We start from the raw sequence: 72089 nt of genomic DNA, 5'->3' as shown, positions 1-72089 counted from the left end.
ATTCTTTCTGAATTTTTTCAAGAGATTTTTGTCGTGTATCACGATTAAAATATTGACTGTTTCTTGTGTTGTAGAGATTATCGTGATTCGACCAAGTTTCAATAAGAACAAAGATTTCGTCATCATCCCAATCTCTTTTTTCGGATGACTTTTTTGAAGGTCTGCCACGTTTTTTTGCAACCACAGCTGTTTCAGGTTGTGCAATCTCCTCAGCTGGTTTATTCCGTTTTTGCGTGTCCTGCGAATTGTCATTGTCAGGAATTGAGGATCTAAACAAAGTTCCAAAACGCTTTTTGTACATTGAAAACCTCTCAGGAGACACAGCATTGTGGTAGTAACAACCTCCCAGTGAACGAAGAATTCAAGTTTCGAAAAGGAATCGCGACAACGTCATTTCGCGACGTTGCACGTTAGGTGGAAGAGAGCAACGTGTAATCACGAAGAAAGTAGAGACAAAAAATAGAAATACAAAGTACCTTAATTCAGTTTGCCTTGCGGTTTGATACGATCTAAACGTACTTGGTAAAACAAAATGATCTGACATGTTTAGTCGCGTTTCTCTTCATTTACTCTCTTTACGTGCATAAAAACATTTGAAATGAATGAAATACCGAGCGTGAGTTTCGAAAAAAAGTGAGCAGCTGGCGGTTTCCTTTGAAATAATATTGTTCCGACGAAAAATTGATCTAATAAAATCAAACCGGTTTGATTTTATTAGATCAATTTTTGAGTGTTTTTACGTCATTATGGCATTATCGTTCTGTTATTTTTCTACGATATATACGCAACAATATTAGATCAATTTTAGTTCAATATTTTATTTTGAAAATTGATCTGCAAAATTGTTCCGTGTATTCGAGCCTTTATAGTTCTCTGTCTGACTAGACTTCTATTCTATTCTCATAGTCGTCATCCCTTTTTTCGTTGTCTGACTTCTAATCTGTTTTCCCTTCATTATAATCCCTTTATCTATTTTTTTTTTCGAAGTCGTTGATAAAAATTAGAACCGCTTTAAGCAAGAAAAAAACGAGTTTGAAAATGCCACATTGCAGGGGCTGCATAGAAAACAGCCGATCGTCATACTTTAAAACATTTAAAGGACCTCTGCATATCTTTTAGACTGTCACCTTTTGTTATAAAATTTTGTTGTGTTCATGAAGTTTATAATAAAAAAATCATTTTAGTTCGTCTTCATTGAGCTTTTGACAACCACGGTTCACTGGTGATCCGACCGTGTCGCACATGCGAAATATATAGAATGGGATGGAAAAAGCTATTTAACAAGCACGAAAAGAATAAACTCCTTCTGCTTTTAGAAGTAGTTACAATTAAAGTAAAAAAAAAAACAGTTTCAAAACCCTGCGATCGTCAAGGGGCTAAGCCTAAACATGATTAATCAATTTACGACATATCTTTTCCACCCTAAAAAAGTCAAAATAAAAGCAGCAATAAAAACTAAGCACACTACAGTTATCGACATGTGGCTCTGTATTGCTTTACTTTAATTCTGTTGTGCTTGTGAAGAAACGAAATAGAAGCAAAAAAATTAAGCAATGATGTAACTGTTTACATAGAAAAGTTACGGTTGCTACCTCGGCGAATGTTGGTTCGCACGACCTACTTTTTCCTTATTTTTTTGTTTACTTCACATGCGATGAAACAAAACATCTTTTCCTCGTCTTCATATAATAATTTGGTTACACGTTATTGCACGCTGTGCCCTGCCGTAACTGTAAATAACGTATATCCCAAATGAGAAAAAAGTAGCTTTTAAAGTTGAACATAGTATCTTGTATATTCGTTTTGTTTTTACCCCAAAAATTTTTAATCCGTTGATGTCTATTCTTTTAAAGGACTTCAAATGCCGCAGATATTGAAGTACAAATAACAGTTAAATCACAATCAAGGTTGTATAACCATTGTTTTGCTTCAGAAAGGAATAACTTTGCCCCAAACTAAATAACTGCGAGAGGATCTTCCAATGCTTTTTGCAACATTTAAAGCTTGATGATAAAAGGATTGAAAGAGGGAAAGTTGCGCGTAATTTTCACTATTTTTTGTTACTTGTATTTTGCGACGAGTAAATTACAGTATGGGGCGTAATATGACTGTATTTTCATAACCGTTTTCTTCTATGAAAAACGATTCATGCAGGCAATTTAGAGAGCACAAATTTCTTTTGTTGTTAAGCTGTATCACAAACAGAGATCGGAATTAGCAAATTACGAAAGGTCAAAAACAAGGTTAATATTAGTGACAAGATCAATGAAGTACTCGCAGAAGTGTGGGCTTATTACCAGGCATTACCGTCTATTTAAGGTTCAGAGCCTGAAATAATACCCAAGAAAGAGTGGATGCCCATGTGATAGAGATCGAAATTTTAATTTGTGGAAGTCACAAATTAAAAAAAAATGACATGGAAAAACATTTGCATGAAAAATATAATTAGAAAACTTTCAACTAAATCTTTGTACAATAGACATATTCAAACGTAATAATAATGGAATAAAGATGGCGGCACACAAGACGGACGTGTTATGTGTTTCTCTTGTGTTTATTTTTATTCTATTTCAATCTGTTAGTGGTTTAAATAATTCAAGTGTTGCAATGAAATATTCTAGTTTGTTAAAGAGAGAAAATAGTTTAATGTTGCTGTTGCTGAGAAATGGAAACAGAGGTTTTAGATTAAAAATATCTTACATGTCCCAGAAATGTTTAGTTTTTATGCTGCTAATTATGTGTGGAGATGTGGGAACATGTCCTGGACCAGATTCTATGGCAGGATTTACTAACATGAATTGATCATCCACCAAAATGTAAGACGGTTATTAAAGAACATTGGAAGTTTATCGCTATTTTTGGAAAAATATAAGCATATTGACAAATGAAAACAGTTAGAAATCGACAGTGACAAACTGGAAACAATTTGGATCAAAATTTGTATCAAAAACTCGAAAACTTCATTGCGAGCGCTGTGTATTGACCCCCTATCTCAAAATATCTACCCAAAGATTTTAACGAAACTTTTGAGAAGGTTCTAATCACGGCAAGTAAATGTTGTCAAGAGATAATTCGTTAATTTTCTCGTTAAATCAGACAACAAAGAATTAAAAAATATCATTGCTAGAAATGGTTTGAAGCAATTAATAACGAGCCCTACAAGGGTTACTAATAACTCAAGTACTTTGATAGATGTGGTGTTATCTAGTAACAATAAAAAATTTTCAAAAACTATAACAGCTACTTTAAATCAAACGAAAGATGTAAACAACGCTTGGAAATATTTGGGAACCATTTTGACAACGTTATTCAACAAACACGCACCCATTATAACAAAGCGAGTCAAGGGTTGTTTATGCCCCTGGTTGTCAGCTGATATTAAGAAGAATATGAATACGTGATCAACTTCCTCGTAAATTCCGGAGATTGAAATGTTTTACCGATTGGGACTCTTTCAAACAGCTAAGAGACACTTGCACATACCAAATACGAAAAGCGAAAAATGATTACCATCAAAATCTTTTAACTGAAAACAGAAACAACCCACAGAAATTTTGGAAAACCATCAAAAAATATTTCCAGGAAAAAGTACCTGTATACCTGATTCATCTATTCCTTTTATAACAGGAGAACACGTCAAAGAAAATACTACTTCGAACTCGAACACTTTTTGCCACAGTAGCAGGCAAACTAAGAAAATCGCGTTTCCGTTGAAAGAATTTGTATGGAGTGTTCCGCGTCCCAGTAATATTAAAACAAACACTGTTTCTGCCTTTGGGTATGTTTCGAATTTATTTGTACAGAAAGAGTTAAAAAACCTGAAAAGTAAAAAGCTACCGGCATAGATGATTTGCCGAATGGGATGTTAAAGGATTGTAGGGAAGAAAGAGCAAAACCTTTAACACACATCATCAACCTTTTCTCAAAACAGCAACTGTACCCAAATAACTCAAGTACACAAAAGTGGAAACATTTATGATGCAAATAATTATAGACCTATATCTATGCTCCCCGTTGTTTCTAAAACACTAGTAAAGGTTGTTCAACACCAACTTATGAACTACCTGGAAGAAAATAACCTCCTTACAGATAAACAGTTCGGTTACAGAAGAAAGCGTTCAATGGAGCTAGCCACTACTTTATTTATTGACACCATCAGAAAAGCAGGCGACAAAGGACTATTATCATGTGCTGCTTTTAATGATTTATCCAAGGCGTTTGATACGTTGGGTCATGACAACTTATTATCAAAATTATAAAAATCATGGAATAAAAGGACTTGCTCTAAAATGGTTCGTTAACTACCTGTTTGACGTCATCAAGTAGTATAATTTCAAAATGAAATATCAGACCAGTAGCCACTGGGACCAATTTTATTCCTTATATTTTTTATTGACTTTGAAGACTGCCTGATCAATTGCAACGTTATTGAATTTGCTGACGATACTGTAGTTTTTGTTTCTGCAAAAACGACAGAAGAAGTGCAGACATTGTTAAACAAAGATCTAGAGGGCATTGCATCGTACTTCCATGCAAACGAATTAGTTATAAATTAAAAAAAGAGAAAAACAAAGAATGCATGCTCCTTGGAACTGCAAAACGTATCGCTAGTGGGCCTAAAAAACCTGATATTTTTTACAACAGAAATAAAATTAACTGCAGAGATTCATACAAGTATCTCAGTACTTGTATCGACCAATACCTTAACCATGGAACGAACTTTGATATTAAACTGAAAAAAGCCACATCTAAACTTTACCTTCTGAAAAAGACAGACAGTTACTAACACCAGAAGCTACTGTTGCAATCTACGCGAGCATAATTTTATCAGCATTAAAATATAACTGTATTGTGCAATTGAACTTGACATCGACTCAGAAAGAAAAACTAAAAAAATTTCGAAACACAAGCGGATAAGATCATGGCGATAAAAACGGTTTCTATACAAAATGACTTATATTGGTATGCAATCAAGCTTGTAAGAAAATGCATTGAAGGAAACATATGTTCGAATTTTCAAGATTATTTTAAAGTAAATCGTCATAGAAAAACGACAAGAAACAAAGATATTCTACTTGTTTTGCCTAAGGTCAGGCTGGAGTTTGCAAAGTCAAGCTTTTTCGCCATGGGAGCAAAGCTTTAAACTTGTTACCTAGAGAGATCCGATTAGCCGAAAAGGACTTCAACAAGAAACTTAAATATTTCATATTTTAACTATATCTATATATTTTTAGGTTTTTAGTTTTATTTCAAAGACACAGATTGATAGCAGTTTTTAACTGATTTGTATATCCTTGTAAAATATTCATAATAATGATAATATGCATAACAATAATGGTTAATATTGGTTTTGAAAGTTATGAACTATTTCAAGCAGTTTTTGAGGAGTACTTGATGCCAGATGTTCAAGCCTTTATTTATTATGGTTCGGAATAAAAGCGAATCGACACAGGCAAAAAGATAAAAGAAGGAGCTAAAACAACAAGGAGAACTGTTTCAATAAGACTTCACGTTGAACAGGCTATTATTGAACGAATAAAACATTTAGGATTTTGCTACGACGTTTGCAGTTATCTATGGCAGCATACTTGAATATAATCTGGATTATTTGTTGTTCTTCGGTATATTTTTTATAACCCGTTATCGCACAAAATAATAAATAACAGTCTTTTCATATAACAATGATTTTCATAAAAAAATTTATACTTTTTATATATTTTTTTTGGTTATTGTTATTACTAAAATCCGCAAAATTAAATTGCATAAAAATTAGATTCTGCAAAAATAAGTAAAAAATGTTTCGACTGCTTTATAAAAAACAATATTTATTGTAAGTCTAGTTGCGTCAAAAATAATCAGACATTTTCTAACATAACGCAAACGTGGATGCATGGTATGTTTCATTTGCAAAGTTTTGTTCCATATCGTCAGAAATTTAACGAGCTGCTAACAAGATATAATGTATCGATAGTTATATAGAACTAGTCGATAAGGCCTGTGGAAAAATCCACTTAGGAAGAAAAAAAATAAAAAATAGGTTGTTTTAGGTGTTTTGCTGACGTTAGTAGTGCATATGCAAAAAAATGGTAAAATTCTTTTCTCCAATCTCTTTAATGTTTAAAGGTTGCAACGTTGAGAAAAAATTGTATAAGATCATGTGCTTTTGACGAACATATAAGGAGATATAAAACTTTAAAAATTTTACTGACATCAGCAAAGATCTGCCACAAATTCTTTTTTGGAAACTTGTATACCCGTTACTATGATCGCATACATCTTAAAAACTGACGTGACAAAGATATTGCGGATTCACCAACCCAAGTTTGGGAAACTTACCAATTTGTTTCCAGGTTGTCGCTAGTAACCTACGCGGTCGAAAATAACTAAATAATTGATACAACATTTTAGCACAGGGACAAAGGTTCCCTAATGATTCGTAAATTGTTCTTGATGGTCGTATGCTTCCATCCTTTTTCTGATATATACTATCCGTCTGTACCGTTTAGCAGAGTACGAACTAAGTTAAGTAATACTAAGTAACCATTAAAAGAGGCTTGTGTGTGTTGTTTTAACCAAGCCTAAAATGTCTTGGTCAATCAAGATTTACCACAGTGTCTCTTCAAATAAGACCATCTTGCAACAAAGGCGAATTTTGCCTGCATAATCTTGCTGACAGCAGATGGCAAAATAGGGATAAGCGCCACCGTTTGTTTGTGGAATGCGACCATGCTTTTTTTTGAAAGTTTGCAAGGCATGGTACTGAGCGCCGTTCCAATTTCTGTACTTGATCTCGCTACTTTAGATTACCTTGCCCTAGCTCCACAATCACCTATTCTTAGCCATCGAGGTCATCCCCAAAGATCGTAATGGTTTTGTCTTTTTCTTTAATGACTTGCCTTTGCTCCCTAACCTCATCTTGTAGCTTTTTTCACGCCTTTTCCCGCAAGCAACCTTGTCACTTTGTTACTGCAGGGTTTTCCAGATCAACACGCAATTTCTATAGTATCCTTCAATGTCACAAACACATCATGCGGATTTTTTCCGCCTCCGTACACGCCAGACCGGGACCGGTAACTCACGCCGAGGCGTGGTTTATACGTCTCTGTATATTTCTTTTATGATATTACTAATCTCCCGATATCTGCACGCTTAAGGCGAGGTTGTTAAGTGTTAGTTGCACAATGTCTTAATCGCTCTGCCTGGTGCAATGGTACCATAGGGCTTTGAAAACAAATTGAAGGCCGTTGGAAGTTGTGAAGAAGGCATGTTTGTGATACTTTTAGGTCCAACCACAATATTTGTATAGAAAAGGTCTAAGTTTCTTATGATCTTCCAAGAGGGTGAGAAAACAAGCGCTGATATCAACTAATGATATGCTGATATAGTCACATTTGCATTTGCATCGCAACAAATCCAACACATATTACCTGAACCAAAGATATGCAAGGTTTGCGTTAACTTTATTATCGTTGCGCTTTTCCGATCCCATTGTCTTGTGCGATTGCGCTCGCTTAGGGAGTACGGCCGTGTGGCTCACTTGCGGCAGCTTTGCGTTAACACATATTTCGAATTGCTTTCTGGATTAACACTGATAGAGAAATAATCCTTACTGATGAAAATCTTGGGAATAAAATTCGAGATTCCTCCGATGTGAAGATTCATATCGTTCGATATCATGTGCACGTCGTCAGCTACGCTGAAATTCACTTTCGATGTTATGTGATTAAGTACGTTGTGAAATTTAGAAACCTCTTTACCCACGTCGGTGTCCCTTAAAACCACTTGTTCAAACTCGTCAGAAATAGCCGTAGAGCATCGATTGCGTTGCCTTAACTCACAATTATTCCGGATCGAGAATTTGCTTCACTTTTAAGCAATTTACGACACCTGCTAAATGCCAATGCGATTGAGGCCATGGCTTTTCACTATAACTTAACTGCTCCATGAATCCTCATCAAAGTAACTTGGTCCTGCGCCTTGGTAATCCTCGGGGTGACTCTGCCAGCTACTGGAGATAATTTCGCTGTGTCATTCTTTTCCTCTCACAAGCCAGTTGAAATTGTTGTTGATTAAAGAAGTTATTAATCGCTATAAGAGTAAATGGTTACTGCTTTGCGTAAAATCTCGCTTATCTTTTTTTATGCTCCCTTCTACAAGAAATACGAAGTTAGTGGCTCTACGAAACCTACGTTTTTTTTGACGACTTTCTATGGCAGTGCCCGAAGGTCAGTTTGAAGTGGATATCGATCCGACAAACATGGCCTAATATCTATATCAGCAATGACTTTGCTGGCGCGCGTGGACCAATTGCACATATCCTGGGTCTTTTATTAATTCAGTACATATTTGTTCGCGCTGGAATCTCTTTCCACTATACCTCCGTGCATAACCTTTGAAATGAGCCAACCTGGTACATACTCGACGAACAGAAAATCTACCTCAACGGCATTATCGCACATGTATTTGGTCTTAAACTGTTAACAAAACATACTGCTGTATTGTGGTCATCTGACGTTTTGATAACGTCAGTGATTTTGTTGGATATCGTTAGTTTTTTTCTGATGTAAGAATTTATGTTGATGACGTAGGAGGGTTTTAAGGGGGTATTTGCGGAGGCGGTGATTTTACCCATGTTGAGACATCCCAGTAGCAAAGTTAGGATCTTACGCCACATCACCGAGGGGCCGGCACTCCCTTTAGTTTTTAACGCCGGTTGTCTTTTTAGTTCGGAGTCAATCTTTCTGAATATTATCGGATGGTTTTGATTGGTGTGTCTATCAACAGGATGGTAATCGAGGGATTCTTTTCGCACGGGTGTTTTGGTCTTAGAAGCTCTAAGATTTTATCGCTATGTGGTAGTATACTTTTTTGCATGTTTTAACTTCAGAGCTTAATGGCACCATTGATGTTTCTTTTTGACATTTTGTCGACAATTTATTTTAAAATTTCCATTGTCGATGTATTCTTTGTAAGTGATTTGAAATGGTTTTGAATCGTATTATCCTTATGTAACAAATCGCGGATGTTTCCGTTGTCCCATAATTTAAACCGTCGGGAAAGAGCTGCGACGCGATCGCTGGCTTAGGAGGTACGAGTTTGCAAAAGGAGTGCTGGCATCACCATGATTTCTTTAAAAGCTGTGTCGTCAATCAACCTCTTAGTAAGTCGCGTCATTTCACAGATAAGGTTCCTTGCAAATTTACCAGAAGGGAGGAGAAAGAGGTTTAGACGTAAATGTACGAACTGTTTATATACAACGTTTAGGTCGCAAGTAAAATCTAATCGTTTTCTCTCGCCCAAGTAAAACATCTCTTTTTTAGTCACCTCGAGATTATTTGATTCAGTAGTTGAACGTTGAACAAGACTGCACCGTAAGACTTTTGCACTCCTTATTTTGTCCTCATCTTCTTTAAGCGATCTCCAAATTTTTCAATTTGCGTTTGTTTTAACAACTTGTTTGTTTTTTAACTGAAGAATTGTGCCATACTTTTGGCATTGAATTGAAGCCTTTATCGAAGCTTTTACGAGACACTGCATTGGCAGAATTTCTTTTTTGTTTCTGTTGTCGGCGAGATCTGATTTTTGTTGATCATCCAAATAGTTTAAACAGCTTACCACAGTTAAAGATATTGAACAACAAATACGTTTCGTTACTCTTTTCACTTCTGATATTTTGTAGTTTGATTTCTCGAGACAATTTCATTCAGCAAAATTTGTGACAATTTTTAAAGACAATTAATTCTGATATATATCACAACCAAATCTCGGTATAGGTTACGGGAAATAGCAAAGCATGGTTTTCCTTTGTTACGTGGTGTCATTCGTAAAGAGTGAGCCAATGACATAAGTTTTTAGGACTTACGTACAGGGCACTTTGGTTACACTTATAAGCGCAAGAAATGAACACATAAAATTTAGTACTTATTACAAAAATACCAATGGGTTTGTTTACAAAAGAGAACAACCTCGATGTTGTTTGATGTTGTTCTTACAGGTAGCTTAGCTACTATAGTTACATTTAGGATTAAACTAGCATTTATTACTTAATACTCAGTAAAATAGGTCAAGTTTGAATATTAAACTTTTTCGCTATAGCTAGCTAGACTAAGCATGAAAGGACAAGGCTGAGCTTTTTAGCTGGGTTAAAAGTCAAAACTTAAAGAGGAAAATTACACATATTTGAGAACACCTGCAGGAAAATGCATTGTTCATCAATTACCCCATATGGCTAATATGGAAGATTTCTTCATAAAAAGCATCAGAAACTTTTTTCATGTGGATTACTTTTACATTAGCAAAAATTAAAAATTTGAATATAAACTTGCGATTTTGTCATTCATTAGTTTTCAAATTTCTCGCTAGAAATTTTTAAGGTGTAAAACCCATGTCTCACAGTAACTTTTTCGTTCTTATCCTAATGTTAATACATAAGCTATGCAAGAACTTTTGCAGGAAAATAAAAACACATCAAGAGAAAAAGTTTGTTACTAAAATATTATAAATAATTTCAAACCGATTAGTCCCTGCAGTAATTTTGGTGTCAGCGGTATGAAAAACTATGCTAAAACTATAATAAGTAAAAGTCCTATTACTTCAGTAAAATTGAAATAATGACTTGAAACTTAGTATTACATGTTTTTAGACCAGTTTGATGAAATAAACCCAAAATTTTTTTTACTACTATCATAGTTTCTGAGTTCTTAATTTTAGCCATTTTTGGAGACACCGATAAACTTTTTTTGACAGCATACCAATTTTGACAAGCCATGTGTACAGAAAACATTCTAAGTGATTCTCAGGCTTAAAAATAATTCAAACAGATAAAATGTGTCCCACGTTTGTCCTAAATACCTTATCCAGCTCAGAGAATGTGGGAATGTGTTTCTAAAGCACAGTGCTAAATACATAATCTAAATTTTATGCCGTATAAATACAAAGTGGTTAGAAAGTTATTTTTTTGTCCACCTGGATCTGCAACACGTTTACTTTGCACTAATCGCCTAGTCTGGTGCCACTCACAATTAATTTTTGAATATCCACAGGAACTTTTTATGCAAAATAAAAAAATGCTAAACAACTGTATTTGCTTTGCAGAAGTAACAATAGGCTTATCTTTATCATAAGTCCTGTGAATGTTGGTTTATGAAAAAGATATTCTTAATGCTATAAGCGCTCCACTGGATATGTAACACATTATACTAAGTATCGTCCATGTGAAACAGTTTACGCTTTACTAAGTCTTAACCTGAAGACTTTAGGTCTTCCCAATTCAAGCGAATATTACTTCTGGCTATACTTTCCCAAATTTTGTTATTTCATAAAAGAAAACTGAAAATCTACAAAATTATTTATACATGCAGAAATTTATTTATGAAATATAGGTTTCAGTTTGTCGTGGAAACATGTTTACCAACATGCAATGTCTTGCATACCTAACTAGCTATATATATACTCAAGTCTTGAATGTTCGTCTATGGGAGGTCCAAATAACTACCTAGCTATTTTTATTTAAAATGACAGAATGCCTTGAAAAATCTTTTGTGCAGCTAGCTACATTAAAGTAATATATTTAGCTCTTGTACTTTATCACTTAATTATTTAATAACAAATGTGCCCTGGAGTGCTGGCATGGTACTGGCTAGGTAGCTTAAAATCACAAAATAAATATTATCCAGATGTGACCATCCCTCATCATCAGACATCGGAAAGGCGTTTTTGTTCTTTACTTCTCATTGTGGGGTACCTTAAATTCTTGTAAATACATTGAAAAAAATTACTTAAGAATTCCTCTTCCTTCCCTTGTACTATTCATGGCATTTCTTTGCATGTCTTTAGTTTCAAGCCACGATCCCTGAGCTTCCAACCCCGTCTCAGTCACAAGTTTCAGCGCTAGCCAAAATGACGGACAATGTCAAGGAACTCTGGGTAATTTAAAAAAAATGTGGTTCTGCTTTATGATTTTCAGATATTTGCTGCTGATATCAGCATATTTTGGCCCTCGGGTGCCACACCTCCGTACATATAGGAGTTAATTATCTTTAACGTCCGCGATCTTTGGCAGCCATTTTTTCAGCCCAAATGACCGTGCAATAACTAGAAATTAAAAAAAAGGTTGCAAAGCATTTCGCAAGTTGCAAGCAAAATTAAACTATCCCTAGTTCCCTAGCGCTTCTTGTTTCTTTGGCGCTAACATCTTCCGAAATACATCAAAATTGAATATCATATAGAAGAACCCTGGGGACGAGGTAGGAAAATGAACGCTCTGCGGAACAATTCGTTGCTCAAAAACAGTTTTTTTTGCGAATAGACTGCGCGAGTATTTGATGTGTGTGGGATATTCTTTTCAAAATGTGCGAGAAAATTAGATTACGCGAAACTAACAAAAACGAATAACGCGTGTTAAAATTTTGTACCGCCTTTTCCCACAGAATGGTAAAAGTAAAGAGCGCAATACAAAATTACACTTTTAGCAGTATTCCGAAAGATATGTGATACATCGAGTTGTACAACCCGCAGAAGTTGGTCCTAACGTAACGATTTCGTAAATGACCTCACAACAAAACAGTATTTTTTTCACGTAAAAATACCGGCAGTAGAAGCCACAGAATCTGCTGGAACGAATTTCGAAAACTGACGGGAAACAATTAAAACAAAAACAAACAAATCAAAACAGTTTTTTAACTTTATCAAGATTTATTAAATAGCTTCAAATTTGGGCAGAAAAACAATAACGGATTCGCCTTCTTTTCACCACACGCATTAGAAGATTACATCACTCAATCCCATTGTACACAATCTAAAAGAAAAAGAAAACATTTTCATATAGTGAAGCTTCCAGTGCCTTTAAGGGATGGCCAAGTCAATGGAATTAAAAGCACTGTTTTTCATCTTATAAATAATTAAGGCTAATTCGGAAAAGTATAAAAGAAAAAAACTAAACAATTTGGCAACTTTACTAATTTTATACACAAAGTTCCAACCATACCAACAGTTTCCAAATCTGACAAAATCATTTTAGAAGTGTTTATTTTTTCAGAATTTGATTGATGCAAGGCCAGGGGAAATTAAATAAGTTTATTGTCCTAGACCCATTTAAAAACATATGCTTCTCATCATTCAGTTTTTTTTCAACCAACATTAATGTAATCACCCAGAGGAAATTATAATGTCTCTTGTGTGTGTTTTAGAAGCTGAGTACACAAATACACAAATATTACAAGTGCTGAACTTTGGCAATCATATTTTGCAATCAGACCCTTTTAAAAACTATGCTGAACCATGTCAATTTTTAAATTCAGCACTAATAGAAAAGCACCTTGGATAGGATTCTTTGTTGGGCGAATAAAATGACTGACAAATGGTTTATCGTGAATGAAATAGTAATTTTTACACAAATAATTTAAAAAATAATGAACTTTGTTATGTGGGTTGTTCTCAAACACACGTGGGCGGTGGACAAAAAACTGTGATGTAATTTCTCTTGGTCTATTATTCCTAAGAATATTCTAAAATAAGAGGGTGTCAATAAGCTGCAAACAGCCACATATATAAGGGCAAGTTCGGGCAACTTTTCCAATTAAATTAGTGATTGTCTTCCAAAACCGCCCGCACTTTCCCGAACTTGCCTGGAGCATTTTCAAAATTCAATTCCTTGTAACATACCTTGTGGACGATAGTTGGAAAAAGATGCTTTAACAGAAAGAAGTTAATAAAAATTAAAAGTTATTTATCAAGTAAATTTTATCAAAAACCATCAAAAACAGTTCTTTTAAGAACTTTACTACCACATAGTTTACTTTATGGTCTATGCAGGTTTTTTCGGGTGAATACTTCAATTTTTTTGCAAAACGCTAAACTTGCCCAAAAACGCCTGCACGTTATACGGCGTATGCAGCTTATCAGCACCCTTGTTCTAAAATTACAAGCAGTTTCGAAGATGCCCACGCCGTTTAGAGGATGTGGTGCTTGGGCATCCTTGAAGTTCTGTTTAATGACAGTTTTAATGTTTTAATGTCGTTTTAAACTTTGTTCTCAGGGAGGGTGTAGGGAAAACTAATTCCTATTGCCAATTACATTGCTGTTGGTTTGATAGCAAAAGTGGATATTTTTTTAATTACTGTAACAGGTTACTTATATAATAAATAAAAAATGATAAAAAATGGTTGGTCAGCTCACTCTAGCGCCCAGAGCTATTTGTTTTGTCTGCGCCCTAGCTACAGGTTTTCCTATATCTGGCTATCAGTTAGGTAGTAATACAGCTTCTCCATATGTATTCTACAAATTACTTTCAATTCTTTTATACAAAACTGAGCTCTAGCTAGCTAGCTACCTTTCGTGTGATTAAGCCTTACCTTGATTTGGATAAAACCAATTAAAATTGATAATATTGTATTCTTACATCTTCTTAGAAACAATAAAATAAAACACAGCTCGGCGCGTTATAATTGTACAAATTACTTCAATTTTTCTTTAGGAAAGGGTACCTTACACAGGAGCTTTCCAATCCAACTAAAATCTCCAGAAAAAGCACAGCAACAAAAAAGCTTAAAATACACAAGTAAAGTCAATTAGAAACAGGACTAGCAATAAATTTTTTCAAAAGAAAAAAACCGTTTTAATACTATTATATTTCATTAAAATACAACTATAATAGTATTAAAAGCAAAATTGCAAAGTAATTAATTAATTATTTATACCATAATTAGCTATAATACAAAGAAATAAGGCATATTTTGGGTCTGTAAAATATACGTGTCTAAAATGCCGACTACCGTTTCTTGTTCACGGCATATTCCTCTTTGTGTGTTCAAGTTCGGCGGACGTATAATCCGGACCAAAAGACGGGGGGGTACGAGCCGCACTTATTGCATTTTTTACTAAACTTATACTTTAACCCCTCGGTCCAAACTTATTTGTTTTATTAGAAAAAAAAATACCCTAGCTTTATGTGCAAAAATATCAGTCCTATTTCTTTACGCTGATTTTATATGATTTTTTTTCTATCGAAATTTTGAGAATCTCAATAATTCTCTTGGTATACCTCGCGTGTAGCAAACGTGCTCCACAATTTCGCTTCGCTCGCTTCGCTCGCAAAGCTCAATTGCTTCGCAATAACACGTTCTGCTGATAAACAAGCGTAAAAAAAAGCTGTCCTGAGGACGAGGTTGGCGTCTGGTTAACCTTCCCTTACTAAAATATTGCCCCATTCTTATGATAAAAAGTCGATTCCGTAAGGCCAGGTCGGAACATGGTGGCCAAAAAAAACGAAAGTGAAACTGCATCAACATATTTGAAAAAATGAAGGTGAAAGTTATATTGGTGAAAATGCAAACAGATGCTTTTTAACTAGCGTGCTTTAGGTAAAGCTTTTATTAGTATTTTTATTGTTACTCTCAATTATTATATAGGATTCACAATGCCATAATAGAATAGCATTTTTGTATAACTTGCTAGCTAGCTAGCTAGCTAGCTAGCTAGCTAGCTAGTTGGCTTTAAAAATCACTGACATATGAAATGCTATTTGGCTGTCTGTTTTCTTATCACATTGGCATTTATGATGTTAATTGCTGATTTGAAGTATAAGAACTTAATAATAAAAACGTACTTAACCAATGAACAGATGCTATTGATTGTTGTATTTAAGATCGAGGAGGCCAGGTATAAACTTGCCCATACTTGGATTGGGCAGTAGCTAGCTAGCTATATGCTGTAAACAACTCAGCAATATAATTCAGGTTTGCCAACCTCTAGCAGGCAAATGGCACTTTCATCATGACGCGTTTTGTTTATAATCTCCAGATCGTTAGGCAAAATAATGCAGGTGTCGTGGAACAGCCATTTCAAGCTTTATTTTCAGTTTGAGGAATCTTTTGTTCCTGAAATTAGAATTTAGCCGGCATGTAGTTTAGATTTAGATCATAAATCAGTGAAAAGATGCTTATAGCCACAGTATAAAAGTTTTTAACCATAATTTGACTTTCTTCAGGTCTGCGTTTTTTTTGCCTGTTGATTTTTCTGATTTTTTCCGCTCATGCTCAGGAATCCAATAAAAACGTAAACACTAAAAGTCATCTATGGAATATTTTGCAGGCGTAAAAACTCTTAATTCAGACATGTCGTAATATTTTAATATGCTATTAAATCACCAAAACTTTATTTTGATACATTAATGTTTATATTTCTAGAAAGCTTGTATGATTTCCTACATAATGGCATAAGAATTCTAAAGAAAAAATAAAGTTTGAAGGTTTAAGAGACACGAATAAAAAGCGACCCCTCCTACAAATGAGATCCCATTCACAAAACTTCTAAGTACTCATGTTTGCTGTTTGCTTTTTCGAGATCGCACAAACATTGATCTAAAAACTATTTTAAATTTTTTTCTTAACTTTTTTTACTTTTGGAGATATTTAGTTTGATATATTTTTTTTTGCACAATCTTTTTACCCATGATCTTCAGAAAGCTCATAACTCACGTTCTGCTTAAAGGTTACCTCCCGTGAAAAATCAAGTTGAACTCATATGAAAGAGCTTGAAAGGTTGTCTAGGAATTTGAATATTTTTTTTAAAATTCTTGATTGGTTCTTTAGAATTTGGACTAAGAAGATTCACTAATTATGCAAGATGTCATGAGTATACTCTGCAATGGAGTTAATTTAACTTTTTTGAAAAGCCATGGAGAGTTAAAAATGTTTTCTGGCCATTCACTTTGACGCGTTTTGAACATTTTACATAATTTTTTTTTATTTAGTTTCCATAATTATGCTCAATGCATACTTATGATGTCACAATTTCGCATAATTAGCGCTACTTTTAAGACAAATATCTCGAGAACAGATAAAGATTTTTCAAAAAAATAAAAAGATTTCTAGACAACTTTCAAAGATCTGTAATATGAGCTGCACTTGATTTTGAGAGGGAGGGAACCTTTAAACTCATAAAATAAAATAAAATTGTTTTTAGATCAAACCTTCATCTCACAATGCATGCTCTTCTTCCCAGAGCTTTTAGAGTTTTGAAGTGGTTTAAAACGTAAGAAGTACTCTCTTAAAAAATTAACACGGTGAAAAAGAGCATCTTATACTCCTGCATAAGTAATTGGTTTTTGTGAACATCTACAATCTTTGACATAATACGTGGCAAAAATTTCAAATTTCTATAGAAAGTCCCCCCCCCCACCTTCCCCCCCTGTTTTCATTGCTGAATGCTGGAACAAGCAGGTACAAAACACCCAAGGCGTCCACAATACTTTCCTTCAACACTGAGAAGGGGGAGGGGGCATTTACTGATAATTTTTTGCCACAATATTATGTCAACGATTGTAGTTATGCTGCATGTGTTCACACACATAATTGAGTAGTAAAAATCGAACCCCTGGATGATTATGTGAGGACAAACATTTGATCTTTATATACATTTAAAAAAAAACATTTTGTACCATTGGAAAGACCAGATTTTTTTCCATATTTTACTTTTTGAATAACATTTTTTAAGAAAAAATTTATTTTTTTCCTATACTGAAGCCTGAACACAAATTCTCATTCTTGCTCATTTTTTAAATAGTAGTTACTTAACATATTTTTTGTTGTACATACATTTTGTATGACAAATTTAAAAAACTTGCACAGAAAACTTGCAAAAAAAATAAAAAATTGGACATTAATTATGAGTCAAAACTTTTTAGAGAGACTTCTCTTAATGGAATAGGGTTATGTTATTTATAACGAATTATAAATATCTCTCTTCATTTTTTAATTGCCAAAAATATCATGAGTTAGAGGCTTTGCTCTTCCAACGTTTTAGAATTTGTTTTGCCTTTTATTTCAACAGTGAATATATACAGGAAATCTCACCTTTAATAATGCTTTCTCCATATTGCAGATTAAACAGTGTTTATGTTTGTTTAATGTGTATTTGCTTAGTAACCTTTCACCCCTTGTTGTGATTGCAGCACATGATCTGAAATGATTTTTTTAATATAATTTTGTATTTGTAAATACCTCTTTCTTTCTGAAAAAATTTGCAGATGAAAAATATTTGTTGATTTCGTATTCTCGGTTATGAAAAAAATTTCAGTAATATTTTGAAATAATATTTTTCTTTATTTTTTCTGAGATTGACCCTTTTTGGCTTTCACACAATTTTAATTTCTGGTTTCGAAAAATTTAAATCAGACCTAGGGGAACCTTTATTATCCAATATAAAAAATCAGCTTGTTCTTCTGCCTTTTCCAGTTCACAACCTATTTTGAAAGAAAAAAGTAAATAGATTTAACATTCATTGTAGGGATGTTTAAATTACAAGATTCAACTAGTTGACGCAACTTTAGATGCTTCGACCTGAAGTTCAAACATCTACATGTTAACAGCCTTTGAACTAAAATTTGATAATGTGCTCTTGGTCAGAAAAGAAAGAAAAAAACAATATTACTTATATACCGCCCCTACAATAAATACAATGTTTTGCAAATACAAAAGATGTTATAACGCAAAAATTTCAAAACTTTTATCTACTTCATACATTTCAATTTATCACCACAGCCACCACCATGCAACCATAAATTTTTCATTATTTTACAAATTAATTGCTGTCATTCCCAATGAAAACATCAAATCAGGAGTAAGAAATTTTTTTTAGGGGTTTTCATAAAGAATAGACTGAGGGTTATTTGACGGAATTGAGTGAGGATGCTAAGCTGAAAAGAAGATGCTGTCATAAACTCATGTGCATGTTCCCAATATAAATTCACTCTTCTCCACTGCATCCAGATCTTTTCTCCTACTAGTGTTCTCCATGTCAACTCATTCTGCTCATCACATCCAGAGCTTCTCTTCTGTGATTCCATTTCCTCTTTCACATATCTCACAGGGACCTAAACTTTATGATCTCTAGCTTCTTTTTTATTTCACATTGGTTGTTAACTCCATCGTGACTGTCCGCAGTGCGCCTGAAGCATTCCACTTCTGTTATTCCCGAAGTAATCTGTACTGGTCGCACGGTGCACCATCCTTTATTTCCTTGCACCTGTACTCTATGTACATCCAGGGGCTCACACACATCTTAACACTTTGTGGTTACCAAGTGCAGCCCGGGATCCCTACTAATTCTATTTAACACAGCAGCACTGGTGCGGGTAAGTTGCTTTCACCACTAGTCCTTCTAAAACAAACTTGGCCAGTTTAAGTAATGCTATTGCAGAGCTGTTGCTGCTCGACACTGGTATTTAGCCTCGATAAACCAGTTAGTAAACATAGTATGGGTGACGATGCAGTTAAGTTAAACAAAAAGAGAGAAAAACAAGAAACTAATATCCGGACACATCAGGTCTGGTGGGTAGAAAAACACTTGGCTAGTTAACATATAAATAACATATTTGTAATTACATTTGTTATTTTTAAAAGTGTGCTGGATAAAAACAAATCTTAGAGGAAAGAATGCTAAATAAATATAAAATAGAATGATATAATAAGTTTGGTCAACCTTTCAATGTTTTTAAAAGCCTGTTTACATGTGTTCAAAGTAAAATTTAGTTCACGACACGATAGTACATTTTTTAAATTGGATTTCCTTTTAAATCTTGTTTGCCACTTTAAAACGTTGAAAACTTCATGGAAAGCTCACACTAACATTTTATTTCAATGATAAACTAGTTATCGCACTTTTTCTTAAAAATTATTGTCATAATTTTTTTGTTTTTTATTTCTCTTATATTATACTTGCCTAAAGGCTCGTGAAATATGTAAACAAGAAGATAAATAAATTTTGAAATATTTTTCTCTGCACTGTGAGATAACTACTTATTATTAATGTCATTTTTACTAATGTTCTAAAGTATCCATGACTTTTAATTTGAGGTTGGGGTGCCTAGATCTTAATAGTGTAGGGTGTAAAAAGAACTAAAATGCTTAGCACTGTTTTAAATTGCTCAATTGCAAATGTGACTTCTGTTGACAGAAATCAGCATTTTTTGAGTTACTGATTAACTTTAATGTTAGATTGCTCATTGTGTTGTAACTGCATGTCTAGGTTTTCGTAAAATTCTTCTAAAACCTGTCCCTCCTAAAAATTTTAAGGAAGGCCTGTTTTTTGTATGTACATTTGATAGACATATGTAGACATAAATATTAATTGTTTAGATATTATTGTTTACGAATGGTAGAAAGGACTGGTACAAGAAGAAATGGGTTTGTCATTGTCTGCTGTTCCAACTCTTATTGTAAGTTTGTTTTTCTAAATAAAAAAGGAAAATCTAGACTTTGACTCTTGTTACGAAGTAAGAGAAAATAATCTCACTTTGCTTTGGAAAAAGGATCTTTCTGAAGCGTCGCCCACTAATCAATCTCGGAAAATAATGTCAGACCTTGAATGTTGAAAAAAAGTGAGAAAAGCCATTCTTATAACTAGTCAATCTTACCTAGGCAGTGAAAGATAATGTTTATATTAGAATCATGATCACATTCAGTGCAGACCTTCATTATAAAAGTAATTCACACTGTGTTGATATCCTTGTGGTTTGATCTTTAAAGGGTCCACTGATCATTGATCAGAATTCTACTTCTGCAGAAATTGTTTCATTTCAAAATTTTTATCGATCTGCCTAACACTTTTTAAAAACTTAATAAACCACACAGTTATTATTATGTTGTTCTATTTCTTATTTTCGATAAATTACTTTAATTTTGAACAAATGGCATTGGAGTAACTAACAAACTTTATTAAAAATGTTAAAATCAGAGTTTATTTCATATAAAATTTTTGTAGACATATCAACATACTCTACAAGATGATATTAACAATAAAAACTGAAGCTGTAATTTAAAAAGTTTGCAACTGAGACTTATATCTGTATAATTCATTTGCAAGCTTTTCTTTAAAACAATTTTCATTTACAAATTTTTTATTTAAAAATCGACGTCGTACCGTTGTGTATGGAAAAAGACATACTTTTTTCTGTTACTTTGAAGGAAAATGAACACTTGTTACTTGTGTTTTTTTATTATTATAAGAGAAAAGTAGCTAAAAAATATATGTAGCAACTTCTTAGCAATTGCGGGCATAACATCAAAATTTTGCAAGGCTGAAATAAAAAATATAACCACAACCCTAGCTGTAATATTTTGGATAATTGTCGTGTGTTGCCTATTTCTTGAATTTTCCAAACAAAATCACTGGACCAGGTAGCAGGTGACTTGGGAGTAGGCCAAACAAATAAGTTTGAGAATGCGTTAGCTGCATTTTCCTTAATATTACCTGTAATAATAATTTCAAAGAACTAGGATTGACATTAAAAAAATCTTTACTGTTTATTATTTTTGATTTAACTAAAAACTTTGACATATTAACAGTGTGTATAGGATCTTCGAAATTCTGCTATCTTTTTCATTAATTTTTGTCTTGAGTTGTAGCCATAGAAAAACACCAAAAATAGAAAGAAGCAAATGAAACCATGAAATTACATGTAGATTCTTGACACAGAAAGCAAAATATTCCAACTTTAACCAATACTTAATTATTACTAGGTTTGATAAAAATCATGTTTTTTTTCCCTAGTTCACAAGCATTTGTTTTGTTTTGAGAAATCTCCATCTATATCTACATTTAATTGTTGGTTCCTGGATTGTTCTGTCATCTAACTAAAATTTTGCACCAGCGGGTTGCGTAAAAACACAAAGGGAACTCTTTGTATTAATATTTTGACTGTAACTCTTAATTAAGTTAATCAATTTGTCTAAATTCTCTGTCCCTAATCTTAAGGTTGGTGTCATCAGCAGAAACTTAATGACTTAATTAAGATTCTTTTGTTAAACTTAAATTAAATTTTAATTAAATTTCCTTGCCCCTCATATGAACTTCATAAACCATGGGGGGGGGGGGGGTGTTTATGAGGTTCCCAAAAAGTCTATTGTCCAAAAACAAAAGTTAGTACTGATGTAATATAATTCTAAGTTGATTATTCTTATATATAATATCATTCCTATTTTATTTATCTGTTTAATCACCTTTTTGTCATCAAACGACCTGCAAACAGTTTTAGGTGTAAAAGCAGACAATTCGAAAAATAATGAGGTCACCATAAAGTCAATGACGTCATCAAACATTTATATAAAATTCTATGTATCTCATTAAGGGCTATTTATAATCACATAGGGGGTGGGGGATCTGGGAACCCATAAAAAAGATATGCCCCAAAGTAGGGTTAAAGGGAACCCGAAGTACAAAATGATGTTGGACTTATATTATAGAGCTTAAAAAATTAGCTAACAAGTCTTTTTAAGATTTTTAAAAAGCTCTTTTCGTTCTCAAGATATTCACATTTAAAGAATTTCAGATTTAATTATGCTGCATGAATTATGATGTCATATTTCAGTAATAGCAAATTTGGACATTTTCTTTCATCAGTAAATTTAGACCTGTTAAGGGGTCTCCATTCAAACTTTATCAATGCATAGACATTATAAAGGTTAATTGATAAAAATAATTTTTTTGCCAAGCTCGTCCCAGGCCTCTTATTTTTTTGCTGACGACTCAATAACTCAGGATCTGCCACTTGGTTTGCAATCAAGTTTGTGGGTAAGCTTGTATAACCCCCCTATGTCCTTGTAATTTTCTACAAGATTGTCAAGTTACAATCACACAAATACAAAATGTTGCCTCTGTTAGATATTATCCAGCACATACCTTGTTCATTTTTAAAATTCTTCAAAAAAGTGACAAACCTGTTCTAACACGACTGTAAATACTAAGCAGGAAGATCAGTGATGTGTTAAGAAGTCACAAAGAACCATTAATGGTTATTTGTGTCTTTATAAACTTTGTTGCAAATAATAAATAGTAGGAGCTCGGTATTGATTTGTTCAATAACCTGCAAAACAGTACAAAGTGCACACTGTAACAGTACGCAGTGTTATTATGTGAGTAAACATGGTGGAAAGTATTTAATAGTGTTTTCTAATAACCTAATTATAAACAGACCCACTCGCTGCATCATAATCTCGGACGGCTAAATAATAAGAATCGTCTATAATGTGTATATAACTTAGCACTTATGTAGCGCATGGCACTTCCATGCGCTACAAAAGTATTTAAATCATTTTATTTTATCTTAATTTTATTTATACATAATTTTTCAAGACAAATTTGTTTGTTTGTTGTTTTTATGTGCAGTTGTTGTTTATGTCCAGCTGTGTAAGCAAAATAAAGTGCAGATACTACTAATACTCGTCAGCTAATATTTTATTGTTGAGGGACACAGGAGTATGACTAGAATGTGTTTGCTTGACTAGTGTTGGTAATTGTATTTTAATTTTTAAGCATTGCAACAAAAAAGTAGTAGGAACATTGAGATGTCTGTATGGTAATACTTGAAAAATGACTAAATTATTCTCATTTGACAACAAATTCTGAGGACAAGAAGTGTCGTGTTTAAAAGTGTATATGACTTTTGTTTTCTGTTTTCTTTTCTGTTTGTACTCAATAGTCAAGGTAATTTTAAGCTTAATAACTTGTATTGTCTATCGTTGTTATTTAGAAAAAAACAACAAAAGAAAAGTTGGAGAAAATAGATAAGGTATACTTACCCCAATTATTTGAATGCATTTTTTTTGGCAAAAATTGTATAGCCAATTAAATATAGGCAAATTATATAGAGCCAGTATTATCAGAATATGTAAGTAAAAGATGGGTTCAAGAAAATCCAATTAAAAAAACCCAGCTGTTTCATAATAATTCTTATCCCCAAATTTTCTTTTCTCATTCAAAAGTAAAAATGAAAACAGATTTAATTTAAGAAGAAGACATGTGCTTCTTGTTATTATCCTCGAAAATAAATGCAACGAAGGAATCATAGATACCGTAAATGCGCTTGCCTATTCTGTTGTCTATTTTATTCTTGCTTTTTAAATGATATTAACAAATCGTTTTTAATTTTCCTACTTGAAAGAATTCAAAAAAAACTTTTTAAAACAGGTAATAACCTTTATTATTTCAGTGCATTTTATTTTATATAAGTTATTGTACTTTCTGCAGTTTCTGCAGTAGAAATGTCGCCCCATAGAGAGCAAATGCAATCTTTTAACATTTATTTTTACATTGTTGCGCTGTGAGCAATTTTTTGGCATGTTGAAAAGCATGTTAAAAATCGATATCGAATACCAGTTGAAATGTTTCCACTCAATCTCAAATGGGCTGAAAAGAACAAAAGCGCACTCTCATTAAAATTTTTCTTTGTTTATACTAGAAAATACTGTTACCTTATCAGTAAAAAGAAAGTGCAGTCAAATGAGACCAAATTTTGACCAAGTGACTAACGTTTTTTGCCGACCAACAGTCTCTACCGATTTTTTTATCAGACCCAATATTATTAGCCGTTTCCTCTCTTTTTTTGTTTGTTTTTTTCTCTGTTTTTGTCCGTTGTCAATCTTGGCTGATTTTTTAATTCAGTATATATGAAACCATAACACTAAAAGAGAATACGAAAATCAATCTGTTATCAGTCTCTGCGTCTTACTTGAGTGAAAAAACGTTGTTTAGCTCATGTTTACCCAAGTCCGTTCATACTGAGAAATTGCAAATATACATTTTTTAATCTCTATAATAATAGCCGTATTCCGTCTGTCTGTCTCTGCGCGGAACCCCCGCTGAGTTAGAAAATGATGTTACGGAAACACGAATATCAAATGCGATATATTTTTATCCACTTTGTTGCGACGGGTAAATATAAAGGACGGGCGAAACCGTGGATTTTTCCACGGGCAACGACTAGTCTATATTATAATACCCGTATACGTCTGTCTGTCACGCAAAATGTTAGCTTAGCTGCGCAAGTAGCGAGACGCACGCGATGCGGTATAAAAAGGACGGTGGATTTTTCCACGGGCAAACGACTAGTACTATTAATTATCACTTGTTCTTCCCTTAAAAAATTGTTAGCAATTGTTTAAAAATTTGGTAATTTTTGAGACGATTGTTTCAACTTTATGTATGTGATATTTTGTGTCGTGTCGTTTGCTATTTACTAAAGTTCAACCAGCTTGTTTTTAAACATTTAGGACATAAAAGATCTTGAATCAAGGCTACAAAAATCGTCCCAAAATGAACGACGTGCTTCTTTTCTGCTATCAACTGGGTCTTTGTGTTTGATGGCTGTTATTCTATACAAATTGTATTCGCCAGAAAAATGCCATTTGTTGCCAGATAAATGGGATTCCTTTTTTGATCCTTATGGTTCGCCAAGGCAACGCTGTGAAGAAGAGTTGCAAATGAGATTGTTTGGATTGGTTCTTTTAGGTTTTTTCGGTTTCTTATTTTTGTAAGTCTTATAATTAGGTTATTATTAAGGTTATGTTAGCTTACCAAGCTTTTATTTGGAAACAAAATAGCCAAAAGTATGTGTTTACCTGTTTGATAAATTATTGATGTTTGACAAACATATTTGCAGCCCTCGAGATTAGCCCCAAAACCCGTCGGTAATAAATTGGCGACGACATAGTCGTTTACAGCGGCAATTTCTCGGCAATAATTTGCCGACGCGAGACAGTGAAGCGTCGGCAATTTTGAAAATATTATTTTTTTAAGCTTTGTTAGTCTTACTTACCCTTTAAATATCAGTCTTTTTCAGGAGAGGCGTGTGATTAATCGCACGCCTAAAAATAAAGTTTTCAAAATCAACCTATAAAATCCATTTTGTAGCGTGCGATGGCAGCCCTCGAAATAATTTTTCGATATTCGTCAGACAAAATTTCCGCTACATTTCTTCGGACAAAACGTCTGATAGATTTTAGTATTGGTGGAAAACTTTTAGTCTCAGAATTATTGAATAGTCCTGGTCCTCTTAATCCACGAGCAAGTATATTCATAGCCAACCTGACTTAGTTAAAAGACTACTGACTTAGTTAAAAGAACTACGTAGACATAAATCTCTTTTGCCTGGCCCCTTCGTCGGTGGCAACCAGGTCTTACACAAGAAATCCAGCCATGCGGTTCTTAACTAATGCGGAGGTGAACGCCGACAGAGCACGGATGAATCAAGTCTGCAAAACTGCACTTACAGGCGGAACAGAGATTTTATCATGGATTTAATTGTAGATAATTTCTTCCTTTTACAAAACAATTGGAAACCATAGCAGGTCCGAATTTAATAGATTTTCTTTATGCCGGAAGTGTTATTCAAACAATATTAAAAACGAAACATACGTGCGTTAAAAAATAATTTCTGTATAAATTTTGTTAAAATGTAGTTAAACTTTTCGAATGAATTTTGAAGTTTCATTTAAGCCATGTGGTTAAAGATTTTCTGTAATTTGAAAACGGAGCATATTTTTGCCTATTTGCTAGTGATGACCTGAAAAATAAACAATAAATATAAAAGTGACAGTATAGTCATGCATACTATTTCGGACATGTAGAAAAGAAAGTAAAAATTGAGAGAGTGGCTATACGTAGACGCTCGATCATCGGGTTTGGGGTTCACGATTCAAAACGTCCCCCACTTTTCTACCGGAAAATGAAAGCGCAACAAAGATTAGCTTCGGCAGTTTTTTGCCGTCGCGAAATGAAACCACGACAGCAGTTGCGATTGCAATTGCCGACGCTAATTTCGAGGGCTGATTATTTGATGCAAAACATTGAATTTTAAGACATTAAGTTTTGTGATTTCAGTTTTTTACATTGGTTAAGGATTATTTGTTATTGCAAATTCTAAATACTTTCTAACTTTGCATTTTGTATATATATTTCTAATAAATCTCATAATAAATTTGGATATCGTTTAAAATGATTTTTTTGGACTCAAATCTTTCTGGGAAAAAATTTAGGAATTTTTATATTTTTTTTAGGGTATATATTCTTAAATTATGTCTGATACCTTTCGTCTTTGATAATCTCAGAACTATGTATAGTAAGTTTACTTTGTGTTTTCCTAATTGCAATGTTATCATCCTGCACCTTCATTCGATGGCTAATATTTGTGATAGCAATGCTTAGATATCAGTGCTAGAAGACGTTTTGCTCATTTTAGTTTATAAGTGTTTATTCTTTCTTACTATAGCGACAGCTTTGACAATGTGTAATTTATACATTAGTTTGCATTAAAATCTCTGTTGTTTTGTTGTAGCCAAGAAACTAGGAAACAAACGCAAGGAAAGAAAAGAAATTGTAAGTAAATTATTCATCACTTTGCAATGCATTTAACCCTATTCGGTCCGGGAGGAGGGGCGGGATTCCCCCCCCCCCCTGAGGGTTTTTTTAATAAATCCTTATTGCTATGTTATATGGCTATGAAACTTACTGAATTTCAATATATATCTATTAGATACCTGCATACCAAATTTTTAGGTCCCATACCTTTCAGAGGCTTTGTTATTGGCCATTACTCGAAACTACCCCTAAAAATCTCTATGAAATCCTTATAATGGGGAACATTTAATAACTCCTGTTATGATTATCCTTAGAACTTGAAACTTGCAACTAAACTTTGTTTTATTAAGAAGAACAAGACGTATGATATACGCAAACAACCTCGCGAATAAAGTTTACAAAAAGCTGTCTATCAAATTGGGATTTTTGTTGCGAAGTTAGACACGACATATTTTACTATTCAGATACGCAATAATATTTGTTACACACTTATTTTTCAAAATTGATTTGTGAGACCTTCCTGAACGGAAAATTCCTCGAACTTTTAATTTTAGATGGGTCCGTCTTGGGTGAACCGACTGACAGGAAGAAGAAAGACCACAAACCCACAAACCCCAAAATTTGCGAAATTTATTAATTCAGTTAATTCTGCCTACATTCACTTTTAAAAAGTTTGGTAGAAACACCTTTATTTACTAGTTAGTTAAACAAGTGTTTTGAACACTTGTCTTATCTTTTTAAGAAAGAAAAAATAAAAAAAAAGTAAAAATAGTTACCAAGATGAGATTCGAACACACGACGACTCCCGTGTCGGTGCTCAGGGAGGCAAAAATTTCCATTCTTGTAGGACACATTTGCGTTTTAATACAAGCTCACGAGCTTGTAATCATCTTGCATATTTTGGACACGTGATTAATCCGATTTCCCGGTTTTGTCGAATTTTACCCGAAAATCGGAAAAACCGGGTTTTCGGGTAATTTTTGGCAATTTTTTATGCAATCCACGTAAAAATTGCAAAATATGTTAAATAACTTAGCTATTTAGCTGTCAGAAACTTCAAACAGAATGCAAAAATTCGCTCTGGAACAAAAGTAATTAAATTTTAAGCAGATAATGGCATTTTCAACAAATTTCTAGCTTCTGATGACGTCACAGAAAATGTGATGACGCAAGCAAATGTTCGTTGCCGCCATTTTGTTCCTCTTATGATGTACTATAAGTGTGCCAAGTTTGATTCAATTTGAACAACCCTATGAAAAGTTATTAAGGGGGGCCTCCTTAATAACTTTAACCTCTCCCCCGGTCATAGTATGTTTGAAAAACCCCGGACCAAATAGGGTTAAAGGTTGGGATGTAGGGGTTGACAGAAAACTGTCTGTAAACATAGTTACATAAAATAGATATGAAATACTCAATAAAGCATTTATTTGTAATGACAGAGTAAGTGCCAGCGTTTATTAGTAATGACAGGTGTTGACATGATACAACTGCTCTCGAATAAGTACCCACCCCTTTTTAGAACTCTTAAATTGGCGCCCATCTAGAGTAAGTGCCAGCTTTTATTACTAATGACAGGTGTTGACACAATACAACCGCTCTCTGGTTATCAGGTGCTTACAAAGGTGTTGCTAAGGAGATATTTGGGTCCAAGGGAAAAAAATCAGACCAGATTTGAAGAATATATCGATCCAGAAAAAATGACGTAATTTCTAATCTAAATGACGTCATTATGTTTTTTTTCTTCTATCATCTATCAATGTCATATTCTAACCATGTACTGAGTTTAATGACATGAACATTTAAATTTAAAAACGTTTTTTTACTAATATCATTAAGCAACCGTCATCAAAAATGATGATATTGGGATCAAAGTCGGAATACCTGTTACATATAACATATCTTCTGTTTTTATATTTTGCGACCAAAGACAAAAACGAGATTTTTTAATAAGCACCCACACTAAATAATCACCTGATGTGCATTAACAGTATAAATTATATCTTTTTTAGTTGCATTAAGTTATATTTTATTAAAATTTCCACCAAAAAATATATAGTAGTTTTTATGTCAGATTGGTTTACTTTTGCTCAAGTGAAGCTCTTTTATTATAGTTAAAAAATGTAATGATGACACACAAAGCAACTCAAGAATTATTACAAAAGTTTGATCCAGCGCAAACGCCTGTGAAGGTGTGTACACTTTACCTTACTTCTTAAAACTTAAAATGCCATTTTGTTCTATGTAACGTCAAATATGTGTGGTTTTAGCCTCCTGCTACTTCGGAATCATTCACCAAAAATGACGATTCGAGGAAGATCCTGGACAAGAGGAGTGAGGAAAACAAAGAACTTACGTGAGCACAATTATTTAATTATATATTATGTTTTAAAAGGATGCAGATATTCTTCAACCCTATTCCTGCTGAGCCATTTGGAACTTCTTCAATGCATAAGTTCATTAGACATAAAAGTTACTACAGGAAGTGCCCAGGCCTTAACATACAACTTAGCCAAAAAAGTAAGTTAGACTAGACCTTAGGACCATATTAAAATAGCAGTCATTATAGATCGTGGGAAAATAAATAATGTGTGAGCATTTAGATATTTTCCCGAAATGAAAAAATATTTTTATAAAAAGCTGTAATTCGTATAACAACGTATACGTTTTTTAGGAAACTGAAAATCTATTAACAAGGTTCGCTTAAAAAATCAGTAAAAGTGATAAAGTGACCAATTAGTGACGGAATAAAATAGAATTAAGAAAATAAGAAAAGTTTCCTAGAGGCTTTCAGTCCGTTATTTAAAGGAGGCCTATGTTTCTCAGGAATGTAATAAAGTGGTAACAAAATGATTGCTAAACACACCGAACTTTTCAATAACCAATAAGCCCATGAGAATTTATACTGACACAATCCTCTCATTTAGACCTTTAGATAATATTGTGTCAAGCTAATATGGCCAAAAAGACTCTTTTTGAGTCCTCCTCTCCACAATAGTCAATAAGCTGGGAAGTTCAATCCGAAATACCATTAGAGTAATCTCTGTAAAAGCCGTATTCGCTTAACTGAGTAGTAAAACACGATGCAACTAACATAAGGCGTATTAGTTAAAAACATAAAAAAGGCCAAAACTACAATAGTGCCAGCGTGGAAATATTGTGTATCCGCCGGCTCAGCCTTTTCTTGTTAAATACGACGCGTATCTTAAAAAAAACCTATTTCAGTTTTTAGGAGAATAAAAACATGGCAAAAGAAGCGCATGAGTTGAAACTCATGAAACGGAACTAAAAAAATAAAGAGGAAAGCATATATAGTTCTAGTGCACTGCACTTTTTTCTCATGGACATTTAAAATTGAAAGATGAGATTACTGGCGTTTGTAGCAAGGTGGTTTGCGGCAACTATGTTCAAAAAATCGAGAAAAATCGCCATAAACTTTGTTGACAACATCTCGAAGAAGCGATCTAAGAATTTGAACTCGTAATAACACTGCAGCTGGTTTTGTATTCATGGTTATCAAAGTAGGCTAACTATTGAGTAATTTAAAGAAGGGTGCATGATTTAAGGAATGATGCCATTTTGCTCTGCGAAAAGCAATTTTAAGTATAAACAATAAAATAATTTTTGTAATGGACAGTTAAGTTAACAAATCCAAGTATATTGGTGTTTTACTTGAACTGAATTTACATGGATATTCATGCAAAAAAATCACAAGATGTAGCTGCATCAAAATTGGAGTTGACACATTAGCTATCTACTCGACATTCTATTTCTTTGTGATGTTATACTGAATGTATGTTATGAGGTGTGAGGAAACATATTGTTGTACAATAGCGTTTATCGAAAGAATGACAATCATGCAAATTTGCTCGTCTTTGTCCATATACATAAACCTGTGGTTTATTTAACCACTATATATTTAAAAAATATTTTTCAAGCCTAAAAATACGATAATTTTGACGAAGCATTAGAGTTGTTATTAATTTTTAAAATTCGATGTGGGATTTATTCTGACTAATGGTGTAGCACTTAAAATTAAGTGTGGATTTACCCTATTTCTACGTAATTTGCAGTCTCTAAGGTTTCAGAGAAATTCTGAATGTGCTGAAGTTAGATGAAGTTGACACATTTCTTTCAAAACTGGTTCGTTAAACATGGCTAAAAAATGGTATCCTGATTTACCAATTTTTATTTGTTTTCCTATGGATTTTTGCACTGGCTAACAACTAGTAAATTTAATTATTGTATTTTTTTTTAAAACAATTAGTATTTTGTATGCTGTTTATAACTAGCATATAAAATGAAATGAAGTTTATTGAAAACACACAAAAAACAACAATATTATGGTTTTGTAAAAAACTATATATTACTAATAAATGAAAAATACGAAACCTATCACTTAAAAACTGATGCATACTAAAAAAACTATAGAGAGGCCCTTTATCGAGTTTAAGGAACAGAGCAGTATTGACAATCCAAGAAGAATGTTGTTTTGACTATATACTTTTGAAAGAGGTAGGATCAAATATATTATTTATATTTGCTATCAGCTATATACTGTAAAAACAATAAAATTAATGATAATAATAATAATATTTTTGGTGATATTTTCATGCCCTTTGTTGGATAAAGAAAATTTAATGGTAATGAACACACCTGATGTTGAAAATGCAGGGGAAAGTGGCTAATGATTGATAAAACTTTACTCACAAAAAGTCACTTATAAGCTTCTTATTGCCTTATAGAGGTTAAATAGAATTGCGGTTTTTGTGAGCTAGCTAGCCCTTCAGTTTATCTTGCTTAAAGAGTAGTTGAGTAAATTCAAAATTTTATCGAATTAAAGTTCTAAATCATGCAAAAAGCACTGGTCTTAGAGATGAGCATGTTTTTCGAAGCCTTACCGAACATTTACATTTCGTATGTCTAAAAGCAAAAGTATTTAATGTCACATAAGTCATCCAGCACATAGCTACGCCGCTTCTACAATGCGACCCAGGTGTACAAAAGCATTGTTTAATTTGCGTATGCAGTATTTCTTTTTTCTGCTGAAAATTATTTCATCTCTAATAATACAAAGACTGTGTCTGCGTGTCTGTCTGTCTGTAACAGGCGAAGTAGATGTGTTCATTTTCCTTTGATGTAGCCGAAAAATGTATGTCTCAAATGTTCTGACGTTACGGCGCGACGTTAATATCACTACTTTAACGTCAATATCCTAACTTATATTAATAAAGCCGTTACAGTGCACTTAAAACTTTGAGGCTAAATAACATGTGAACGAGGTGATGTAATTTTAGTCAGTCATGTTTCACCGCCTGGTACGAGTTTGGGTAACTTTCCCAAACTTGGGTCCCCAAATCTGTTTCAAAATAAGCGGATTTATGACGTCATCAAAAAGTCTTTAAACCACAATATCTCTGCATCCGTTTGTCAAAAGTACATAATCCTACACATTTTCTTTATCAGCAATTCAAGATCTATACGATGAAAGCAACGGGTATACAATTTCCAAAGAAATTTTTTTTGTGCTTTTGGTAAAATTTTTACACCTCCTTAACCATTCGTCAAAAGTTACATTTTGTACATCAGCGTTTCGAGCTCTACACAATAGGGGCAATGTTTAAACAAATTTCCAAAAACTCTTTGTGTATTGACGTGTTCTTGCTGACGTCAGGAAAATTTTTCTGCGTAACTTTTTTTAAAATGCTCATGCTCACATACATTATTTTAATCAATCAATTAATCTGAGTTTCAAGCTCTTTACAATAGATGATTGTGAGGTGACAAAACAGTTGGCTGTGATGATAATAATTGTCTAATGACAAACAGTAGTAAAATGTCGAGGTCTGACCCTCTAAAGGTTTTGCATCTATGCAAAATCACCCTTATTACAAGAATTTTTATTAAATAAACCATTAACCATAGCACGACAACATTAGGAGCACAGTACAAACATTTATAAAAAATATAGACACAGCATTGTCTTTTTTAAACTCTTAAATCTCCCTAACCGAAGACAAAAGCCGCAATCCTATGCATAAATTTAATCAGCGTTTCATGCTTCACACAATACAGGTTAATAATACGTCTTCTGTCTGCCCACGCGTCAAAATAGTACCGGAGTAGCGATAACTTCTTTGAACGTGCCGCGAAGTTAGCAAACCAAGCAGGGATTTGATTTAATTAAAAACCTCAATATTTTAAGAGCAACATAAAGTTCCATCCAAGGCGTTTGAGGGACGATCTAATGCGGTGGTAGTCATTTTTGTTTTTTATAAATACTTTTTATTTATTTTATTTGTTTGTGTTTTTATGGTTAACACAAAAATACTAAGGTTTAGCTACACGGAGTGACAACACTGTTTAGCTACACGGAGTGACAACAGTGTTTTTATTTAAACCGAAGTTGCGGTTTAATTTGGGACTTTTTACAGGAACCTTTTCGAATGACTATGGATCACCCAGCTAGTCCTATATAATTAGCTTCGTTATCTTTAATGCGACGACAACGTAACCAGCATTTACGAAATACGCTTACATTTGCTTTCTTAGGATATTGCCACCTGATTCGATGCTTTCATCTAATGAGCGCTACCCTCCACATTGGCCGTCCACTCTCCTTTCATTTGAGCATGTTTTGATAGAAGTTAATCCCGAAAAGCGAAGAATTATTGAAACAAAATTTAAGGAAACTATGACAGAAAAAGTTGTTGCCATCCAAGAGATATGCAATAAAGAACTTTTCGATAAGTATGAATGGTGAGTAGATTTTTTTTTTATGGCACAGGTGTCCCGTTCCTGATGCTGAATAAAAGACGTGATCTCAACTTGCGTGAACGCAAAATAAATCTAATAGATCATATTCTTCTGTTACATTTTGGAGTGGCCTTTAACGTATTATTTTCTCTAGTTCGCGTTATATAGACCTTCGTTTTTTGTTGGCATAAATAACACTCTTCGTAAAGGTTTGTAAAAGCTCACTTGGCATATAGTTCGTTTTGGAAACTTTGTTGGTTCTAATTTAGCCAAAAAAGATTGATGAAGGAAAGAACTTCTAATCTTAATGAAATGCAACTATGGCATGGTACAAAGCATTCGGCCGTTAAACATATCGTCTGTCAAAACTTTGACTGGAGATTATGCAATAAGGGAGCTTATGGTGAAGGGTCGTATTTTGCTAAACAAGCAAGGTACAGCCATTCATACGTTGATGTCAACCATAAAAAGGAAAGTTCTATGTTTCTGGTTGATGTATTGGTAGGTGATTATTGCACGGTAGGTAAATGTATTTAAGTATTTCATCACCTTAAAGGAGAATAGAAACTGGTGCAACGTAATTAGTTGAGATATTAACTCTTATATCACAAACAAATATTTCCTCAACAAACGAGACTTACCTTAAGGTTGTTGTTAATTTTGTGACTAAATTATTCTCAAGTTGGATGAGAAGTGAGAAAGAGCGCGCCTGCAAATCAGGATTCACAGCGCTGGCAGCTCACTGTACGGTCAAGGCAATGATGGATGAGAATAGAGGTGGGCAAACCAACCATTTTGGTTAGCACTCCGTCTTGGAAATAATTTACTCATAAAATTATCAACAAATTTCAATTTTGATGAGTCTCGCTTTGGGGGAAATTTTATTTCATAAATTATTCCCAGACTCCTAAGAGTGAGATGAGATTTCACAGTTGACCGACAGTGAGTAACTAGTTTTAGTGGAATATGTTAATAAGATATAAATAGTAAGACAAGTCCTTTCTTCTTAATGTGAATCCTTTATTTACATTCAAAATATTTCACCATTTGCAAGGTTATAGTAACAGTTTAACAATTATCGTTCTATGTTCGCCAGCAACGGTGTAAGTCCGGTAACTTCGGTAACAGAAATTTTATAAGACGTAATTAACATCGGTAACAGATATTCGATAACACTTTTCCTTCGGCCATCCAGCATAATCAAGTATTTTAGGTAGCAGCAGATCTAGACAAATGTGGAGTAAAAACGTTCGTATTAATACCAGTATTGTGTCCCTTGAAACAGAGTTATATGGTTTAATTAAGCTTACAAACAGCTTTAACGAGGACCTAAGCTTGGGTGTTCTCATCAAATAACAGTTAAGATTTTAAAGGACAAACAATTTAGCTTCCTTAAATGCTGTAAATTGTAAGGGGGGCATCTGCCTGGAAGGACGTGTTTGTTTTAGTTTTACTGTAATAGGTATAACTAACTTATCCTTTAAGTTTATTAATCATTTATATCAATGGCATGTACAGTTTGGACCCCTGGAACTAGCGTGATGAGGAGTGCCAGCTTTGGTTCCAAAAGAGCTAGCTCTAAATTTCTTTGGATGTGGTAGAGATCGGAAATAGTTGAATACGATACAAACATCCCATATAACAATTTTGTTGGAAATACTGGTTTTTTTCAAAGACACCCTTCATATATATTTTTACAAGTGGTAGTTGTCCGAAAGGGCAAGAATCAAACTGCAATATTGATGATAATGCACTACATGCAGCGTTTATTTGACAACAGGATTTCCTGCTTCACAAAATAAGGACAGATAACGAAGTACATTCGGTATAGATGGTTGAAGGTAATCAATGTTGTTTTCTGATGTATAACTTTTCCATTTTTTAAGAAATGGCCTATCTTGTTTTTTTGTTCCAGTCCTCCAGCTAGACATTAGTAGGTTTATAGCTGTGCTGTCAAGGCCTTGTTTTTAATATTTTTCCCTGACACCAGACATGCTACAAGAGTCAGTTTTTTTTCCAAAAGGGGTGAAGGGAGTCTGGAGATGAAATTAGTATCACGTTGTTTTGTGCTTACGATATAAAAATTGGGTCCTTGACCATTATTCTTACCATTGTTGAATACCATGGCTGTGTTGGCCATTTTGAGCAATCAGAATTGCTTTGGATTTGTCTGTTTGTAATTTTTAGAGGAAGACTGAAAGGTAGAAAAATATAAAAATTATTTTGGTGCCAATTTACAGAAAAAGCATTGATAAATATTGCATCTGGGTCAGGTTTAAACAAATTGTATTTTTGTAATTGATTGTTTAACCTAGTTGCAAAGCAATCGATATCAGGTAAAAATTAATTATAGTTTTAGTTATGTTTAGAGAAATATTGCAGTTGAGTTTCCATTAACTTTTCTTTTAGCAGTTTTTTGAATTTTCTTTTATTAGCACCAAGAATATATGCACAAGTTATCCAGATGTCATATTTTTTACACAGGTTCCAAATTTTATGGCAAAGAAGGTCACACGGTAGACTTTTGCTGCTACCATCTTATTGATAGCACCAATAGCCGTTATGTTATCACAATTAATGTTTTTGTTTGCCTTGTAACTGCTATATAAAGGATTTTGCTGTAAGGTGAATAGCACACATCTCCTTGATATTTTGTGGAATAAAGCCTCATTTTTGGTCCAGGAGTCACCTATCTGATTTTTCATGAATACTCCTCCCCATGCCAAATCAGAGGCAATAGTAAATATTTCGTCCCATATTGGCGGGACATGAATCCAATTTTCTAGGATGTCAGTCATCACTGCAAATCAGTCATACCCTCTGCAGAAATATAGGCATCAAATTCACCCTGATTATCCTTCAGGGCTATTATTTAGTCATTTTTCGGTATTATTGTGCTCCAAATTGGCTAACTCCTCAGGAAACTTACGGACAGACTCCAAAAAGTTATTTTACAAAGCGCACCAACCTGAGTTGTAATAAAACCTCCTGGTTTATTTTATTCGTTCAAGGGAAGGATCCACTTTTGAAAAAAACTGTTTAAATTTTTTTGGTTGTATTTTCGTCGGTATAGCCTCGCTTTGGTGATTTTGCTCATTTTTTTAATTTAGACAAGTCCATATGAATAACTAAGCGATTAACTGTAAACGGTTTCTTTTAGGTCGTCGCTATATTATCTGTGAATTAAAAAAAATTCCGATAACGCCACATACCCCCAAATGGTGCAAACTGTAAAATACGGCGTTTTTATTGATTTTTCGTCATTTTCGGTACTTTGACGTCATTTTCAAGACGGTGTAGGATTTTTTCCCCGTCATATATAAAAAAAGACGCGCAAAAACTGCGGGGAATAAAAACCATTATGTAAAAACAAAAAAAAATATCATAGCAAACGCTTTTTTGATGCGAGCTGAAGCATTAAATGGAATAAGAAATATAAGTCATTATCACTGTGACTTGCGTTAATAGCGATTTTTCTTGTTGTATCTATAAAATTCGTTTTGAGAGAAATTCCAAGGAACTTAATGCATTTTTGTTAAAAAGAAAAAGTAAAATAGTAAAAGAAGGGAAAAATTCAAATAAAAGAATGATAGGTATATATTTTTTAATTTTAATCATTCACCTCCAACATATGTCCATTCAGGCAATTATTACAAAAAATAGCAAAAAACAACAACCTTAGGTTCGTAAAATTGTAAAGATTATTTTACACAAAATATATCAACGAGTTGTTTCTAACCAAATCAAAACAGAGATGACAAACCAATCAAGAAAAAACGACATAGTTTAGATCCAAACAAATTGAATTTCAAACATCATGGTCTATTTGAAGAAGTGTTAGGAATGGATATTGGTAGAAGGTATATCTTCATGTATATATCTGTTAAAATTTGGGCTGAACACATTTCCATTTATTTTATTGTGCAATTTTAAACAGCAAAATAACTTGTGTCACATATTGATTTATTTCTTCTTGCAGATAAATTACTCCCATTTGGCTTAAAAATCATATGGAAACATACATATACTGGAAATACAGTTGTTAAGGGCTTTTTTGAGGATAATAGTGTTGATTTATCAAAATTTGCTGTTAATTCATGCAAATATCCTCGAAAACAAGAAAATAAAAAATAATTGATAATGTATAGTGCCAACATTGTCCCTTGTCCACAAATCTAAGTAATTTGGAGCAAATTATTCCTATTTTTTTCGACAGTTAGTCGATTTCTGTGAGTAGGACGATGTTACCTAAAACACATTAGGCTCTTCAGAACACTTTCAGAAATATGTATTTTACAGTAAGAGGATTCATATACTCTAGCATTTGTACTTAATCAACTTAACGTTCCTTGCTCAGAAAGAAAGATATTGAGGACTTTTTATCTTTTACAGATGAAAGTGAATCATAGCTGTGCCAATATCTTACACATCAAAAAACTACAACAAGTATAGCTGTATTTGGTAAAAAAATATACTAGGAAGTTAATACTCTTAAAAACATATCTAGTTTCCTTGACTGGCTTTATACGCAATAATCTTGTATATGCAAAACTGAGAAGATTATAGCTAGCTAGCCATAGTTTAAAAACGTTCAAAGTTTCTTTTATCTAAAAGCTTTTTATATATGGAGTATATAAATCAGATTAGTTCAAATTATTTTGAGATGTTGCTTGTATATCTGCATCCTAACAAAAGAGAATACTAGCTAAACTGCTTTTCTAATTAAGCTACTCTTTTGTACAGAGGCAGCATTTGACCCAAAACAATTTAGCTGAATAATTTGCAGTGATGTAAGAACTACATACATGAAGAGTTTATAGCTAGCTAGCTGGAGCTAGCATTATATATAATTCTGACTAAGCTAGCTAGCTAGCTAGCTATAGTCAATTTAGGAAAGTTCAAAGTTACAGAATAAATAAATAATATGACAAACCTTGTTTTTTCTGTGTAATCACACCATTTTTGTAAACACAAAAAGACATTAGTAAAAATGGCGGCACCTTCCTGTCTTCTTCACAACTTGAAACAACAAAAACACGTCAGATAGAATTTATGGACAGTTTTATAGCTTTAGTCCTTCTTTCAGTTAGGGTAATTTTCATATTAACAGAGTTAATAACATATCCCAAAAATTCAATTTTTGGTGTGGGAATGATTTGTGATTTGACTGGATGTATTATAAATCCAAGTGAGTAAAGAAATATGACAGTTTCATGGAAGGATTGAAAACACAAATGCTGCGTTATATTTGCAATAAAGAAATTACCAATGCAGCCAAATAAGTTATGTCCTCTCTGTTGTAGATGTGCCTTGATGATAATGAGCATATTTTCGTCACATGTTATGGATTTCCACTGAGGGAATTTTTGGAGATCTGTCCACCTTGAAAACATTGTACTCAAAAATCACAATATTCTAAAAAATCTTTACAAACCTGATTCGTTTCCTGTAGTGGTGTTGTTGCTGCTGTTGTTGGAAGAGGACATCCCCTTCCGGCCTTTCCCTAAAAAAGGACCACTATTTCTGTTATATTATCTGTTTTGTGAGCCGTTATTTCTATAGTATGGCTTCTTGTTTCTATAACGGTTTGTATTCCTCATTTTCAATTCTTTAATGTGCTCAGGCAAGTTGTCACTAAGTAGGTTTTTGTGTAACCTTAGTAGACACCGTAGTTAGGTCCTTATACTCTTCTCTCAATACAAAGAGTTTTTTGCTTTTTGCACAGTTCAGTATTTACATGGCCTAAAAAGGCAATCAGGTCAGCAGGTTTTTTGGATCAGACTTTTCCTATTCATATTTTCAGAACTAAGGATCTCATTGGCTATGGAAAGTGATGCGCAGAAAGCACTTGTAAGGCTTCTCTAAGTTTGAGTCATTTTTACGTCTGACCCTTTTTGCATACTGGACAACATTTGCCAGAGTTCGTCATCCCTCTGAGTCTGTTCAGGCTCACATTAACTAGCTTGGAACTCCTCCCCATTCTGAGATGTATAGAGTTCTAGTTCCTCCTCATATGGCTGGCTGAGAAGCAAGTATTCTTCATCCTGAGGGGCATCATTTTCTCTCAGAGGAAAATTGTTTAGGCTCACACGAGGAGCTGAGATTACTTTAGGAGGAGGAGTGGAGGCACTTGCTTTTTGTTGAGAAGAGGTCAAAATTTTAGTGTGCTTTCTTAGCCTTAGAATTTAATTCGGGCCCCTCTCACTTTTTTTGTGATAACTTTTCAAGTACGCCATATTGTGGGCTAAAATCTTCTGACTTTTCACCAAACTTAATAAGCTCCACGAGTATATAAAATGTTTTGATATGACGTCATACCTGTTGTCACACATCTGTCAACAGGTGGTATAAAAAAGAAATAAAAAAATTAATTGTCAAATTCCCACAAATACTACATAGAGCAGGGATTTTCTCGTCTGTTGTATTCATTTTTTCTAAAAATAAAGGTAAAAAGTAATACTTATGTTTGATATATATGGGTTAAGCTTTGTTTTCGTTGGTCACTAGTGGGCTGCCATCTTGTCTCTTTGACGGATATTGCTATACTGACTTGCAGGTCGCGCTCCTTCTCACTTCACTCTCAAGAGTCCGGAAAAATTTATGAAATGAAATTATGTTTTTTAAGAGGAGATTTAAAAATTGCACTCGTTTCTCGGTAGAAAATAAAAATATAGCATATATTCCGTGTAGATTAGTCACAGTGATCAATCAGCCAATCACAATGCGAGAAAAACTTTAACCATGTGATAAGTGCGTATATATTTTCAAATTTGTCATGATACAATGAAGTAGACACCATTTTTTAGATCGATTTAATATTTTATATGCACAAAACTTATACATTACATGGATTCTAAAATGTCTAGTTCATTTGCGAAAAGCTGTTTTAGCATAAATATAAAGTTCAGAGCTCACTCGTAGGCTAAGAGTTTCCCGTTTTTTACATTCTGTGTATTCCTTTATTCCCGTGTAAACATTAAATCCTGGCCATCTTCTTTTATATGACTATATATTCATTCCCCTTAAGTTGGACTTTTAGTGTTTGGTAGCTTTCAGCTCATACAGTTCTTTTATCCTGGCGTCGTTGTTAACTTTCAATGTTAGTTCTTAAAACAGAATTTTATTGTGTGTAAATATTGTTAATTTTGTTGCAATTTTTTTTAAAGTATTGTAGTTTTAAAGTTTTTAGTTAAACATTTTAGGGCTCATCTTCTTATAAAAGACCGCCAGAAAAGGAAAGGCATCCCCTCTATGACAGTTGTGTCGACAATATGAGCAATCCAACGATATATGTTATATTTGAGCGAGACCAGTTCTACCCCAGATACTTGGTAACATATAAAAGAAATTAGTGTTTGCATTCTTGTTTCCGCTTAATATAAAGTTACTTTTTTTATTTTTTATATTAGTTTTTATATACTTCGATGTTGAGAATCGCAATAAGTTACGAAAGTTTTGTTGAACGAAACATACCTTTAATAGCAGATGCATTTTGTTCAAAATGGTTGCCTCGCAGCGATTAAATCTTCTAGTTTTTACTACAATTTTTAAAAGCACGCCCTTCTCTCTAAATGTGAAATGCATGTTTTTATTTATTTGTTTTTTAATTTTTCATTTAAGTTTGCGTTCTATTTCTGCTTCTTTTAAAGATGCTATACTTCTTGTGCGGTGTGATTGCTTAATTCAGCCTTCTTCAGCCGACTGAGTTGACTAATGTAAAAATGACAGTGAATTCGTTGCTTTCTTGGTTAAAGGATAGATACAAAAGCAGAGGGTAATTGGCTGACTTTCTCGCATTTTGCAGAAAAAAAATTTAATCGAAACATTATTTTGCATATAATTTTGACCAAATAAATCCTTGTTGCCTAGTTTTTTGTTTAGTTAAATTCTTTAACACCCTTTAGTTATAATTTTTTATGACATTTTGCGTGTTATTATACCTAGCCACTCAGCTATGAGAAGCTTCCCACTGCAGTTTGTTCGGGCAGAAATGTAACGCATGAATTTTTATGCTAGTAGTTTAAAGTTGTTTTTGTGACAGTGGCTAGTTGTGTGTAATCATAATTTGCACAATATAAATTTTTGATTATGTAATTGTAAATTGCACACTGTTTAATTATATAATACTACTTTATACTATAAACCTATTCGGTCCAGGGTTTTTCGAAGTTATTTAACATAATTTCCGATTTTTACATAGATCACATAAAAAGTTGCCGAAAATTGCCCGAAAATCCAATCGGATTAATCAAGTGCAGGCATGCAGGTGTCTGATAGATAAATATTGAATCTCAGTAAGCATCATAGCTATGCAGCAATAATGAGTTATTAAAAAAAACCGTCGGAGGTGGCGGAATCTGACGGTTTCTTTTTATAAACTCCTTATTGCTATGTTATAGGGCTATGAAACTTACTGAGTTTCAATATTTATCTATTAGACACATGCATGCCAAATTTTTAGGTCCCATACCTTTCAGAGGCTTTGATATTGGCTATTACTCGAAACTACCCCTTAAATCCCTATGAAATCCTTATAATGGGGAAAACTTAATAACTTCTGTCAGGATTATCCTTAGAACTTGAAACTTGCAACACAACTTTATTTTATTAAGAATCATTTTCGGGCAATTTTTGGCAATTTTTTTAAGCGATCCACGTAAAACCCGGAAAATATGTTAAATAACTTTTATTTACCTTTCAGAAACTTCAAACAGAATGCAAAAATTCGCTCTGGAACAAAAGTAATTAAATTTTAAGCAGATAGTGGCATTTTTAACAAATTTGAAGCTTCTGATGACGTCACGGAAAATGTGCTGACCCAAGCAAGAATTTATTGCTGCCATTTTGTTCCTTTTATGACGTACTATAACCGTGCCAACTTTGATTCAATTTGAACAGCCCTATCAAAAGTTAGTAAGGGGGGGGGGGGGGGGGCTCGAAAAACCCCGGACCGAATAGGGTTAAAACAAATACGTTCTTACACAAGAAAAACGTGCATTTGCAGTGTATGTGTTAGGAAAGTTGACTGTATTTTTACCCAGAGAACAGAATTTTAGAAATTCCTAAAGCAACCCTGAAAATTTTAGCCCTCTATTGCAGAACCTAGAAGGGTCGCGGCGCGGCGACAAATATTGAGGCATAATAGTTAGTAACAAAAAGTGTCTTCCACACTTGTAACAGTTGTAACAGTTGTAACGATATACAACGTATATTAAACAGTAAAGACTTGTCGAACCGTATATGTAAAACGTCTTTACTTGAGCCATTTGCGATCTACACTGCTGATAAAAACGATAATTTAACAGTCGTAGCTATGTGTATACACAAAAACTTCTTTTTTGCTTGGTAAAAACGATCTCTCAACTTGCTCCTAATTATATCTAACAAAATAGGTAATAAATACATACTAGCCAAATTCCCGTGAAAAAATCCACTGGAATCTCTCATTAAATCCATGTAAGGGATACCAAGCAAAAACATACAACAAAGTAATTTGAATTTTTAAAACTCACAATTTGCATTATTTAATACTTATAACCGCTAAAACAAAACGCTTAAAAATAAAAGCAGGTACAACAACAAAAAATAAAAATATAAAAATGAAAAAATGCAAAATGTCCAACAAAATCTAAGGTGCCTAAACCGTTATATAAAAAGCTAAATTTGCTGAAACGACACACTTGCTTCGCAATTCCAGAAGTACACCAGGGAAAATAGTATACCAGACATTACAAAAATTCAACATATTTCGTAAGTCAAACAAAAAGGTTATTACAAAATTTCCCCAATGTACAGTTTGTAATGCATCATAACAAATCAGCTATTCAGTCTTGCATACAGCAACCCTCCGTCCCAAAATTATAAGAAATAAATAGTTAACAACACATAAATACAGTTTTTATAAATTCTTTCTCTAGGATATACACGCTGTATTTGATAAGATTTGTTTTTTCGTTTCAGCCTCAATGTCCTAAGCTTTCCTGACAAATGCTATCCTCATTATTCTTAATATATTCTTAGCATGGTTATTCCTCAAAATATATAATGCCGTAATAAAATAAAGCTTGCTATAAGTTGCTATAGCTATTGGCAAATTTTGTATATTTAGAACAAGCAATCGAGGTTGGACATATTCTTAGGATATTCTTACATTTTTTAAAAAAAGTGTTGAATGAAAAATATGTTCAGGCTCAAGACACAACAAGAAACTTAATATTTAAGGAAAAGTTTAGCTCTGTAAGCCTAACGGCTAAAAAGTTGTTATATACCTATATTAATTCATTTACGTACCAGTTACTCTAAACAACGCACCTGCTTTACTTTAGCTTTTTCAGTAGTTCGCTAGCTAGCGTTCTATGAATAAAAGTCCAATCTTTAACTTCGCTTCATCCCAAAGAGAACAAATTCAAAATGTATACAATTGTCTGATACATTTGCAATCAGTTATCTCTTTGTGACGTTATATCATCGTACGTTTTTCTTCTTTTAAAAAAATATTTCCGACAACAACATTAACTTTTCATACTCGCTCGACAACTACATTTTTTTTTTACATTTTAGATTCGAATTATTCATATTCGAATGCGATAGTCTTTTTTATAAATGGACGCAACCTCAGTTCCAGAACACAAAAATGCAAAATATAGAAGAACAAATAAGCTTTAAGCTAACCTCATGATGAGTAAACATCGCCATGCCTTGTTTAAAATAACATTTTCCATGGTTAATTTGAAAAAGAGACAACCTTCTTCCTTCGGTTTTCTTTTTCAGTTGATAAGCAACTTGTTACCGTGAGATACGGCGCTTAAGGTGGTACAACACCAAAAATTGGCAAATTTTCGAAAAATCTTCAAAAATCTTCAATTTTGTGTTTTTGACACCATGGTATGCTAAAAACATTCAAAAACATCTGGAGAAAATTTGAAATCAAAATCTCCTTCCTATAATGAGTTATAGCTATTCAAGTAACAGGGACTAGGAATTATTTTCCTTAGCAACGGTAGGACTAAATTTTTAATTTGGTTGCTAGGGGCTTTTCTCATAAAATAGTGGCCTAAAATTCACGGGATTTCCGCGCCCTTTACCATCCCCGTATCTTCTTTGCTCAGAAACTCGGAAAATATCTTAAAGCTATTTTTCAAAACCTCAACATGTTTATTTTGTGATGGTTGGTGTTGCAGACTTATGTAATGTCAGTCTATGTTCATCTCTATGTTTATGCTTTTGTTTTAGTAGTTCAGTAATGTCTAGCATTAAGAAAAAAAACCCATCTAGAAAGAGAAAAAGAAAATGGAATGGTGTTGTGCCATCCAAACATCGTAAACAACAACAACTGAGTTATCCTGTCAACGACTTTGAAAATGTTTCTTGTGCAAGTTCTCGTAAACTTAATCTGGATTCATCCTCTCAAGGTGGCAGCTCAAACAATTACTTTATCGCTTTGAACTTTGAGATTTTAAAGGAGTTAGTAGCTGCAACATCATGTCCTGATTGCCTTGAAGGGGAAATGACTATTGTTGACATCGCTAAACAACGCATGGGTTTTTGTCATCTGTTAGAATTAAAATGTACGCTCTGCGATTATTCTAAAAGGTTCCACTCATCTCAAGTAGTTGAAAACAAAATGGATGTGAAAAAACCAAAAATTACTGATGGGACAAAGAAGAAGAAAGCTTCAAAAATATCAATTAATCCTTTTGATATCAATGTCCGCTTTGTTATTGGTTTGCGGGAAATCGGTACTGTTCATGAAGCAATGAAAACTTTGTCATCATGTTTGAATATGAATTGCTTGACACCAAATGGTTATAACAAAATCAAACAGTCTGTGTTAATAGCATATAAAAATGTAGCAGAAAAAAGCATGTCAAGAGCTGCTTCAGAGGCAAATTCTCTTGGCGATACGACTGGTATTAAACAATTACGGGTTTCCATTGATGGCTCTTGGCAAAAAAGAGGACATGTGTCCAAAAATGGAGTTGTAACAGCTGTTTCAGGTGACAAATGTGTAGATGTTGAAATCCTGACGAAGCATTGCAATGGATGCAAGATGTGGAGTTCAAAAAAAGGCACTCCTGAGTATAACTGCTGGTTATTAGACCATGAATGTGAAATAAATCATTCACCGTCGTCTGGTAGTATGGAGTCAGTAGGGGCAGTCACTATGTTTAAAAGGTCAATTGAGAAACATAATGTCAAGGAGTACCTTGGAGACGGGGATACGTCCTCTTTTGTGGATGTGACAAAGGCGAATGTATACAAGGATCAGAATGTAGAGCCTATAAAACTTGAATGTGTTGGACATGTTCAAAAAAGGCTTGGCACACGATTGCGAAACTTGGTAAAGGCGCACAAAGGAACCGACACACCTTTAGCAGGGAAAGGCAAATTGACAGAAAAAACAATTAATTCTATGCAGAATTATTATGGAAATGCCATTCGATCTAACACAGATAATCTTTATGGTATGAAGAAAGCGGTGTATGCAATATTGTTTTATTATACCAATCTTCCGAATATTAGTACTCGTCATGTTTTGTCCACGTGGCAGTGACAGCTGGTGTAAGTACTGGGCATTAAATAAAAAGGATTACATTCCTAATTCATCAATACCTGTATGGATAAAGGATTTGATAATGCCAATCATTATAGATCTTCAATCGGATGATTTGCTTTTAAAATGCTTACACGGTCAAACTCAAAATGCGAACGAAGCTCTGAATGGGGTAATTTGGTCGCGTATTCCAAAAAGAGTATTTGTTGGCAAACCATCATTAGAAATGGGTGTCTATTCAGCTATAATAGCTTACAATGATGGTGCTAAAGGTGTTCTAGATGTTTTGAAATGTTTTGGTTTAAGTGGTGTTGTATCTGAAGCTTCTACGTCACACGGGAACAAAATCCGAATTAACCGCATGAAACGAAAGTCCTCGGAGAAGGGGAAAAAACGACGTAAAACATTAAGATCCATCAAAAAGGGATTCATTGACGATGAAAACTTGAAAGATAGTTATATTGCTGGAGGATACTAAAGTTTTTCTCATTTTTAGGATCATTTATCTAGAATTTTCATGTTACTATTTTTTAACGGCTTTTTCCTTTTTCTCACTTTTTTTGTCATTCACGAGACTTCAAAACACAATTATTCAACAACTACTTCTCCAATAGACTTGAAATTTTGACAGGTTGTTCAATGATCTTGTGGAATCAAACAGATACAATTCAGGAATAAGGCATTAGAAATTTATTTATGTTTTTCTGAAATTTTCAAAAAACAAATATTATTTTTCATATAGGTTATCCTTGACAAAACCTATCTGTTAATTTGTTACTTAGACCATCTTCAATCAGTGTGTGAAGTTTGAAGACTAACTGTTGAGGCTAGCTTGAGTTATCCTGTTTTTCAATGTGGGCCGAAAACAGGGCTTTCTCGGGTATTTTTCCGCCATTATGGATAGGCCACATGAAAAAAAAAAAATTTTTCAAGTTTTTTTGTCTTTCAATCTTGAGTATGTTTGAATTTTTATAGAAGATTTGTCAAGATTATTATATTTAAAAAAAATTGACATGTTGGTGTTGTACCACCTTAATGGGTAAACAGGGGATAAAATTAAATTATTTTAACCATAACGACCCCGTACGGCTTCTAAAATAAACAACAAATATACCCTCATGTGGCAATTTTTTTAAGTTTAGTAAATTTTAGAGTAACGCCACGCTTTAGGGAGACAATGCATGAGCGATAAGAAACCCGTGATTTTAGTGCCGTAAACTGACATAGTCACTCACACAAGCTTATTATAATGTAGGATATATTTATTTGTTATTCTCATAAAGCCTGTTCAAAATTTCTTATCGTTCAAATTCGTCCTGTTTCTCCTTACAACCTTTCAAGCTCTGTCCCTTCTCTCGAAGATCCGCTCTAAAACTCTCCTTCGCTCGTTTTACAATTATTTCTTTTGTTTCCCGCATTCATCCCATTGTTTTAAAATTCTTGTGCGTAAAGTACTTGTGAAACTTCACATCGTTAATAATTAATTATCTCCAACATCCAGCTGATAAGAACGCATTAATTACGGTGATGTCTTCCTTTCCTGCGATGGAAATGTTTCCCGTTGCACTGACTTGTGGCACAATAAATTTTCAAAGGCGATTGTAAAAAGATTACGCGGCAAATGTCTAAACCACAAAACATTTTTAAGAAGACTAACAGTCAAGTAAACGATTCGCACAATAAAATTAAAACTGCAGGGTTTTTTTTCAGGGAAAACTAACGTTTGTTTTTTATTTCTTATTTTATATAGTGATTCACACGTCGAATAGTTGGTTGCACGTCATTCTCCCAGATAAGATCTTCACACTGCGGAATAAATAGTTCGCCATTTTCTAAATCAGAATTTGTATATATGATCTTAGCACATAAATTTCTTGGTATGAAATATTTTGCATTAGCATATGTGATATACAAACTTAAATTCAAATTCTGCGCTCGTGCAATAGACTACAAAAATAAAAAATCTAAAATATTACCATTTTGAACTTGTGGCCGGACTTGAATCGAGTTATCATAATTTTGTCCAATGCTATATCTACAAACAATAACGGTTTTCTTCAATGCATTATCAAAAGCTACACAACATCCCACTTTTGTTGAATCCTTCCAAACCACTTGGGTAAAATGACCAACGGTATGAAATAAATCATGGTTGTTTTTGTAGATTTCAGGATTTACAAAGTCGTAGTTTCTAATTTCTTCATAACTGAAGCAATAGCAGTTAAAAGATACCTAAGTCATGGAACCAAACAGCTAGTGACGTTTTTAACACTTAACGGCGAGCCTATAGTTAGAGCACCCTAACTCCCAAGAAAGAGATTGTTATTACAAGTTCTCCACATGTTTTAACAAGAAAATAATCCGGGCTACCTAACGGTATCAAACAAGAATCATCTGGATGTTTTCCCCAGTCGCCAATGGCAATTTAAACCTTTAAAGGAGAGTTACTTTTCAGTCAAAAACAGGCGCGCGTACTAAGGGTTAATTATTACTCCCTATTTTCATTAGTAAAACCAGCTTTCTTATTTTTTTGTAAAAAACGAGAAATGAGTAATTTGAAAGAAACTTTTTAACACATTTGGCATCTTTCTACTTACAATTCTTGGACAGCTTGGTAGACCCGATGAAACTCTGAATCACCAGATATTACGTATAAATTCTCACCATCATGAATACGTTTATCGTGCGTAAAACAATTATTTTCTATCAAGTAGATTGCCCAATTCTTGGCATCTCTTGCCAGTCTTTCATCCCAAGATAACGTTCCAACTCCATGATATGATCGAACCTTGTTATGAGCATATAAACAGGCGTCTAAAAGATAATCACATCTTAAAATTATAGGTAAGAATACCTTATTAGTATAGCAGAGTAGCTGTAGTAACGTAATGTTACCACTATAAACAATTAATCAAGGTTATATCGTTTTCCAAGGTAAGTTGATTTAAATTTCAAAGGATTAATTTCACACAAAAAAAGACATGAAAGAGGATACATAACGTGAGAAGCAAAGGGGAAGATGAAAAACAAACCTTTATCTTCACAAACATAAATAGGTTGTTTGACACGTACTTGTTGACCATCTAAAACAATTACCAGCAGTTGTAACGATAGAGCAACATATGATACTTATTAAACATGACTGCTATTTGCTGCCAGAGAATGGTATTGGACAAAAATAATCATAAACTTGCAAGCAAAATAATATCAAAATGACGTGCCTGTGTTAAATAAGAAATTGGCTTAAAAATCCTTCTACATCTACATTATAAGATCTTATTAGTTTATCTTAAAATGCCATGTTTAACAGTGCGAAATACCAAGGACAGTGCAGTTTTCAGCCTGCTTTTTGGCTAAAAACAGCCATAAGGAGGTCTTGCTTTCGGCCATTTCTGTTGTTCACGAAATTCATATCCTTGGCCTAGAAATTCTCAAGCCTTTCTATATTAGGTTTCAGGTGACAAATGTGTAGATGTTGAAATCCTGACGAAGCATTGCAATGGATGCAAGATGTGGAGTTCAAAAAAAGGCACTCTTGAGTATAACTGCTGGTTATTAGACCATGAATGTGAAATAAATCATTCAGCGTCGTCTGGTAGTATGGAGTCAGTAGGGGCAGTCACTATGTTTAAAAGGTCAATTGAGAAACATAATGTCAAGGAGTACCTTGGAGACGGGGATACGTCCTCTTTTGTGGATGTGACAAAGGCGAATGTATACAAGCATCAGAATGTAGAGCCTATAAAACTTGAATGTGTTGGACATGTTCAAAAAAGGCTTGGCACACGATTGCGAAACTTGGTAAAGGCGCACAAAGGAACCGACACACCTTTAGCAGGGAAAGGCAAATTGACAGAAAAAACAATTAATTCTATGCAGAATTATTATGGAAATGCCATTCGATCTAACACAGATAATCTTTATGGTATGAAGAAAGCGGTGTATGCAATATTGTTTCATTATACCAATCTTCCGAATATTAGTACTCGTCATGTTTTGTCCACGTGGCAGTGACAGCTGGTGTAAGTACTGGGCATTAGATAAAAAGGATTACATTCCTAATTCATCAATACCTGTATGGATAAAGGATTTGATAATGCCAATCATTATAGATCTTCAATCGGATGAATTGCTTTCAAAATGCTTTCACGGTCAAACTCAAAATGCGAACGAAGCTCTGAATGGGGTAATTTGGTCGCGTATTCCAAAAAGAGTGTTTGTTGGCAAACCATCATTAGAAATGGGTGTCTATTCAGCTATAATAGCTTACAATGATGGTGCTAAAGGTGTTCTAGATGTTTTGAAATGTTTGGTTTAAGTGGTGTTGTATCTGAAGCTTCTACGTCACACGGGAACAAAATCCGAATTAACCGCATGAAACGAAAGTCCTCGGAGAAGGGGAAAAAACGACGTAAAACATTAAGATCCATCAAAAAGGGATTCATTGACGATGAAAACTTGAAAGATAGTTATATTGCTGGAGGATACTAAAGTTTTTCTCATTTTTAGGATCATTTATCTAGAATTTTCATGTTACTATTTTTTAACGGCTTTTTTCTTTTTCTCACTTTTTTTGTCATTCACGAGACTTCCAAACACAATTATTCAACAACTACTTCTCCAATAGACTTGAAATTTTGACAGGTTGTTCAATGATCTTGTGGAATCAAACAGATACAATTCAGGAATAAGGCATTAGAAATTTATTTATGTTTTTCTGAAATTTTCAAAAAACAAATATTATTTTTCATATAGGTTATCCTTGACAAAACCTATCTGTTAATTTGTTACTTAGACCATCTTCAATCAGTGTGTGAAGTTTGAAGACTAACTGTTGAGGCTAGCTTGAGTTATCCTGTTTCTCAATGTGGGCCGAAAACAGGGCTTTCTCGGGTATTTTTCCGCCATTATGGATAGGCCACATGAAAAAAAAAAAATTTTTTCAAGTTTTTTTGTCTTTCAATCTTGAGTATGTTTGAATTTTTATAGAAGATTTGTCAAGATTATTATATTTAAAAAAAATTGACATGTTGGTGTTGTACCACCTTAATGGGTAAACAGGGGATAAAATTAAATTATTTTAACCATAACGACCCCGTACGGCTTCTAAAATAAACAACAAATATACCCTCATGTGGCAATTTTTTTAAGTTTAGTAAATTTTAGAGTAACGCCACGCTTTAGGGAGACAATGCATGAGCGATAAGAAACCCGTGATTTTAGTGCCGTAAACTGACATAGTCACTCACACAAGCTTATTATAATGTAGGATATATTTATTTGTTATTCTCATAAAGCCTGTTCAAAATTTCTTATCGTTCAAATTCGTCCTGTTTCTCCTTACAACCTTTCAAGCTCTGTCCCTTCTCTCGAAGATCCGCTCTAAAACTCTCCTTCGCTCGTTTTACAATTATTTCTTTTGTTTCCCGCATTCATCCCATTGTTTTAAAATTCTTGTGCGTAAAGTACTTGTGAAACTTCACATCGTTAATAATTAATTATCTCCAACATCCAGCTGATAAGAACGCATTAATTACGGTGATGTCTTCCTTTCCTGCGACGGAAATGTTTCCCGTTGCACTGACTTGTGGCACAATAAATTTTCAAAGGCGATTGTAAAAAGATTACGCGGCAAATGTCTAAACCACAAAACATTTTTAAGAAGACTAACAGTCAAGTAAACGATTCGCACAATAAAATTAAAACTGCGGGTTTTTTTTTCAGGGAAAACTAACGTTTGTTTTTTATTTCTTATTTTATATAGTGATTCACACGTCGAATAGTTGGTTTCACGTCATTCTCCCAGATAAGATCTTCACACTGCGGAATAAATAGTTCGCCATTTTCTAAATCAGAATTTGTATATATGATCTTAGCACATAAATTTCTTGGTATGAAATATTTTGCATTAGCATATGTGATATACAAACTTAAATTCAAATTCTGCGCTCGTACAATAGACTACAAAAATATAAAATCTAAAATATTACCATTTTGAACTTGTGGCCGGACTTGAATCGAGTTATCATAATTTTGTCCAATGCTATATCTACAAACAATAACGGTTTTCTTCAATGCATTATCAAAAGCTACACAACATCCCACTTTTGTTGAATCCTTCCAAACCACTTGGGTAAAATGACCAACAGTATGAAATAAATCATGGTTGTTTTTGTAGATTTCAGGATTTACAAAGTCGTAGTTTCTAATTTCTTCATAACTGAAACAATAGCAGTTAAAAGATACCTAAGTCATGGAACCAAACAGCTAGTGACGTTTTTAACACTTAACGGCGAGCCTATAGTTAGAGCACCCTAACTCCCAAGAAAGAGATTGTTATTACAAGTTCTCCACACGTTTTAACAAGAAAATAATCCGGGCTACCTAACGGTATCAAACAAGAATCATCTGGATGTTTTCCCCAGTCGCCAATGGCAATTTAAACCTTTAAAGGAGAGTTACTTTTCAGTCAAAAACAGGCGCGCGTACTAAGGGTTAATTATTACTCCCTATTTTCATTAGTAAAACCAGCTTTCTTATTTTTTTGTAAAAAAAGAGAAAAGAGTAATTTGAAAGAAACTTTTTAACACATTTGGCATCTTTCTACTTACAATTCTTGGACAGCTTGGTAGACCCGATGAAACTCTGGATCACCAGATATTACGTATAAATTCTCACCATCATGAATACGTTTATCGTGCATAAAACAATTATTTTCTATCAAGTAGATTGCCCAATTCTTGGCATCTCTTGCCAGTCTTTCATCCCAAGATAACGTTCCAACTCCATGATATGATCGAACCTTGTTATGAGCATATAAACAGGCGTCTAAAAGATAATCACATCTTAAAATTATAGGTAAGAATACCTTATTAGTATAGCAGAGTAGCTGTAGTAACGTAATGTTACCACTATAAACAATTAATCAAGGTTATATCGTTTTCCAAGGTAAGTTGATTTAAATTTCAAAGGATTAATTTCACACAAAAAAAGACATGAAAGAGGATACATAACGTGAGAAGCAAAGGGGAAGATGAAAAACAAACCTTTATCTTCACAAACATAAATAGGTTGTTTGACACGTACTTGTTGACCATCTAAAACAATTACCAGCAGTTGTAACGATAGAGCAACATATGATACTTATTAAACATGACTGCTATTTGCTGCCAGAGAATGGTATTGGACAAAAATAATCATAAACTTGCAAGCAAAATAATATCAAAATGACGTGCCTGTGTTAAATAAGAAATTGGCTTAAAAATCCTTCTACATCTACATTATAAGATCTTATTAGTTTATCTTAAAATGCCATGTTTAACAGTGCGAAATACCAAGGACAGTGCAGTTTTCAGCCTGCTTTTTGGCTAAAAACAGCCATAAGGAGGTCTTGCTTTCGGCCATTTCTGTTGTTCACGAAATTCATATCCTTAGCCTAGAAATTCTCAAGCCTTTCTATATTAGGACTAATATACGTTATGGATAAGTAAGAAAATAAATTTTTCAGTATGCTAAATGAACCTGTGCAGTAGGAAATCATATAGGTACCGGTTACGATGTGAAAACAACAAGACAAACAACAAGTTGAATTAACTGTATTCTTCTAAAACACTAGGGAAATGAATATTATGATGGTATTAAGCTACATTCACATGTACGTATTTTTTTGCGTAAGAGCGTACACAAGGGAGAATGTTAATTCATTCTTTCACGTTACGTAAAAATTTTCACGTGACACAACCTACGTAAATAACGTCACATCTTGCCTGCAACTTAAGTTTTTATGTCAGGTTCTTTACGTAGAAGGGTCGAAGAAAGAGAAAGCTTTCGATTTGGGATTGAAATTTGATTACACAGCGTAAATTGCATAGCTACAGTACACACGAGAAGTTAATTTCAAATCAATTAAAATTAACTAAAAAATTCCATTCGGATGGCAAGTTTAAACAAAAACACCAGAGATTTGCCTGTCTAAGTTCGTAGTTCGGATCCAGTTCTTATTAAAAATTGTTGGTAACTAAATTTTGTGCAGGTGGAATACTTTCACCGAATAAAAATCTTTACTGATAAGGTCACAAATTTCCCAAATTTTGCAAATATTAAAAATTTTTTCGTAGGATTTTTGCAAAAATAAATTTCCAAAAGGCGATTGTCATTTTTCGCGAAGATTTAATTTTGCGATAATGGCAAAACTCGCAAAAGTCTCGATATATAGAACACAGAAATAAAAAATGTTAGAGTTGCTTTTAATTATCACACACTTAGCATTTTTTGAAGACAAGTCTTAAACTCACGGAAAAATCCGCTAGGATGCCCGTCTTTTAAATTTCATTTCTAATTTGACCGTCGCAACAAAATGGATAAAATTATATCGCCTTTGTTATTTTGTGTGCCGAAGCACAACTTTATTCTTGCGCACACACACACACAACGGGTATTAGAGATTCTCTTTTTTTTAATGTATTGTTTTTACAAGTTCTCATAAAACAAAACCAGATGACCATATTCTTATATAGAAGAAACGTACCTGGTATATTAACCATCGTAAATATGGATTTGTTATTTAAACTAAAATAAAAACGGATAAACACGCTTTATCAAATTTAACATAATAGTACTATAATAGTATTATAATAGTTAACATAATAGTATGAAAAAGAAATAATTTCTCCATTTTCTGCTAAAGCTAAGAGTTTTGAATCCGTTGAAAAACATAAAAACCAGAAAATTGGTTCTTAAGAATAATTTCCATAGCATCTGTTGTAACTACTTCCAGCGAGTTTGCAAGTAAATGAAAAAAGAAAATAGAGCAGCTAATTAAATACAAAAATTTCTGCAGTTATAAAATTAGTCAAGGATTATTTCTTTTCCTCTCAAAGAGAAACCTGCACTTCCACGTGCGTGTTTCAGGTAAAAACCTTGTCTTTTATAGCATTTAAGGATCAAATTTTCAAAGGAAAAGGAGAGCTCTAATTTAGTCATTACACATAGGTTACAATTACTGCCCACGTGGCGAAACTACATTGATTAATTCTGCTCCTGCTTTATGTCACGAGAATATTTAATTGACATTACCACATTTTAATCCATGCCAGAAATGAATTTTTTTGGCTCGAAGGAAGAGTAACATTATCTTCTGATCAAAGATAATTAGTGATGTTGATGGCATTTGCTAATTAACAATAGATGTTATAATTTGTTTACGAAACAAACTGATAAATTGAATGTTGTAATTAGCTTTCCATGCAGATTTCAATTTCACATCTCCTGCAACATAAAGAAAACATTAAATGAAGAAGGTTTTTACAATGTTTAAAAACTAATGATCATATTTTGACATTTTGTGCAGTGACATAAGGTCCACTACCAGAAATTTACTATTTTGGGCGAATCTAAGCGGATTATCATTATTTAGCCTTTAACTAAAAAGTGCAATGCAATGCCTTCGCTAATTTTGAAAAAGCTATTGACGTCAGTCAAAATGTATTGACATCGTGCCGTAACGTCTAGAACGTTGATAAAAATTTAGTTTAAAATCATTTTGCAAATTAATTTAAATTTTTTTTCTTATCTGTAGAAAATTGCAAGTTACAAGATGATAATGATTTAATAAAATCAAACGGCATTTGCCGAATTTGAAATTAGTTATTGTTTAATTATTACATAACATTAAGATAAGGTATGTTAACGTATGAAGTATTTACATAGTTTTGTGATTCGCTGAGTTAGCTTATCACAAATGTTCCGGTAGAGCAAATTGTGAACACGACTACGTTTTGTTTCTCCACAATCTTATCTAAATTCTTGCAAACAATTTTAACTGCATTTGCACAAGCTGAAGTCATTTCGTGGTGATAAAAGTGTAAATTTGAGCCAAATCTTTGGAATTCTTACTTTCAATTAACTTTAAACATCTTAAAACAATCTAAAAGTAGATTCTTTAATTACTTTGATGTTTTTCGAAAAAAGCGCCTAATAATCGATATATTTTTTAGCCATTCTCCGAAATTTTTACTGGATGAATATTTCGGAACTTCAGATCAATATTATCGATTTTTGTAAATTCACGGCCAGTTCCACAAAAGTATATTTCTCCCTGCGCTCTTGCCTTAATCAAACAGTTACAGGGAAGTGCGTACGGACGAAAAATTCACGTCTTCAGGGTGGAATAATCAGTAGTATGTAGGAAAACAATCGCGAGCCTGATCCACGAATCGTGTCAGCTTAAAAATCGACCAATGAAAGCTGTATAGTAAAGGAAGTCAAGCACTAAAAATCATTAAACTCGATTATACTGCGCATAATTGTCCTTTAGAATTACAAATCTATTCTTGAATTTTCGCCACTTATTAAAATCTGAAAGCATCTCTTTTGGATAAAAGGAACAAGTTGAGGCAGCTATAAAACCTTACTTGAAAACCATCACAGACCCTCTGAACCAAACTTTAAAATAAGTTTTTGTTGTGTTTTTTTAAAACAATTTCAATTATTTTCTGGTCGACACCTGATGTAACCAAGTTTTAGTAAGGCGATAAAAATAAGGTGCGACGAAAACTTTCACTAAAAAAAGTTTAGGCTGATAAGATTTTACTGTTGATCTATTTGTATAATGACAGACCGTGGCCTATTTAACATTAAAATAGTAAAACCAAAGTGAATTATAGTAAAACTAGCCGAAGTCCCGTGGAAGAATCCACTGAATGTCTCCATGAAATGCATGTAAGGGATACCAAATGAAAACATACAGCCTGGTAATGTGAATTTTTAAAACTTAGAATCCAACCTCTATTTTTTAAAAAAGTTTTGATACTTGTTTTATTTATTTTGTCATTTCTTGTAATTTTATGTTTTATTTATAAACCTGAAGTATTATTTTTCGTGTTTTTTTAAATCCTTATCCCCGTATGAGCATATTTCGAAATTAGCCATCAAGGAGATGAAAAATGAAAATTCTTAAACGTATATTATCTTGAAAATATTTTTTTAAAGGAAACTATTGAAGTTTAAGATTCACCCAAAGTTTCGGTCTGGATTTAAATTGAGAAAGAATGAAAATTACAAAGTGCACGCACAATGATAAACTCGACCTTTAATCAAGTTTTCTAAAAGGGTGATGGTGAAATAAATCTGTCAGATGGACATTGAGATTTTATCAAAATTGTAAGGTAAATGATTGTCGTATCATTTCTTTCCCTGGGTTTTTATCTTTCTTTAATAAAATGTGTTTTACCTTCGATTAAAGAAATATTTTGATTAAATATCCAAAAATAAAAAGTCAAAAGACTTTTGAAATGTCCATCCGACAGATTTACCAATAAAAAAAGTTGGGATCTCTTCCTGTTAGTTTTTTCTAAGAATTCGATACGCTAAAAAGTATCGACGTTTGTGATGGTCAACACGATACATATCAATAAAATGTTCTCAGAGATGTCATTTTCTTTTAATTAACACTTTTTTATCGTCTATCTGACAGAAATTGCATAAAAAAGTGTAGTTTAGTGATGTGAAAGAAATGTCCCTCCGACAGATTTATTTCAACACTGAACAGCGTAACGTATATTACAATTATGAAGCACAGTTGCGAAATATTCAATTAAAACGTTGTGACACGTATGTTTCTGTGGATTTGAGCAAGTAAAACAAAATATATAAAGTTTAAAATAGGCTTATAATTTTCGAACGCCTGAAGAAACATTCGAACATTCGAAAGTAAAAAGAAACATTCCATTTTATAATGTTTTTTTTGTAAAGAACAAAAAAGATGCAAAGTCATTCCGCCTGGAATCGTTGGTTTACAAATTTACCGCAGCAGCTTAAAATTATTAAAAAAAAACAATGGGAAAGCCAAGTTCAAATAAGCCAAAGAGTGCAGCAAACAAAGAGTATTTGAAGAAATACCGTGAAAAGAACACCGACAAGTATGAAGCCACTGACAGCAAAAGAAAAAAAGAAAACTTAGAGCACATGAAGTACTTGAAACCTAGCAAGTACGAAGAGCATCTAGAGAAAGATAAATTCCGGAAGAGAGAATATAGAGAGAAAAAGAAAAAGGAAAAAATGAACGAACAACAAGCCGCCACAGGTAACCAAAGGAAGATGAAAACAAAGAAGTTACTACTCCAAATGTTTTTTCAACAAAACAATCTTTTTAACGTAGTATTAGCCAAGTTGAGAAACTCATACCCAAAAGCTCGAGGAAAAAATCTGAAGTCATTCAAGTCTTAGCTAATAAATATAAGCTCAGAATTTGTTTGACGCAGAGGAAAGGGAGAAAAGAGAAGCTCATGAACGAAGAACAAATATCATACCTGAAAGAATCTTTCGAGCGCTCTGACATCGTCTATACAAACCCAGGCCGAAAGGACAACGTTTATCTTAGTAAGGTTGATGGTGAAAAAATGTACGTCCAAAAAAGATACATACTGTGGACTCTCCGAGACTTGTTTGAAATACTGAACGTCGAATTGGATACTGAAAAAACATTCACTTTCAAGCAAATGTACAACCTTGCAAATCGCGAAAGCAAGTGATACTTCAAAAGGATATCCCTGACACGTTATGTCTTTGCGAGGTCTGTGAAAACGGCTGTATGATGGCCAAACAATCGAATTTTTAAATGTTGTTCGAATGATGTTCTGAGGAGAGAAATTGTTGATTTAAATAAAATTGCCCTACAGCGAAAGCTACAAAAATAAACAACAGGATGATTTCCAAAGTGCCTACTTCGGACAGAGCTGCTTCAGTATCTTTACTGCTAGTGTGTATTACAAAATAAAGGGGTTGGATAGGATTGTGAAAAGACCTATGACTATAATCAGTGAAAGTAGTGACCATTCGAAAATCGCAACAATGTCTTACATCAATATGCTGGTCGAAGAGGAGGAAAAATCGATCGCTTTAAAAAATGCAATTTTTCGGAGTGAACGTTGCGCGGCTCAATTTCGTTCGCGCTTTGTAATGCAATTGAATTTTAATGAGGCCCATCACCAGAAAGGTCCAATGGATGGAATAGGTGGAACAATCAAGAATATGGTCTATCGGAATATTAAATCTGGAAAGATTTTAGTAAATTTTGTCCAAGAATTTTATGACGCGGCCAACAGGCTAGTTCCGCCGATTACTTCATTGTTCCAAACGGAACTCATGGATGTTCCTGATGATATCGAATCAGCACCTAATATCCCTGGCACGTTGAAAGTCCACAAGTGGTCACGGGATACAAGTGTTGCTGGCGAAATCAAGTTTGATTTCTTTTATCTTTCGAGTGATGATACTCCAATTCTGACCAAAGCGTATCACAAAACAAATCAATGTGGTCATACCGAAAAGGAATATGAATAACTTTTTTTCATAAAAAACACATGTGCAGGTTGTGCCACTGTTTACAACCAAAACAGTGAAACGATTGGGTGAAGTGTTCAGTTTGCCTTCAATGGTTTCACCAGTCATGTTTTGGAAAAAAGGCTTTTTTTATTAGATAATGATTTATTTTTGATATTTCAGTAAATCTGTCGGATGGACTTTTATATTTTAGTCAAGCATATAGTTTCGTTGTACGTTTTTTTTACCAAGCGCAATCCATTCTATGTAAGCGTCTAAATCCTTAGGTTTTGAATACCTATTCGTTCTTGGCCATACTATTAATATTATCCTTTAAGATTACTTTCGAAAAAGACGTACTTTGAACCGATAAATCTGTCGAAAGGACAGATGCATTTTCGATGAATTTAAAGAAAAGTGGAATTTTAAAATCTAGTCATGGTCAGTTAGGATATTCAAGTAAAAGTTTGTTATTTTTCAATGATCGAATTTTTTTGAATGAAAAGTGCCCATCTGACAGATTTATTCCATTTATACTTCTGATCATTAGTTTTGCTCATTTATCGATACGTAAAATAACTATTTATTAAATTGTTCCAAATATAATAAGATAGCTTAAAAAACCTAATTAGTAATTTCTTTCACCTCCATTTCGATAGAAACGAAGATGTTTGAAATTAAGAAATGAGAAATTCTATCGAATCCATCCGACAGCAAAACTTATTTGTCCCCACCCAGAATAATTAATGTCATTAGCTTTTGATCTACATTTTTTGGAAAGTAGAAATTAGACCTCATAACTGGTTAAAATTTAAACATCAGCAGTGCTAATCGATTTTTAACTGCCACTTTTCAAAGTATCGATTCTCCATCGGACAGAAAAACCTATTTCGAAATATGCTCCTATACACCCTATAATAACAAATTATCGCGGAAAGATAGCTTTGTTATACACTTTTTATAAGAATCATCTTTTGGTTTTAGCGTCCTAAAAAGTCCACATTTTGTGCTTTTAGTAATTCTTAAAGCGATTCTTAAATATAATTGTTAAAAAAATGGACTACACCCTTTTTTGCGAGCAAACGGCCAACCAGAAAATATTTTTTAAACTCTGAGATCATTTCACTAGAAAAAGTATAACAAATTTCTTAATTTTTACGGGTTCCAAGAGGGATATTCAATCAAAATCATGATTTTAACGCAACAAAGAGACACTTTTATCAACATATATACAAGAAAAGATCTGTTCGGTTGGAATAATCAATCTTTTAATTAGTCTTCCGATTTGTCTCGACCTACTCTATTTTCGCTCAATTTTTTGTTATACCACAAGGCATGTGTGAAAAAAAATTCTTAATTTTTTGGAGGGCGACTAGACTATAAAAAAAACCTTGTAATGCGTTAGTGTTAGGGTTAGGCTTTATCTTAATATCCTTGTAGTTTGTCTATCTACAAAATGCAGAGATATCTTGTTAAAATTATCTAGTGTACCGCTATTCTTAAATCAGGGTTAGATGGCAATGCGACTGTTGTTTTGGAAGACCTTGTAGCAAGTTTTTCGGGTTTTTTGATTTTACAAGATTTTGTGTGATTTGCGGAAGATTTTTCAGGGGTTTTTGATTTCTTACATTCCATATTTGTAACAGAAGAAACTTCAGGAATGATTGGGGCCTTTTCAGGCTCAACCCAAGTGGTAGAATTTCGAGACATCCAGATGTAAAAAGAAGCACTCATGGAGGTAAAAGTTAGGGACTTTAATAGAACGTAAAGGCTTGTTAGGGAAACCAAGGCGACGAAAACAGGTCCTTACTGATTCTGAACAGAAACCCCTTGCACCCACCTCAATGGCAAATAAATGCACGATCCATCCATTGTTTTTCATAGCATAACAAAGTGAAGAATATTTGTTAAGCTTTCGTTTGTGCCAATATTCCGTGTTCTCTTCACATGGACAAGTCAGTTCTAACATAATTACAGTTTTGGAAGAACTGGATATTAATAACACGTCTGGGCGTAGTTGTGTTATTGCAATGTATGATGGAACAACTAAAACGGAATCTAAATCTGACAGTATTTTCTAATCGAAAGCAAGGTGAACAAGGCCTGGACACTTTGTATACCTCTTCTTAGATGATGATTGACCGGCCGGAATGAAATTAATTTTGTTGCACTTGGAAAGCTTAAGAGGTTCATATGATACCAAAAACTCTTTTAATGCCCTAACCAAAACTATAAAAACCGAGTCATGACGGTATGTGTATCTACCCTGCGTAAGGGAGGTCCTACAGGCACCAATATGTGAGAGACATTTGAGGATGGTTTCCTGCACAGAATGCAACTTTTGTCTTTCTCAATTCCCCATCTCACAAGATTGGTTGGAGAGGGAAGGGTGTCGTAGGTTGCCCCTATACAAAAGGAAGTTAGACATTGTGGCAGTGAAAGAATTGTTCTCCAAGATAAATCATTTTTCACATAAGAGCACCATTTCGTCCAATTGCTTTGCAAATGCAACTGTACAGCTCTGGCATGGTAAATATCTTCTTCATTTTCTTCAATGATATTGGAAACAAGCTTTCGGTAAGCATAAGTGCCTTTTGGTGGTACATTTTTGTGGTCTAAGAGCCCTAAGCCAGCTCGACCAGACTGATGCAAACCTAAAATCCTTTTGAAATTGAGCTGACTATCCGCCGAAAGAACTGCCTCACTAACTTTCCAATTTCCAGCTTTCAAAACTGGTACGCACTTAGACACACTAGGGTCGACAGAATCTCCTAGTAACAGATGTCCACTGATTTTGGCAGATTTGAGAACAGATGCAAGACTTTTTTAGGGGAAGAGGACAAGGCGATGTCGAGGAATATAAGGAAATGTTGGAAATTGAATGATGTAGTTTTTACCATTTCCTAATGAAAACAGAAAATCTTTGCTCTAGTTTTGTGATAGTAGATAGAGAAACTTCATAAATTAATAATGGCCAGCGGATTCTGGGAATTAACAGATGGTGTAAAAACCAACCCTTATGGACCCCTTTATGAAAGGACCTGTCTATAGCCATAAGTTTGTCTTCGGCATCATTTAGAAATTCTTGTATTGCAGCAGAATCAGACAAGGATGAGTTTATTGTTCCACCTAAAAACCTAATTGGACTAGAATGAATGGATGGAATTTTTTCGCTGCCAACTGTAAACGGTGAACTTTGGACGACTTTTCCCTTATCAATAACAATGCTGTGTGATTTAGAAGGCCTAAACGACATGCCTACCCAATCAAGAGCTGTTGTACACCTGTTTAATAAATTTTGAGTACTTGGAATTGACGTGGACATTAAGAACATATCATCCATAAAAGCTTTTATTGGGGGTTGGTCTGGGATTTTGTTTTTATTACCTTCAGTATCAATAAGAGTGGGGGTAACACACACATACTCAATAATAATATATATATATATGTTTATAGCTGCAAGAAATAGTATAATGGAAAGTGTTGAGCCGATAAAAATCCCCCTACAGTGTTGATGCCAACTGGAAGGAGCAGAAGCCGAAAAAGACTTACTCCACAGGCTGTCGTAGTATAGCTGTATGAGCCTTATCCATGATTCTGGTACACCATAGCGTCTGAGAGCCATAAAAATCAGCTTGTGCGGAACTAAAGGGTACGCATTAGCAATATCAAGCCATATGGCTAAAAGTGAAGAATGTTGTGCCTTCGCATTCTGAAGTGTGGACCAAACAAGAGACATGTGTTCCCGGCAACAAGGAACTTTTTCCATACAACCTTTTTGAATGGAAGAAGTATTAATGAAGTTGTTTTTCTTTACAATATACGATTCTAACCGCTTGGAAATCAAACTAAAAAAGAGCTTTCCCTCAACATTCAGAAGAGCTATGGGGCGAAAATCCTTTATGTTGGATGGACAAGGTGTGTTGTTTTTAGGTATATAAACTTCTGATGCAATTCTCCATTGCGCAGGAATAAAAGACTTCTTTAGACAAGCTTGAAAAATGTTAAACAGAAACGATGCAATATGAGGACAATTCTTATATACTGTGTAAGGAATTTGGTTCAGCCCAGGAGAAGAAGGATTTCTACGGGAATGTAGGACAGCTTGGAAATCCTCGAACTTTAGCTTGGAAGAATCGAAAGCTGAGACTAGATTTGGTGGTGAAGGCAATCCAGGGAGATCTGAAAGAGGTATATGGCGTGAAGGATCGTTCAAGGTTGAATGTTTGTGTGAATCCATTTCGTCCTGGGCAACGTCAAGTTTTATTGAACATTTGGGACCTAAAATATTTTTTCCAGCCTGCAAGGAAACGAACAAGTGAGGAGTGTACTGATGGGATATACAAAGAAAAGTCAGTTGGTGTAGATGGAGGGGTAACAGAAAACAGGGTAGTGTTTACTGGCCTACCTTTTATAACATGTATTCGTTCAAAAAACAATTTTTTTTAAACTGTTTCCGTGGGTTTTAAAAACAGTCAAAACAACGAAATGGCTAATGACATTAATATTGACGTTGTTGAACACAATCTCATGTCTGAATTTTAACCAAAACTTTAGAATTTTGTTATTATACAGAATAGATCTATGGTAAATCTAATATTTAATTTTTTTATGGCTCATAATTCTTTGGTCTTCCTGATTTTTTTCCCTGAATCTTTTTGAATGTCTTTCCTTGAAAATAATACTTATTAGATTTTTTATGCATTATTAACCCCGCCACTTTGATATTTTCACGGCAGGAATAATAGAGTAAATAAGTAACCTAGTTCGGGTCAAGTTACCGAAACGGAAATTACTTCACGAAAAGAAATGAACGCAACATATATCCCCTGCGAAAGTGAACAAGCTTTATGTAAAAAATTAAAGGTTTTATATACAAAAAATTCATATATAAAGTCAAAATATATAAAGTCAAAATTAATGTATAAAGTCGAAACTTTTAAAACACAGGGAGAATCTTGTTCCCATGGCCTCTTTTGCTTTCTGATGCGAGGAAACCAAAAAAGAAAGACACGGGTGTCTCCGAGAAATACAGGTCTCATTGTACAGGAAATACATATGTCAAAAACAAGTGCTAAACAGTTAACAGTTTGAACACAAGATTTATTGCATATCTGAAAACCCTAACTAGCTATGTTACCAACTGGTATCAGACTCGAGCCAGATTGTTTGTTACTGGTGGATTGGATATATATTTTTTGAGGAACCACTCATGGAGATCTGGTGGATTGGATATTTTCTATTGAGGGAACCACTCAAGGATATCTTACAGCGATGGGAATATATGCGCTTGGTATTCGCCCCTGCTTGAACTGTTGATAATACACAAGGAAAAACATATAGCTTATGCTGATGATATGTGCTGGGACGAGCTAGAACGCCTCAGAAATTGGTAGCAAATGATTATCGAAAGGGCCCATTAATTGGCTGCTATCCAGAAGCGTCTAAATCATGGCTGGTAGTTAAAGCTGACAAGCAGGAGCTGGGTAGTGAAGTTTTCAAAAACTTTAACATCAACATAACATATGAAGGAATAAAATATCTTGGAACCTTGATTGGTTCCCTTGAATACAAGAAACGTTACGTAGAAGATTTGGTTAATATATGAGTCAACAAATAACTGAGTTTATCAGCAATTGCAGAAGTTCAACTTCAACCTGCTTATTCTGCCTTTATATCTGGACACAGGCATGAATTTAACTATTATAGTCGAACAATACCTGGTATTTCAGAGTTGTTGCAGCCAACAGAAGATGTAATTCGCACAAAATTGATTCTTTATGACTATGACGAGAGAGTATTGTTGTCCCTTCCAGTGAAAATAGGATAATAATGTTGAGATCTGAAAAATGGAACATGAATTATTAAATCTTGTGACCTATGAACTTAAGAGAAAAGCTTAAGAATCAAACGTAATGATGATAAGAACTGCTTTGACGAGCAAGGAAGTTAAGTCAAAGGTGTCTACGGAAAGGAATGTATTCTGTTCAAACAAGCTAGGAGATGTAACGACAGGATTATGTCAAGGTGAAGTTGAACGAAATTGTCAAGTCAACTGGTGCTTCCAGTTGGTTAACAACTATACCATTAAAAGATCATGAGCAAGCATGAATAAGTGTGAATTTGTCGGCAGTATTTTTTTACGTACAGATGGAGTATTAAAGGATTGCCACTAATTTGGGCATGCGGCAAACAAACTTCGATTGAGTATGCATTGTCATGTTATGTTGGTGGTTTCGTGAATATTCGTCACGAGTTAAATGATTTGATGGCTACATTACTGCATGAGGTATGGAGAGATACACGATGTGGACCTCTCCTGACCACTGAAGCAACTGATTTTCCCCGTTCTGTAGTTAGACGCTAAGGCAAGAACAGATATCAGTGTAGAAAGTTCTTGAAAGAGAGGAAAACGAGCATTTTTTGATGGAAGGATGTTTAATCCCACAGTGCAAAGTTATCGACGCTAAACAATATCATCATTATATGCTTCTCACGAGAAAGAGAAAAAAAAGATCTTACAACAGGCGCATCATAGATGTCGAACAAGAGACGTTTAAATCATTGACATTTAGCATCAATGAATGTATGAGTCCAGAATCGAGTGTTTTCGTATCCACACTATCCGACATGATCGCGGAAAAAGAGATAAAACAAAGGGAGAAGTTGTAGCGTGGCTGAGACGCAAAATTTGGTTTAGCTTGATGCGTTTGGCAATTTTATATCCGCGTGGTTTTACAAGTTATTCTGTCCGTAGTATGTGTGACGTGACGCGCAAATGAGTTGGCAACTATCCGAGAAAATTGAACTGTGAAATCGATAAGCTGTTTGTTGTATTGTTATAAAGGGGTAACTTTTATTGTTTTTTTGTTCTCTTACCACGCATAAAGTCTACGCCCGTTAGTGCTATATTGTGAAAAAAATTATTTTGTTCATACACGACCAGTTAGTTTAAGAAACTTTGGGAAGAAAGAGTGCTAATTAAGATGGCTGAAAAAGTAACAATTGAGGATTTTTTACGTGATTTACGTCGACAAACTTATCTTGCAAGTCAGCAGCTGTTTTGACGCAGCCTTAATGCATGCAAGTATTGGCCGAGGCTGGCAGATGATCATCATACAACATTGCTGATTACCAAAAATAGCATTGGGGAAAATTAATAGAGCTGGAAGAATCATCGATGTAGCGCAAATGGTTTGGGAAATTCAGACCGTAAAAATAATGTTAACGTGCAATAAAGAAATCATAATGCAACTTCGGTAGTTGTGATGATTCTGGAGCTCATGGTAGACCATGAAAAATTGTTGAAGAAAATGAGCTAGAACAACTGTGTGTACACACAAAAGAAACCAACCCAATCACATGCGTCCTTTTAAACACAACACGTGCTACATAGGGTTAGATAGATTTGCAAGTAGAAACTTTAATAAATTCGCATTTTCTTTTAAACATATGTCAATAAATGTTTATTTGAAAATTAAATTTATGTAAAATGTCTGGCAATGCACAGTTTTTATCCCATGGGTGTTACAGTATCCTCTTTAAATAACGGACACTTTAAAAGGTGAACATCTGTGACTAACGGACAAATCACTTTTTAACTGGTAGTTTTCTGGTCAATTTTGTAAAAAGACAAGCAATTAGCAGGCACCTAATTAACGGAATCACTTTAATACACCAACATTTTTTTCCTCATTAAGGGACACCTAAACAGAATGTTAAATTGTTTTATGTAAAGTAATGACGAACAAGAAGTGTTTTACTCGGATGTAGGTGGAGAACAAACGTTAGATACAAGACTTTCGCCTATGAAGATATACTTGTTTTGGCTGATAATTTTTTCATTTTGTGTTAAACTACGTAAACAAATTTCAGGCAAAAGATTTTTTTGTTTCTATAGGACTGTCAAGTCATATGTACACGAACAGATCCAAATTGCAATAAACTACTGTCAATTGAACAAAGACAGCAATGATCTCAAGAAGTATTTTATTTCTCCATTTATTGGTAAATATTTTAATTTTGATTTTTGAGCCGAATCGAAAGATTGCCATGAGAATAATTATAAGGACGGGTCATAATTTTACCTAAACAGCTTTTAAAATATTTGCTATGAGAGATTGAAAGAAAAAGGGGTTCATACTGGAGTATTGCGAAGATGTCATATCAAAAAAAGAGGCAAATGCAAGAAAAACACTCCACAAAGAAAGTTTTTGAACATAATGATAAACTTATGTGGTATGTCTATTGAATAATGGTATATATATGGGTCTGTTTTTAAGCATCGAAGTTAAATTATTTGTCTGCATTTTCGCATTGAAGCCACAAACCATAAATATAGGCTTGGACTTATGTCAACGACTGTATTAAACCGAGTGCTATAATTAGAAAAACTGTTGTGGAAGGACAACTAAGGTTATGTCTTGTTTTGTCTCAACGCTAATAAAGGTGGCACAGAGGTTAAGTATTGTTACGAGGATGAAGATTCAGAGTGGAAAAATAAAAAAGTTTACCTTATTTCTCCTTACTTAATTATATTACTCTCACATTTGTGTGCATAATGAGATATTACCGTTACCATTTATTAAATGTACGCATATTTTATATACATAATTATTATTCATATTTTTATTAAATGTTCTATTTTATGTTTCAATACGTTTTTTAAAATAAAAAGAAATTTAAAGAGATAACAATAATAATAATAAAAATTCCACAGTATACCACATACTGTGGAATTTTGATTTCAAAACATATGTATACAAGACCTGGTTTTAATTGTGTTTTAAAATGAAGTTAATAATTTCACATCAACATTTCTCTAGCTTTCTAACACTGTTATCCAATGATATTAAGGAGATTGCCAAAAGCAGTAGATTAAAAGATATTTTTTGATCTTTATATTATTTTAACAACCATCCTCGATTACATATAGACAAAAAGTACGTAAATTTATTCTTTGGTAAAGTTATGCAAGAACTTGTTTAGTTAGGGTTAAGAAAATGCTGGTATCATTAGCTTTTGTCAACAACACCTTTTTAAATAATCTCTTAAAACCGCTACATGCTAATGGTTGTTACACGCTGATTGCTTGGCAAGAGAATTGAACAATTAGTTTATACTAAATCCAACTATATATTTTGGTATTCTATTACTTTTTTAATGAAACACAATGAAACATTTTCAATAATTATCTTACAGTTTTTGACTATTGGTAAACGTTTTTTCGCACAAAAGTATTTTTGCTAAAAACCATAAATAAAACTTAGTAATTAAAATTATAGTGAAAGTTAAGACTCTGGATCACTTGTCATTTCTATTTTTTTAGTACAGGAACGTAATGTTGTACTAATTTAGGTAAGGGAGTTTCTGAAGGCTAAACATGGTAATTCTTAGTTTTTCCCCAATGCATATTCTCATTTGTGATAATGTTAATCAGACTTTGTTTACCGCTATACTTTTTTCAGAACACTCTTCTTTCAAAAACATGGTGTTGGGCATGGCAAAAAGGTATGAAAGACGACCGGGTAGGTGTAACATTTGTTTAGAGACAATTTGAGACTAAATGAACCTAAAATAAAACAACAAGAAAATATTTCAATTCTTAACATAAGACGATTAATTCGTTCCGGATTTGTAGGATTCACTAAAAAACATGGTCAAGGTTTATCATATGTTTGGAGAAACATATGGACGCAACTAACAATTTTTTCATAATTCTAACCCTCAGTGCGTAATAATAGTTTACAACCTACGGAATAGTGGGCATATGCTAATGTTTAAAATAAATTACACTGAGCACAGTAATTTTAATTTCAGGTCGACGTAAAAAAATCAGACAGTAACACTTTCGGAGATATGTATGTGGCTTTGGGTATAACGGAAGATAAAGAAAATAATTTACAAAGAGGTGGATAGCCACCGCAATGATGAACTTAACCTGTTAGGTCTTTGGAAATAAGCTAGAAGTTGTACTCCTCTAGAGAAAATGCCCCTAAAAGCACAATTCTCCCTTTTTTCAAGGAATTAATTAAAAAAATAAAAAAAATAAAAAAAGGACACAACATATTTGAAAAGATGAACAGAACTTTAAACAAGGGCAGGTAGGTTTCGACCCATATTTCTAACCCTAAGTAACCTGGATGTCTAGCTGGGTCACCTCGAAGAGGTCCGCAGACGGTCATCAGCAGAAACTAGACATCTCTTTTTCCCTAAAGTAAACTTTGAACACTTTCTGTTCAACTGTGCTATTCTGTTGATCATGTGTGATCAAACCCCCCCATGTGTTCACTGGCTCTTACCTTAAAGTGTCATAATGTCTTGCCAATGATTAATATTGGCAGCTAACGAATATTTGTTGTTAAATGATATGTCATCCGTTGGCTGAGAGCGAACTCTAAAAATGTCGTCATTTAAAGCAAGGCAGGTAACAAATTTGTTATTTTTTAGGGTTCTTCCATCAAGAAACGTAAAACCTCTTCAGTTGGATAATAAGAACGTCTCCACACTGGGTGAAAACCGTTTCACTTGTACTGTCTTGATAATAAGAGCACTGCGGGCAAAGCCACCTGTCATTTCCAGACAAATTTTCGGGCTGCAAAAAACAATTAATTGAACCTGTAACGCTGTTTGATAGGGAGTGGCACAATAGGCATACCTTCCTCTCTGCTAGTTGATAAGAAGCATGCATTAAATGACGTCGTAGTGATTATAATGTTGGTGATGATATTATTTGCGATAACTGAAGGGCCTGTTAATTCACGCAAGACTTGAAGCAGTATTTCTGGGTATTAATGTTGAATGGGGTCTTCCTAATGCTGCATATCTCACGCTGCAAGGCTCTTAAGAAGGCGGAAGGGTCAACAGCTGCGGAAGACTGGGACAGCATGGACATACTCAGCATAACAGACTTCAATACAGGAGAAATAAGAGAACATTCTAATGGACAATGGAACCAAAATGATGGGATTGCAGTTAATGCTTGCAGGATGGAATTGGCGTAACAGGTGTTTCCTTTATTTATTAATCCTGGGTGAATTACTTTGCTGTGGGTAGATGGGTCTGGGCCTGCTTTAACAGGTGTATTTGACTTGCTGACTGTTGGTTGTTTGGCCTTTGGCATTAGAGGAGTGGGTATGGAATAGTTTGTTGAAATAGGGATGTGGCTGTGTTCATTCCATACCTTTGTATTTCTAGCGACCTAAATACAGAAAGAAGCTTTCATGCACATGTCACCAAGTTGACGAGCAGCATGAAAAGTTTTTCTGCGATCCAATCCCAGTCCTTTCAAACACGAAGACAACACGCGTGTACATATGGAAAGTGGCTGTTCCCATGTATCATACCGTACTGTTGTGAGTGGCATGGACGATCATGGATTTAGACATTTGCAAGCAAGAAAAAAGGGGCTTCTTAGCAGCAAAGATGAAAAGCACAGGGTTCATTTTGAACGGCAAATTTTGAGGTAAAAGTTGGAAGATTACTGGACAAATGGAATTGCATTTTACTTGGATGGTACGGATTTAGTCTATAAAACAAACCCAATCGATCAGGCAAGAGCACCAAGATCAAAAGTTTTGAAAACGATGTAAAGGTCTATTGTATACAAGTAAAGGGTCAAAAGCTGGTTATGGCGGACGGATGGCAAACTTTATTTGTGTGATATTGAAGAGGAACTACTTTGTTCATCACTGAGATACTGCCAAGCAGTGAGCGGGAATCGATCCGCGGTCCCCAGAACTGGGAGCCGCAGACGAACCCACTACACTACGTCCGGCAATATGTTAGTGATAAACTCAGGTTCATCCGGATGGTGTGTATACATATAAGTGAATATTTATCATAGCACATCCGTATTTCATTCTCAACAGAGAATGCTTCACAGTTCAGGAAAGGCTTCCAAAGTATTTTTGCAAGATGGCGATCCATCACAAAATAGCAAAGCTGCTCGTTCTGCATTTGCTCAAAAGGAGGTAGTTCTACAAGAAATACCACCCAGAAACCCTCATGTTAACCCTATTGAGAATGTTTTTCATACTGTGAAAGAAAATCAACAGAATGATGCAATACATATAAACATGGCAAATGAAAGACTTTTGCATCAGAGTGAAAAGGGTTATAGAAAACGTAAAAGTGAAAAACATTGATCCATGAAGATCCATGAAGAGTAGAATGCAGCAGACCATTTAGGCGAAAGGAGAACGACTTAGATACTGAGGTATTTTTCATTTCTTAAATGAAGCTCAGCCGGTTAAGTTTAAACAAAAAGAGTTTTCCAACACAATAAGAACAAAAATGGTAACGGTAAAGTGCAGTGATAAAGTGCAGTGGT

At 33.9% G+C, this 72089-nt stretch overlaps 5 protein-coding genes and 1 long non-coding RNA gene across 7 annotated transcripts in view; 2 read left to right on the top strand and 4 right to left on the bottom strand.

The window, feature by feature from the left end:
* LOC130622641 (uncharacterized) overlaps nt 1-903 on the bottom strand; it is a 1298-nt gene extending 395 nt beyond the window's left edge. The window contains exons 1-2 of the mRNA XM_057438127.1: nt 477-903; nt 1-269 (exon numbers count right to left, since the gene is read on the bottom strand). The exon at nt 1-269 is cut by the window's left edge and continues 395 nt beyond it. Coding sequence (XP_057294110.1) covers nt 1-269; nt 477-544 — 337 coding nt within the window. The 5' untranslated portion in view covers nt 545-903. The remainder of the gene's footprint in view (nt 270-476) is intronic.
* An 11761-nt stretch (nt 904-12664) lies between these two features.
* On the bottom strand, nt 12665-14557 carry LOC130622538 (uncharacterized). Its single transcript, XR_008981089.1, has 2 exons — nt 14352-14557; nt 12665-12796 (listed from the first exon to the last, which is right to left on the bottom strand). It is a non-coding gene; the product is annotated as an uncharacterized LOC130622538 (long non-coding RNA).
* Nucleotides 14558-15115: 558 nt separating this feature from the next.
* Nucleotides 15116-42800, top strand: LOC130622078 (uncharacterized). Its single transcript, XM_057437471.1, has 11 exons — nt 15116-15359; nt 20136-20215; nt 23528-23566; nt 25047-25306; nt 26832-26893; nt 27110-27150; nt 29244-29321; nt 29400-29485; nt 33682-33888; nt 34155-34404; nt 41088-42800. The coding sequence occupies exons 2-11, from the start codon at nt 20180-20182 to the stop codon at nt 41235-41237; spliced, it is 1209 nt and encodes a 402-aa protein (XP_057293454.1). The 5' UTR covers nt 15116-15359; nt 20136-20179; the 3' UTR covers nt 41238-42800.
* A 1933-nt stretch (nt 42801-44733) lies between these two features.
* Nucleotides 44734-46455, top strand: LOC130622537 (uncharacterized). The gene has a single exon (XM_057437999.1). It carries the CDS (start codon nt 45050-45052, stop codon nt 46436-46438), a length of 1389 nt encoding a protein of 462 aa, XP_057293982.1. The 5' UTR covers nt 44734-45049; the 3' UTR covers nt 46439-46455.
* Nucleotides 46456-47543: 1088 nt separating this feature from the next.
* On the bottom strand, nt 47544-49828 carry LOC130621361 (uncharacterized). The gene is made up of 5 exons (XM_057436651.1): nt 49759-49828; nt 49471-49521; nt 49036-49252; nt 48415-48644; nt 47544-48270 (listed from the first exon to the last, which is right to left on the bottom strand). The coding sequence occupies exons 1-5, from the start codon at nt 49826-49828 to the stop codon at nt 48176-48178; spliced, it is 663 nt and encodes a 220-aa protein (XP_057292634.1). The 3' UTR covers nt 47544-48175.
* Nucleotides 49829-51357: 1529 nt separating this feature from the next.
* On the bottom strand, nt 51358-71552 carry LOC130622264 (uncharacterized). 2 transcript variants are annotated; one of them, XM_057437706.1, is made up of 6 exons: nt 71549-71552; nt 54966-55008; nt 53485-53535; nt 53050-53266; nt 52429-52658; nt 51358-52284 (listed from the first exon to the last, which is right to left on the bottom strand). In XM_057437706.1, exons 2-6 carry the CDS (start codon nt 54979-54981, stop codon nt 52190-52192), a joined length of 609 nt encoding a protein of 202 aa, XP_057293689.1. In that variant the 5' UTR covers nt 54982-55008; nt 71549-71552; the 3' UTR covers nt 51358-52189. The 2 variants fall into 2 exon arrangements, with proteins under 2 accessions (XP_057293689.1, XP_057293690.1); XM_057437707.1 differs by having other exon boundaries at nt 52429-52487.
* Between the last annotated feature and the right edge of the window lie 537 nt (nt 71553-72089).

This window comes from Hydractinia symbiolongicarpus, chromosome 12 (assembly GCF_029227915.1).
Source record: "Hydractinia symbiolongicarpus strain clone_291-10 chromosome 12, HSymV2.1, whole genome shotgun sequence".
Taxonomy (NCBI): Eukaryota; Metazoa; Cnidaria; class Hydrozoa; order Anthoathecata; family Hydractiniidae; genus Hydractinia; species Hydractinia symbiolongicarpus.
The sequence above is the reverse complement of the archived record's forward strand: the minus strand, read 5'-3'. Positions and strand labels throughout refer to the sequence as shown.

What these genes read in the sequence shown, in the direction of transcription:
- LOC130622078 (XM_057437471.1), top strand. Translation starts at nt 20,180, where the DNA reads ATGGGTTTGTCATTGTCTGCTGTTCCAACTCTTATT. An exon ending in TAATCTCAGAACTATGTATA is followed by an intron (nt 26,894 to 27,109) that starts GTAAGTTTACTT and finishes GTTTTGTTGTAG; the next exon opens with CCAAGAAACTAGGAAACAAA. An exon ending in CTTTTCGATAAGTATGAATG is followed by an intron (nt 33,889 to 34,154) that starts GTGAGTAGATTT and finishes GTTCTAATTTAG; the next exon opens with CCAAAAAAGATTGATGAAGG.
- LOC130621361 (XM_057436651.1), bottom strand. Translation starts at nt 49,828, where the DNA reads ATGGCCGAAAGCAAGACCTCCTTATGGCTGTTTTTAGCCAAAAAGCAG. An exon ending in TGAAAACTGCACTGTCCTTG is followed by an intron (nt 49,522 to 49,758) that starts GTATTTCGCACT and finishes TAATTGTTTTAG; the next exon opens with ATGGTCAACAAGTACGTGTC. An exon ending in TACCAAGCTGTCCAAGAATT is followed by an intron (nt 48,645 to 49,035) that starts GTAAGTAGAAAG and finishes CTATTGCTTCAG; the next exon opens with TTATGAAGAAATTAGAAACT.
- LOC130622264 (XM_057437706.1), bottom strand. An exon ending in TTATGTTTGTGAAGATAAAG is followed by an intron (nt 53,267 to 53,484) that starts GTTTGTTTTTCA and finishes ATTATCTTTTAG; the next exon opens with ACGCCTGTTTATATGCTCAT. An exon ending in TACCAAGCTGTCCAAGAATT is followed by an intron (nt 52,659 to 53,049) that starts GTAAGTAGAAAG and finishes CTATTGTTTCAG; the next exon opens with TTATGAAGAAATTAGAAACT.
- LOC130622537 (XM_057437999.1), top strand. Translation starts at nt 45,050, where the DNA reads ATGGTTGGTGTTGCAGACTTATGTAATGTCAGTCTATGTTCATCTCTA.